Source organism: Lepisma saccharinum, chromosome 8 (assembly GCF_977018435.1).
Source record: "Lepisma saccharinum chromosome 8, izLepSacc3.1, whole genome shotgun sequence".
Taxonomy (NCBI): domain Eukaryota; kingdom Metazoa; phylum Arthropoda; class Insecta; order Zygentoma; family Lepismatidae; genus Lepisma; species Lepisma saccharinum.
The window spans coordinates 60,545,885-60,617,973 of NC_139236.1; the positions used below are offsets into that span (position 1 = coordinate 60,545,885).

At 38.0% G+C, this 72,089-nt stretch overlaps 2 protein-coding genes across 3 annotated transcripts in view; both read right to left on the reverse strand.

Moving 5' to 3' along the window:
* Positions 1 to 6,604: 6,604 nt before the first annotated feature.
* On the reverse strand, positions 6,605 to 39,521 carry LOC145991041 (phospholipase A1-like). Of its 2 annotated transcripts, XM_083126735.1 has the most exons (9): positions 39,441 to 39,521; positions 33,776 to 33,808; positions 32,429 to 32,465; positions 29,758 to 29,899; positions 29,044 to 29,195; positions 21,639 to 21,890; positions 19,624 to 19,812; positions 8,267 to 8,420; positions 6,605 to 6,687 (listed from the first exon to the last, which is right to left on the reverse strand). In XM_083126735.1, exons 1-9 carry the CDS (start codon positions 39,483 to 39,485, stop codon positions 6,624 to 6,626), a joined length of 1,068 nt encoding a protein of 355 aa, XP_082982861.1. In that variant the 5' UTR covers positions 39,486 to 39,521; the 3' UTR covers positions 6,605 to 6,623. The 2 variants fall into 2 exon arrangements, with proteins under 2 accessions (XP_082982861.1, XP_082982862.1); XM_083126736.1 differs by lacking the exon at positions 19,624 to 19,812.
* Positions 39,522 to 62,483: 22,962 nt separating this feature from the next.
* Positions 62,484 to 72,089, reverse strand: part of LOC145991499 (phospholysine phosphohistidine inorganic pyrophosphate phosphatase-like) — an 11,684-nt gene continuing 2,078 nt past the window's right edge. The window contains exons 2-5 of the mRNA XM_083127516.1: positions 69,649 to 69,838; positions 67,235 to 67,386; positions 65,238 to 65,394; positions 62,484 to 62,917 (exon numbers count right to left, since the gene is read on the reverse strand). Coding sequence (XP_082983642.1) covers positions 62,732 to 62,917; positions 65,238 to 65,394; positions 67,235 to 67,386; positions 69,649 to 69,838 — 685 coding nt within the window. The 3' untranslated portion in view covers positions 62,484 to 62,731. The remainder of the gene's footprint in view (positions 62,918 to 65,237; positions 65,395 to 67,234; positions 67,387 to 69,648; positions 69,839 to 72,089) is intronic.

Sequence of the window (72,089 nt, forward strand, 5' to 3'; positions counted from 1 at the left end):
CGTTTTACAAATACCACCCTTGTTTGGCCACAGAGGTATGCTCGGCACAGCCCTCAACTCAAATGCAAACAAAAAGTAAGTCTTTCAAAATCAATTTTCTTAATATCCATGATATTTTTTCCTCTGTCTTATGTAAAATTCCTATTTAGTTCCAAGTAGCGTACACTTCAGTGAATTACCTCACATTGCTCAGCTATTTGCCGTTTGATTAGATCTGTCACTTTCTAAACGTCACTTCAGAATAATGAATAGCAAGTTGTATATAATTATTTCGCGTTTAGTGATTGCTGTTTGTTTCCACTTAAAACTGTCCTCCCTTAGTGAATCTTAAACACGAACTTGAGTTAATTGCACGTTTTCCTCTCAAGTCACATTGCAGACCCATAATTTAATTTGCATATCAACGTTGACACCAACATTTAAAACGCCCACAAGTCTCTTGCTCCCGCATCCATGACAACCACTGATGCTTTGCACATATCGCTTATATTACTCAAAGTTGAATGCTACCTTGGAGTTGGATTTGGATTTTGATGTTCTTTCAGAGTGACGAACACATATTCTTCCACGCTACCGGTACGTATTCTATGATATGCAGGATGCCCCCAATATACACGTTCAAAGTTCAGATCATGTTGTTACAATGTCCGAAACCTCACGGGCGAATTTATCCCCACCACTCGGAGACGTCTAAGATTCGTGTATTCTCATTTCGCTTAAGATATCAGCAGGATATAAAGTGATTTATGACCTGCCCGCCATTATGTCGGAATTCTCTTTGAAAGGGACGTATTTGAAATGATAAAAATTTAAATCACATTATTTGTTCCCTAACAAACATTCCATTCATCAATGAAAGTATGATATACTCAATTTCTATTAATTTATTATAAACATAAATTTATAATATATTTGAGTTATGAACCACGTTTCATTGTATAGAATGTTTTGGTGACATGTTTCAATTTATTGTGCAGTTTTCTTGGCGAAATTGCTTACGAAAGTTATCACGTAGAACGGATCGCTTGTCTATAATATCATTATTAAACATATTTCCGATTTCAATCTGTACAATGCTTTCGCCTTTTAATTTTGTAGAAACCTGATATTAAAATGAGAATAGGCATTTTAACTTACGTTCAGTGCCGGATCTACAAGCCGCAAAACCCCGCAGTGCGGGTGGGTGGGGGGGGGGGGGCGGAGACAAGTAAGCCTTTGGGGGGCCCTCAGCCATTGACATAGTAGAGGGTTCGTATATGGTACAGAAACTAATACAATATACACGCATTGCCTCGCTGGGGCAGCCTGCAGTTTCCACCGTTCGACGGGCATCGATGTGTGCCGTGTTGCCGCGTTCAGCTTTACTCCATTGAATAAAAATCTGTATATAATAATCGGTTTGGCATTGTGAATTGACAATTATAATGGATTTTAAAAACAGATGCAAAGAGCTTAATAAAAGACCAATATTGTACTTGTAGGACTACCTAATACCAACGAAACGCTGTTTCGCCAAGTTGAAAATAACGGTTGTTTGACAAATTTTAAAACTCTGAAAATTAAGAATTGTGTTTAAAACCTTTCTGTTTGCACTATACTAAAATTTCATCACAATTGGACCACCCGTTTTATATTTAATTAGTTTCAAAGAGAGCGATCGTTTGCAAAACTCAAAACAAGCGGCACTTTTTTGTTCTCGCTGCGAGAAAAAATAGAAGACATACTCGAAAAAAATTTGGTTACCATAGATTAACGCAGAATTGTAAAAGCTAAATTTTGATGTAACTCGTTTTTATATAGGTCTACTGGTTAATTTTTAATTGGGGTCCAAACTCGAGTATCTATAATTTTTTATCCGACAGTAGAGTCAAATGAGGCTAGAATTTCACGAGAAATGCAGAGGTGAAGATTTCCCTATCTTTAATCAGGAAAAATTTACGACTGCATGATTGTAACAAATGTATATTTTTCCAGGTGTATGAAAACAGTCATATATATATATATATATCACATCACCCCCTTTCCATTAAAAAAAATAGTTGAATTCAATATGGCGGCCACCAATATGGCGGACGTCCACTTGGAACACACCAATGTGGTTCCCCTTAATCCTGACCTGCTTTTATTATGACTAATTGTACCCAGCCTAACTCCATTGCTTTTTACAGGGGGGTGTTAAGGGACTCTTGAATCACCCTGTAGACCCTTATATGTGACTGTCAACATGAGATCAAGAATTACACACACACACACACACACACACACACACACACATTATATATGTGTATGTGTGTAAAGTTAGGTAGGTAGGTAGAGTGGACCTTCGGCAATATTTTGCGGGGGGGGGGGGCAAGATTTGTAGATCCGACACTGCTTACGTTCTTGTGTTGGTTGAAAGTAGAAGCAGTTTTAAGACCAAAGATCTAAGAGAAAATTCATTTCACCTCTGAGAGAAGGTAACTGAAGACAAGGTAGATATTATATAAAGTTATATCAACATGCAAAGTAAGTCTTTTAACACACACACACTAAAATGTTGTATGAATTACTTTGTATTATTCTACTTCCATAATCAATATCGCATGTTTTCACTTTATTTTGCAGCATCAACTTAAAGCTATCAGCATGATGGTAACAGTAACAGCGCTTATACTCTTGGCTTTAAACAAAGAAGGGTCTCAAGTGTGGTGTTCGGAAAACAATGGTATTAGGACTATTTTCGATAATGAAAATTGTTGCAATGCTCAGATAATTCCAAATAACTCGACATGTCTCAATATATTTGATACAAACAACAATACTTTATCAAAAATTGAGCAAAGAACATTGGTACTCATATATTCGACATTCAACGTTCAAGATGGCTGCCTGGTGGTCAGTGAAAGTATATTCAAGTATCTTACAAGGGTTGTTAATGACGATGAACCTGTAGTTGTATGTACACGGTACAATTTTACGCTGCTTAACAGATTATCAAGATTGAGTTTTTTCAAAATTTCATGCGACATCGTCAAGAAAGAGTTTAAAGGCAATTTAAATCCTTCAATCGCGATACTATATGCTGACAGCAGTGCACATGAGAACTGTCAATATTGCTGCACGTGCACGTGTAAAATAGCGCAAGCAAATACCCCAAGCAATCTTAATGGACGTAAGTTAAGAGTATCTGGATTTTCATTCCCGCCTTTCACAATAATAGAGCAAAGACAAGATGGGGGATCTAAACTAGCAGGTCTAGCAGGAATGTTGCTTGAAACACTCAGTCGTTGCATGAATTTCACTATTTCTTGGATACAAGTATACAAAGGTGCAAGTTTTGGGGAAAAGCATCAAAACGGAACCTGGGATGGAGTATGTGGAGACCTTGAAATGAATAGAATCGATATATCTGCTAACATGTTGACTGCAACGTACCAGCGGTTTGAAATTATGGAGTTTACCAGTTTATACTTTAAAGACAGATTAAATTTCATTGTACCAAGTGCTGCAGAAATTCCACGTTGGATGAGCATTTTCCTGCCCTTCTCGTATCAGATTTGGATGTACATTGTTGCTGTTATTGTTTTCGTTGAGTTGGCTTTTGTTGCAAGTATTAAACTGTGGCATTCTTCTGACAGAAAGAGAACGTCAACTGTTCTTCTGTGTCCAGTATTTATAATATTCGCAATTTCCATCAGTTACGTACCAAGATCTACCATACTGAAAACGGTTTTCATCTTCCACCACTACTTTGCAGTTATCATAGTTGCCCTGTATCAAAGTTCCTTAGTGTCGCATCTGACCAAGACTAATTATTATCCAGAAATTGACAGCGTCAGGGCAGTCTCTGAATTGGACTTTCCAATTTACGCGCCTCATGTTATGAGACCTATATTAGAATACCCCATAACCCCAGACGTCAAAAACATGAGTGGGAGGATGGTTTATAACGTAAGTTATGTGGAGATACTTGAAAGGGTTATTCAGAAGAGAGACGTAGGTGTACTTACGGGAGAAATGATTTTCAAATATCTCTTGAACTCCCACTTCTCAGGAAACGAACAGTCAAGGCTGCATGTTGTTCGCGAAGAAGGAGGACAACTGTTCCTCTCCTTGGCTGTTCCCAAACATTCCGTGTTCCTCTTTCGAATCAACCAAATTCTTCTAACAACTAGGGAAGCAGGATTTGTGGAGAAGTGGGAGAAGGATAGCCTCACAACAAAGAACACCGATCGATCATATTTGTCTGACAATGACAGAAAAGTCCTCTCAGTCAGCCATCTTCAATCGGCATTTTTTCTCTTAGCACTGGGACTGTGCTGTAGTTTATTTGCTTTGCTTGTGGAAGTCATACCAACTTGCACTAATTCGTGTAGGAACAGAAGGAATAGTGAGATACGCGTGCCTTATATGGCATAGCAACCAGTGCTTCAACGGTAATAATACTGCAAATAAAATGTGGAATTAATGCATTGACAGCATAAATGAAACAACAGAAAAAGGCAGAAACAGTGGTGTCTGTTGTTCAATACGGATTCAGAGATAAAGATTTGTCTCAACATGTGATTTTACTATTGTGATGTCAACTAACGGCATACTAGTAATATATTTGTATTTTTGTTATTTAGTGTTATATTTTCTATCCTATTTGGCTAATCACGTGGAACAGGATGAGTGATGATTAAATTAAATTGATGAAATGACACTCACAAGTAATACCCATGCCAGGACTAGAGCCTGGAAACTTTGGTTACGAGGTCGAAAGTGGACCATTTAACGCACTCGGCCACTGTGCTGGCTGGCAGTAATATACAGTCATAGCCACTTCTGGGTTGTAACGATTCCATTAACCAGAAGTGTCTGTACAACCTTTAATATTAGCCTACTACTACAGTAGGTAAGAGAGAGATAATTTATTTTTCACATGAAACTCTGTTATATCTATGTACTTAAATATATGTGTGCTTTCTGGATAAGATCATTTATGTTTAAATCGACACCTTGTATTTTATTTCGTAAAGATGACAAGACCTAAAAGGCGAGCAACCAATGAGATGATGGCACAAAGTTGGTTCAACTGTTTTAGAAAATAAAGATCAGCATGAAAGATAAGCCTTTCTCTGGAAGACCTACACTATTGATATTTTGAAGTCCTCCAGACTTTGAAAAGTTATGAGCAAAGTAAACAGGATCTATTGAGTGGCTCAGTGTAAACCATCCCTGCTCAGGCCCAGAGGATGTTTAAGCCTGTCATCTGCTGCTGGAGAACCTGATGAATAATTGGTTCATCAAACGAATTGCCACGTGGTTTTTCCGAAACCTTAGCATGGAGAACCACAAAGCTATTGTATTGCATGCTTGTTAAAATTATAAGGCGATCCAATGCACTTTGAATTGGTTCCATATGCTTGGAGCATCACCACCAACTTTAATTCTCAAACTTCGGTTCAAAAGAACACGACATTGGTCAACAAATTCAACCCAGTTCAAGAGCTGATTTTATTGTAACCCATTCTTACATTCTTTAGCTACAATATAAAAATAATTAGAATGATATATGCTCAAAAAACAACTAGTAATAATAGTTTGAAGTGCAAGATGCAATTTTTCAAGTACTGTAATATAGTACGTCTAAAATGACATACTAAGTGATGGTAAAATGACATACTGTGTAATTTTGATTGAATTGTTGTTTTAAGTCCATGCACAGAAAAGCTAATCTGGACTGTACCTACAGTTCAAAGTGGGATTCGAACCACTATGTGCCTCCACCGGGTATCGAATCCGGGACCCTTGATTTCAAGGCGACGACGCTAAGTATAAGATAAATGTTTCCTCATTTTCTCTATTAGGGTAAAATGACATACTGTAATTTTAGACTGAACAGTAATGTGTCGTTTTACCCGACAACATGAAAAGAAATTATGAAGTGTTTTTCTCAGACGCCAATAGAACATTCCACGCGACAGTACATTATCATTTAAGCCATTGAACACTATGCACAGAAATTCCTATTGTTAATCCGATAGTGTACAGTTTAAGATGTGCAAATACATTTCCCGTTACTTGCAAGCGAAAACTTCACCACCTACTTTTTCACAAAATCACTTGCCAACAACAGCACATTCGTCGTACACGTTAGCCATTTCACAGGTTCCAGTTTTTTTACATTGTGCATCCGAAGGACTGGATTGCCTTCGCCTGTAAACCTCCACATCCGAGAAACACGCACTATGTCATTTTACCTGGTCATTTTAGGCCAGTTTCCCCTACTCCCTTGACCATGAGTTCTAGACCATCAGTTTTCCAGTAAAATACACACATCTACCTTGGCACGTGCTTCGAGAATATGTTGAGGCAGGAGTCTAGGAGTTCTTCACTTCGCAGTCCAAATATTGATATCTCCATGGAATTCACAATTTGGCAGAAGGATAGAATGGATTGTCTTTTGGCAATTAAGGTTCCTCTCTTAAACGAATGTTCGATTTTCCAACCAAAATTCAACAGTATGGGACACCCTAGCAATATTGGAAGTAACTTGTCAGGCAACAGAGACCAAGAGGAAGGTTGTTAAGAAAGAAATTCAGTCATTCATAATTTAGTTCAAGAATTTATTCTTCCATTTATAATCACAATGGCGTTGCTTATTGATAACCTAGAGCATATGGAGAGTGGTCCCTAGTTTGCAAATAGAAGTCTCCCCTTGCACTGTAAGGAAAATGTAATAGAGGCTTCATGTAGTTGAACACAAAAAATAGCAATAGCATGTAGTATATGAACAAAAATCACTTAAATTTATGTCATGCAATATATTACTTGTTTTCTTCTCCATCCTAGACAAATAAAAATACAGTTTTCTCGCAGAAATATAGAAAATGTGAGATGCACACAATTTTATTTTAGAATTATTTTATTCGGAGCTTCTTTGATCTTTGCTATTTTGATTCAAGAACAGTCTATTCCTCTTTCTATATAGTTTATAGAGCACACACTTTATTCATGCGATGATGTACAGTCACTAGCGTACGCAGGTTGTTTTTCTTGCTGGAATTGTAGATATTACATAACTATCTAGTGGATAAGCGTTATTTAAACAGTATAAAATATTTCGTAATTACCATTTTTAATCTTAGTTTTAAAAGTTGTTCAAAGACAAATCTGGAAATCTGGGTCATATTAAGGTGGGTTTGTAATTACCACTTTTGGTTTTCCGGAGTGCTTTACTTTGATTTTCTCAAAATTTCGGGAAAGCTTTAGCTTCACCCCTGTGTACGCCAGTGTGTATAGTCGCTTTATGAAGTAAATATGTGTGAGCAAATTGGTTTAGCATATTAATGTTCACATTAACAAGGATCCCTTTTCTATATAGTTCAATAAAATAAATTTCTGTTACTGTAATTAGTATTTTGGGAGAATAACTGAAAAAACTAGAATAACACAAAAATAGCAGGTAACATTTTAAATAAAGACAAAACTTCATGTTTTCGTATTCAACCAAAGAAGAAATTTCCATGTGTTTTCCACATTTTAATAATCAGATTTTTTGTGTTAGAGGTCACACAACCTAAAATTCGTGACTAAAATTTTATAACAAATCCTAAAAGTAAATATGTGAAATCTTAAAAGTGAAATCTGAAAAACAGTAAGGGAAAACAGTTGTGCCAGATATTTGCATAGCAAGTGAGAATTTTCCCGCAAGGAATGCCTAATAATAATAATAATATATTATTATTATCTGTTTACAATAAATGTTATTTGTTACATAATATCACTAGTGAACCAATCTGAGGACCACCCTGATGCTGTAGTGGCTGGCGTGCGCAGCAAGAGCTGATGGGGCTACAGCCACCTACAAAATTTTGAGAAAAAGAAAATTTTCAAATGAAAGTAGTAAAGAACTCGCGATAATCAAAGTGGTGAAAGCCCCCTTAAAATAACTTCCGATTACAATTTTTGTTTTTGAACAACATTTAAGACGATGATTAAAAATGGTAATTACGAAAGATTTTATTGTGTATCCCGCTCTCCTCAGGAAAAAAATACTGCACGCACGCTAGAGTGTAAGTGCTTATATTCTCGCATTGTAATGAAGAGGTATGATTCTCAATAGATACACTTGTTGAGTGCCTCGGAACCCACTTTAAACTGCAGGTCCAGTCCCAAATGAACTATCTGGGAATAAAGTGGACATAAAATAAAAAGAATCGATTCTATAGCAACTTCGTCCACAAAAAATTGTGGTGAAACAATTGATAGGAACCAATTAACAAAATACTTTCAGGCCTACCTCGGATTTACAAACTCCCCCATTAGAGTTTTTACATCGAAACACGTGTTATATACGAAGCTTATCCAGTTCTTGCACCTTCTGGAAACAAAGCCAATTTCTGAAGTTATTGACTCCGCAAAGTACTCATAAGCTCTGCTATGGCTGCACACTCCTACAACAAAGAAATGAAATTTTAAACCTGATAGAATTAGTCGGTAACTACTTCCGAGTATTTAACTTAAATTAGTCCTGGTAGTGTGTATGGACAGAGCCATAGCTGTAGAAATCTCTACACCTCGTGTGAGAGTAGAATTCATATCTCTGTGCTTGATATTCGCGACTGTTGTTATTCCTTCCGTTTACTCTTTGTATTTGCAACAGTAACTTCCGGACCTCATAAGGAATACGCAGTAATCGATTTTATCTTAAAGGCACATGCTCCTACGAAAGCTTATTATTCTCCAACTAAGTTTGAAGTGCATATTTTTCCTTACTTTTCTCTTTATTCTGTTGGAAAATTTACAATACTTTATTATGTAGCGTATTAAATACAATTATTATGCTTTACAGAAAAGTGTTAACACTGTGGGTGTGTCCACCTGAACATTTTGTAAAAGTGACACGAATTAAAAATATAGCACCACAACAAGAGATAATTTAAAATTGATATCATTTAGTAACACAGAGTACATACCATAGTATATACCTTCATAATCATTTCATCCAACGCCGTCGCCTTGTAATCAAGGGGTCCCGTGTTCAATACCCGGTGAAGGCACATTGCACAGTGGTTCGGACGACACTTCGAAAACTGTAGGTTCTGTGACGATTAGGCTATCTGTGCATAAAGTGGACTTAATTCAATTCATTTCATCCTAGCACTAAACTCATACTTTAGATTTTGAGCATTTTCGATGTCTCCGCATATACTCTTAGCAATTTCTTGGTACTACCTTGCGTATCACATCATTTGAAAAATGTGATGTACCAACTGTTCTAAAATATTCACTGAACGCTAAGCTCTTGTTGTCATGTGTTATTGTAGTAGTAATTGTATCAGATTACACACTTAATTTAGTACACAATTTTAAACTTACATTAAACTGCACTTTGAAAATAAATTTTAAAAAACACCCAAGATTCATTTTGTGGGAATTCCCAAACACAAAAAAGTGTCAGGCAACCCCCACCTTATGTATCATGGCTACATATTGATTCACATTTTCATACTGTATAACCATACTCTGATATTATGGTGAACAGTGGCTTGTGTCATTTGGCCTCAAAGCTAATGTTCTTCCTCTAGCTCTACACATTAACAGGTGCCTACAGTCAGCACACTTCAACGTGCAGTTTGTACTATAAGAATTTGCAAGTCAACAAATTATAATAATAGTAATATTTATTTGTATTGAAGGCATTTCAGAAGGCCTCAACTTCAACACTCTTACCTAAATCAATGCTTGAAGTGAGGGGTGCAGGGGGGTGATATCTTCCAAGCTGGGAAGAATTATGTAAAGCATCTCAGCATCTGTCTCATTGCAAGGATGTTAAACCACAGAAATATTTCCCAGCTAGTCTCAAGGCTCAATAAAGCATTCCCAGCTAACAAATTTCACTTAAAGTGCTGCCCAAAATGCGACAAGTACAGCTTCAAAGACTCACACCATGTGCAAGAGTTTTCCTTTATCCAGATTAAGATTAACCCTTTGTGGTTATGGATAGTGTTAGAACTTTAGTATGGATAACCCTCTAAATGGGAGAGTAAGTAAGGAAACAGCAGCATTTTCACAATGGAAGCAAAATAAAATTAGCATTCAGTCTAACCCAAGAGAAGTGTGTAACGACCGCCATGTTAGGCAGATTTAAGTTGTATATTGGCATTTATCTTATTCGTATACTTTCAAGATAAGAACTTGGATTAAATTATTTATACTTAATTGTTTTTATAATTCATATATATATTTAGCAAGGAGCGGTGTGTTGCCAATTCGGATCTCCATACCCTGGAGTTACGAGTGGTGGCACGTTGCATTGTTTTGTGACGCCCAACTTGCCTGGCGAATGCACCCAGAACAAAACAATGAAACGTGCCACCACTCGTAACTCCAGGGTATGGAGATCCGAATTGGCAACACACCGCTCCTTGCTCCGGCTGGTCAGTTGGGAGCACCAGTTCTCACCCAGGGATCGGGATTAAGACGATCCACCCTTCCTCCAGGAAGGAAACCACCGAATTGCGACATGTGACAGTAAATAAAATTCCAAATACTTTATAATTAAAATGTCCAAAATCTTTAATCACGAATCGCGCGCGTACATACTGATTCGCACAAGTTAAAAGTTATAATTTGTTGGGTCATGCACGCTCGCAGGCAGTGATAAGCAATTTATTTAACACGAGAGTCCGCGCACCGCCTTCACAGTTAATAGCAAGACCTCAACTGCCTACCTCAAGCGCGAGGCGCAGCATAACAGATTGTTCTAACTTACAATACAAACTCATAACATAAAATAACACAAGAAAAACTGATAATTTATATAACACATCAATGTTAATTAGCGATAGTAAGCTAAAGTTCAGGTTAGCAACAATTAAAAATGCCAACGTGGAAGTTTTTACATCACCAAGAACACGAAGCGAGGTTCCCCCACTCCTAACATAAACAGCCAATAGGAATACGATATTTTATTGAAAACGAGGGAGAAATACTTTGCTATAATATTACAATGTTAAACTATATAGAAATAACTAAACTGATTTTATCAATAAATCATATTTGCTCTTGCACATAAAAATGATTAAATAAAGATTTAGTTTATAACGAAGATAAATTACTTCAATCTTGTACATTGTTGAACAAAAATCGATATTAAGAAGAAATGTATTTAACTTGTGCTTGAAAAACAATGAAAACGTTGCATATATTATTTGGGATAATTATTAGCCTATACATTCTGAATGTTGCAAAAATACGCGAATAATATTATAACGTAAGATAAAACGTAAATATATATATGAATTATAAAAACAATTAAGTATAAATAATTTAATCCAAGTTCTTAACTTGAAAGTATACGAATAAGATAAATGCCAATATACAACTTAAATCTGCCTAACATGGCGGTCGTTACAATTTCCCCCCTTGTCGGCATAAAAAAAAATGGCTGAGTATATCGAAGTATTTTTTTTTTAAATAGATGCTTACTATCGCATAACACAAATAATATTCGATTAAAACAATTATAAAATTATACACTCACATTACGCTGAAAGAACTACTTGATAACAGATTCAAGTTTTCTTCCAAACACAATAATTTATGACATATAACTGAGATAGACTTTTAGGTTACATATAATCGTCGAAAGTTACAATAAATTTCAATTCATATGCATGTACATGAACAATCAACCTGGATAATGTAAGATATACCTTCGTAAATATAAGCTTGCTGCAGAAAAACATTTTACAGGTCTGACAATTCTTTCATCCAAAATTTATGTTCCTTTTTTTTGTCATTGTTATTTGACCTAGTTTTTATAAAGAGCACAATCTTCTTTTGACCTACTTATAACTTTGCTTGTTTGAGCTTATCAATAATCAGTGTTTATTGTTTCGTCAACAATGGCACTTTTATCGCGTTATACATTTTGCGCCATTGTTGTTACATAACTCTTTAATTTGCTTCCTTCAGTGAAAAATAAACAAGACACAAAATAAAAGAACTGATTGTTACAACGCTGAAACTCTATATGAACAATGCTTTTCTTACAAGAAAAAGTCTTATAGTCTCGCGTTGAAAAGAGAGAGCTTTTTCCCTTTTCTTAGTTGTTATCGTAGTACGTTAAAGAACACAATGAACTAGGCTCAGTGGCGCAGGAACGGGGGGGTACAGGGGTACATTGTACCCCCGCAAATTTTTGAAGGGGGGTACTGTACCCCCCTAAATCCGTAAATCGAGTTGTACCCCCTGTACCCCCCTTTGGTAATTTGACAGCAGACGGAAGGTGCTACTGTTAAAATTACCTATTATCAATTCGCTCAATAAAAAATGTATTATTGTTTATAAATTTTAAGCATTATAGTCCTTACCACAGAAATTCAAAACATTTAATTGTAAACTTATTATACTACATTGTGCTTGCTAGTAGTTAGTTCATTGACCTAAGTTCTTGGAAACCTCTTTAACGAGACGAAAATTGTTTAAAATGTGTGTGGAACGATGGAATCAGATTGACTCTCAGACAATTACGCTGCAGACGATTGCTGCTTTGCGTAAGGGGGGGTACACATTTCTAAAGCAGTGGTCGCGTCGATTCGAAGATAAGATACAAATCTTCATCAGAAGAGTATATGACTGACCCCATTTTCTTTTGAATATTTATAATGGAATTTTCCGAAACGGAACACTTTCACCATTCCTAGGTGAAATGAAATCTTTCCTAGACATTTAAACAGGGTGCAATTTGCGATTTTATCAGGGGGGGACTATTTTTTACCTTTGTATTAGGTATATTTATAATTGGACATAAATTGCTTAAAATCTAATTGTGATATGGAATGCAACACAAAACACAACGCCATTTTATGTTAAACTCTAAAGTCAAATTGTAAGAAAATTACATTAGTCAGATGAATGTACGAGATAAATGAGACTCACTGCAGGTTCTATTGGTAGATTTTGGATTGGATTTACAAGGTCTCTGCGAGTAAGATGGGAATATTTGATTGATTGATTTGGTTTATTTTACTTCGCATTTCTGCCACTTTTGTCTAATCGCGAAGATGAAGATGAAATTGATGGACACTCAAAAATAACACCCATGGGCAGGCCAGGATTCGAACCTGGGACCTCAGGCGTCATAGCGCGCTATGCTAACCCCTCCGCCACGGAGTACGGCGAGGTGGGAATGTGTTTTGGATTTTCTTTGTAGATGCGAAAATCTTTAACTGTGACGCGCACATGCTTCTGCTTACATTAAAGTTTACATTTTCACATAAACGAGAAATTGACATGTCATCCTAAAACACACGCATGTATCTGCATTTAATACCACTACATACGAAAATAAACCTTGGCCGGCTCTTCACATTGTCCACCAAAAATTGAAAAGAAAGAATAAACTTTTGAGGGTATGGCTTTCCTTGCTACTTCGGTTTTGTAAATGAACCGAATGATATTACTTTCAGTACTTGAAGAGCGTCATTAGGTACAGCTAATTATATTACAAATAAATGATTTGTCATATTTTTCACAAATATTTCAAAGTTAGACTTCTTACGAGTTGATTGGGAACCATCTGAACTCATTTTTTTCTTTTTTAATACAACACCCTATAGATGTCTGAGAAAATACCAAATACATGGCTTCTAAAAGGCATTGGATATGGTACACACCTGCCATAAATTATTTAAAGATATTTTTATGCGTAGCTATGGGACTTTTAAAATTAGAAAGAACGGAACTGAAGTGGAACTCTATATACTGTAGTTTCTATATCCAGTGGGTGGGAGATGATTATTCCTGGTTGGGGTGGCTCAAGATTCCCCTCACTCCTGATTTTCTGTTCCGTGAAATCCAAATAAGCCCAGAATGAGGTCCAGAGCTTAGCCTTATATGTTTCAGAATTGTTATCTGATTTTAAAATCTGTTGTTTTTTTTTAACTTAAATTCTAACAAAAACAATGAAAAATATTTATGCATATTTTGCATTAAATAACAGGACATTCGTGTGTGCTGTTCTAAAAGAGAATATTTCTCATGGCTTCAAATTACACCTAGGTATCAAGGACCGTTTTTGTGGGGGTCCAGGGGGTCCGGACCCCTTCTCCCCAAAAGATTTACCAAGTAGTAAAAGTAATTTATTAAAATATAATTGTTTAGAATTTGTTATACTCAATTTTCATCAATGCCAATACCATGCTTGAACAGCGTAACAATTAAAAGTTAGGGTGCGGCAGAAATATCTCCCGGATTTCATTTGTGAATAACAAAGCAACGATAGATCTTATGCAAAACTTTATTGCACAGTTGGAAAGAACAAGGTTCACCATTTTATTGCACATTTGCAAAGATCAAAATGTTCCAATTATTTTTTACAAAATTGCCACAAGTCACCATTTTGGGTGACATAGTTGACTTTGTTTTAAAATGATATCGTCCAAATGCCGATGTGCACGGTGTACGCATTTCTATAATCTCGCCCTGAAGTTCTGCATTACCCTCCTAGTCATGTCTGGTCGGTATTGCCGCTCTTTCCTGTCTGATACCATCTTTCAGATCATTGGCTGTCCTCGGCCTTCCTTGGTAAACTTTAGCCTGCAGGTACTCCCACAGAAAGAAGTCGCAGGGTGCGAGCTCGGGGGAACGAGTTGGCCATGGAAGGTGACTTAAAAGTGAGATCAGACGCCCTGGAAACATTTCACGTAGCACGTTCATCGATACGCGTGCTGTGGCACCATCCTGTTGGAACCTCACAGCCAATTTGCCACGTTCATTCGATTGCGGCTGCAGGAAGTTGCGTAACATCCACACATAACGGTCAGACGTTACATTAACTGCGTGCCGTCTTCCTCAAAAAAGTAGGGGCATTCATGGAGTTGTCTCGGTACATATGGGAAACAAAATGGTAATCCTTGTTCTTTCCAACTGTGAAATAAAATTTTGCATAACATCTATCGTTGCTTTGTTATTCACGAATGAAATCCGGAAGTTATTTCTGCTGCACCCTGTATACTCGATGGTTTTATCCGCTGAACTTATTGGAAGGCAAGGAATTTGGCTCATACGGCTTTGAAGGTTTCCAAAGATTTATGCACACTACTAATGATAATATCCATAAAATATTAATCAGGAACTTTACTTTTCGTTAATTGGATCTAACTCCTTTTTTGTTATTCAATAAATATTCAATTCTTTTTCTATCTGACATTAAATTCCTCTCCAGGGCAGTTGTTTTTGTGCAAATCTTGGCGATCTTAACTACACGTACGCTAGATAATGAATACTTTCTGTTATATTTCTATTATTTTACTATCTTTTACCTATTCATGTAATAATAATACAATATTAATTAATGTACATATTTAATTAATTAATATATTAATTTAATTAAATATAATTATCCTAATTATTATTATTGCGACACTTGATTGGACATATATATATATATATATATATATATATATATATATATATATATATATGGGAGGCTGAATTTTGTACCCCCCCAAATGAAAAACGTTCCTGCGCCACTGACTAGGCTGTTCATCATTGTTGAACATGAAAAAGAGAATGTTTGTTGAATAAAATGTCATTGAAATTCCGAGGTTTCTTGAGTCGTTGTTGGACAAGGAGGATAGAATAAAATGTTTCGAAGGAGCAACACCGATATTTTCATAAATAGAATCGTTCAATAACCATATGATTTTTGTATAAAGCGAGCCACGGCTGATCTTAAAAATATGGAATTATACAAAACATGTACAATAACATTCAGTTCGATTTATAAAACAGCTGTTTTCCCACTTAGCTAAAACTTTCTCATGCGCGTTGCGTGTGGTGATTAGCATCGATAAAAGGTTTTGAAACACAGGCACCTGTTTCATTAAATTTACTTCACTCTCCACTCCGCTAAATCTTTCTCACCTTTCGGGAAATTCGACTTCATAAGCCAATAGTAATTAAAATACATTTGGACTCTCATATAATTTACACTTCAGGTTTGTGCATTTGCCGTCTACTTATCTTCACAGATACGATGCTCACATTTATACTATCCTTTTTGCACTCGTATCACATATAATATTTTCGGTGACGGAGCATGCATCACATAGTTGAAGTGTTCCTCTAGTAACCACATCGAAAGGAAACTCCAAAAACATGTCAGCGGGGAGATTCTTCACAACATAGATGTTGATTTTATACCCATCAAAATTTCCTGTGTCCACTAGGAATGAAACAAACAGTCCAGCTAAAGTGGTGTTACTTTTGGTGTCTTACAGTCTTACATATAGTTCTTTTATAAGCGTTTCTTCACTATTTGACAGGTCTATTGTGGTACTGACATCAGGTGGTTTTTCTGAGGCGGCTCGCTCCTTGCACAGTCCTTGCCCAACTCGGAACGAATTAATTAGGCAAGACGAGCGTTTTCCTGGCCACTATGACCAATAGTAGCGCCTTGTATCATTTATGGCCTCTTGCTGCTCAGGTGTTAATTGCAGGTCTTCAGTATTGGTCTCTGCGTTAACCATTGGTCTGCGCTGCGGTGAATCAGATCTTGACCGGTTTCCATAGTTACGGCGGTAATAGTTTCCTCTTCTCGGAGAAGTCCAGCGTCTGGTCCTGTCTGAGCGCTCATCTGTTTGCACTGGACGGTTTTGCTGATCTAGGCGACGAGGTTCCGGATACGGGCGATATTGTCTCTGAACCTGTCGATTAGGCCACACGTTCTGCCTAATCGTGCGCACCTGCGGCGACCTGGTATTCTGCGGACGACGAGAATTAGCATCTTCATCACGTCGTCGCTCACCACCTGCGTTATCATACTGTCTGAAGCCAATGGGTTCTTCGCACGACTCGTAGCTTTTCAGGAAAGCAGTGAGATCACGAATGTTTCTGGGTGCATTCGCAAGGCACAGATGACGTACACGGAAGGGCAATTGTTCGATAATTAGCGTAACAACTTCCGGTTCTCGCAGTGTGTCCGATAGATTTTTAAAACCCGCGTATATGCTCCAGGCATAACTTTCCATGCTCGCATTGGTCTGCCGCGAGTACCGCCGTCTTCGCAAGGCTGCCAGTTGCCTTTGCTTGGCCTCAATAGAAGCAAACTGTGCCTTAAACTGATCACAAAAATCCTCATAGTCAAGAAACTGGTCACAATTAGCCGAGAGCCAGTGCTCTGCAGTGCCAATAAAAATTCTCGATAACAAGTCCAATCGACACTCATCTGGCACTTGTATCAGATCGAAACTTAGGTTCAACTCGCGGAGGTATTTCTCGGCAGAATGGGCTTCGATGTTTCCATCAAACTTCGGCAGCTGGTTGATGTCTGTAATACGGGGAACTCGAAAAACACGATCTTTGTCGGAAGGACCTTCGTATCTCATTCCACGCCGCTGATCGTTTCTTGCTTGTTCGTTTGGATGAGAAATGGGTACCTGGACACGAGAAGATAACTGTCTATCGTTACCCATATTGCAAAGTCTATCAGCTGTTTGGGCACCGGGTACTGACTTACGGGTTAAGTCACGCTCGTTTGTCACTGGAAGTTCTCGTGAAGCTAAACCTGTATCATGGAAAGCCGTGTCTGCACGTAGCGATAAGTTTGTCACTCGTTCTCCAAGTTCTTTTATTGAGTCCATTAAAGTTGAGCGTGTTTCGGTCACCGTACTCTGCACATGTGTTCGAAGTCCCAAAATATCACTTGACAGTCGACCACTGAGTCCCGTCACTTCTTCCTGTACAGCAACAACTTCAGTCTCTAAAACAGTCTGTTTACAATCGAGTTCTTGTTGTGCCGACTCCACCTGAGTTATCCTCTCTTTAGTTAACTGAATCCGTGCAGGAATGGAACTAAGTTGCTGCAACACTTCGGATAACTGGCCCGTAAGCTGTTCATGGCGTCTCTTCTCCTCCTCCTTTTCGGTCTTCAATCTCTCCTCGCGCTTTCGGCCTTTCTCTGAGAACGCTGAGATCAGCTGTTCATGTCGCTCACGTTCCTTTTCCTCTAGGGAGGCCACCAAAACATTGACCCACTCAGGAATCACTGTTGCTGGAGACGAAACAGTAGCCGTCGGATTTGGCTGAAGTCGCACTTCGAAGCATTTCTGGCATCGAAACTCCTGATCACCTCCATCCACAACAGTCTCTGTCATTGGACAGCACTCCGGGTGATAAAGAAGCCGACACTCCAAACATTGGTAACCTGAAGCGTCGCTCCACGGCTGGCTGCAGCACGCTGCCGATGTCTCGGAGAGTTCGGTGCGAACTTTGCTTCTAAGTATCCGACGATCACCACGATCCATCTTCTGGAAATGGCAATGGATTGGGTGGACAAAACACTAAGGGAGCACTGGGCAACACTTCACTGGGAAGGGGGAAGTCTTCTTTCTTCGCGCCCCTTAGTTGCGGCACCACAAAACAATGCAACGTGCCTCCACTCGTAACTCCAGGGTATGGAGATCCGAATTGGCAACACACCGCTCCTTGCTCCGGCTGGTCAGTTGGGAGCACCAGTTCTCACCCAGGGATCGGGATTGAGACAATCCACCCTTCCTCCAGGAAGGAAACCACCGAATTGCGACACGTGACAGTAAATAAAATTCCAAATACTTTATAATTAAAATGTCCAAAATCTTTAATCACGAATCGCGCGCGTACATACTGATTCGCACAAGTTAAAAGTTATAATTTGTTGGGTCATGCACGCTCGCAGGCAGTGATAAGCAATTTATTTAACACGAGAGTCCGCGCACCGCCTTCACAGTTAATAGCAAGACCTCAACTGCCTACCTCAAGCGCGAGGCGCAGCATAAAAGATTGTTCTAACTTACAATACAAACTCATAACATAAAATAACACAAGAAAAACTGATAATTTATATAACACATCAATGTTAATTAGCGATAGTAAGCTAAAGTTCAGGTTGGCAACAATTAAAAATGCCAACGTGGAAGTTTTTACATCACCAAGAACACGAAGCGAGGTTCCCCCACTCCTAACATAAACAGCCAATAGGAATACGATATTTTATTGAAAACGAGGGAGAAATACTTTGCTATAATATTACAATGTTAAACTATATAGAAATAACTAAACTGATTTTATCAATAAATCATATTTGCTCTTGCACATAAAAATGATTAAATAAAGATTTAGTTTATAACGAAGATAAATTACTTCAATCTTGTACATTGTTGAACAAAAATCGATATTAAGAAGAAATGTATTTAACTTGTGCTTGAAAAACAATGAAAACGTTGCATATATTATTTGGGATAATTATTAGCCTATACATTCTGAATGTTGCAAAAATACGCGAATAATATTATAACGTAAGATAAAACGTAAATATATATATGAATTATAAAAACAATTAAGTATAAATAATTTAATCCAAGTTCTTAACTTGAAAGTATACGAATAAGATAAATGCCAATATACAACTTAAATCTGCCTAACATGGCGGTCGTTACAAGTGTTGAAAATCGATGTCCTCTAAGTAGATTCAACTGATAATCTCTGATAAAATTGGTTTAGAAAGAACAAAATATCAGTAATATTAACCACAACTAGACCATCATTAATAAGAGGTAGTATAAACTTTCTTCAATAAGACATATGGCTGATTGCTCTATGAATTATTACCTGACAGATCAGTTTCGCAACCAGGCTGAGGTGTCCCTCCGTTAGGATAGAAATCTATGTCACCAACTGAGTAGTATATCCCATACACTCCAGGATTAGTATGGATGATATCAACAAATCCTGCATCTGATGGATCAAGCTTATAGTCAGCGCCGGCAGTTAAAAATCCTGGTCCAGCTGGATCCATTCCTTGATAATAGCATTAACTCATATTGAACTATTATTTTCTGCAGATATAGTTAGCACAGATCAGTAAATAAACACTAGATGAGCTGATTTTTGGAAATAAATTCCATGTGGAAATAGGTTATCAAAATTATTCTTATGGTAAAATCATATTGAAAATGCTATTTTGAAGACCGACTTATTGCTAATCCACACACACACACACACACAGAGAGAGAGAGAGAGAGAGAGAGAGTACAACACCAACAGAACTTTAAGAATGTGAGAAAGGCATAAATTTTAACTTTTCTTAGTGACGTTCTGCTCTTTTGTTGAGACTGAGGGTACTCGAAAAACATTATGACCTGTATGAATGATGCCAAGCGACAGAAATTCACTGTTGCCACTGACATTTACTATTTTTTCTGTCGGGACAACGTATTGCAATCAATAATGGACACACAACTGCAAGGTGTTACCCGGAGTTCAATCCTTACATGCACGTATAGCATACATTGCACATCCTATTTTTCATTTTTGCGTTTAAGAAGAGCGTCTGATGTTTAGTCCAGAGATATTCACTTCACACTGAAGAGAGCAGTCCTTACATCGATAAGTAGCACAGCAACAATTTTCTCGTTTTCCTACAGCAAATATGACTTGCAGTGGCAACCGCGAATCTGTGAAACATGGCTGTATACATTGATAGAAAATGCCTTTTCCCAAAACTGGAGCTCAATGAGCAAACCGGTATCAGGAAAAGATGTTGTTCTTCATGTTCTCTACATGCTGTGAAAGTGTGTGTGTGTGGGTGGGGGAAGGGGGGGGTTGCTTGTGTGTAGTTTTCAGTGCTCGAAGTGGAAATTCCTAGCTGAGAGGATGATTAGTCGAGTTTGGAGATAGGTGGGGTAAAGATAAAAATTCATAACATGCTTTATGAAATTCTTTTAAATGGGGGATAGCACCCCCACGTTCTCTCATTTAGACTCATCTAAACTTGAAAAAAATTAATATTCTTAGGTTTGGTTTTGTTCATTTTACTTCGCACTTCTGCCACTTTTGGCTAATGGCGAAGATGAGGATGAATGGTGATATGATGAAACTGATGCCCAGACCGGAATTTGAACCCGGGACCCCTAGCGTCATAGTGCTAATCACTCTGCTACGGAGGTCAGCTAATAGTCTTCGGCGTCTATTCCTTTGATAGAAAACACAGTTTCCAACCAATCCAAGCAGGCTTTTTTTCATGTTCAAAATGTTTTACTTGAAATTATTGGGGGGGGGAGGGAATATAGTTCTAAGTCAATACGCTGGATTCAATTTTTTAATCCAAAATAACATTCCTTTAACTATCGAATAGGCCATGGGCACACTCAAAGAGGGGGAGGAGGGTGAAGGTTGTGAGACCCCACTTGAATTTCCTTGAATTGAGTAGCGATTATTACTTTGTATTGTCCTAGTCAAAATTTTATTCATAAGTTTTTTTATAATCTGGAACATAATTCTTCCTTTAAAAAATCCTAATTAGGTATAATCTACAATGTATGCACGCACACACAGACACACATCCACACACTTTATGACAAACACTGACAAACCTTTACAACGTGCAGAGAACAGAGACAAACAACTTTTTCTTCAAGACGTTTTGCATGTTGACGCCTCGTTTCGACGCTGCGACCCCTCGAAAAACGCACGTACGGCGACACCCGTTGTGCGCGTGCTTATGATTATTCTTCGAAAGAATTTTTCATGTAAATTATTTGAATAATTATGAATATAAAAGATAATATATAGTTTTTGTAGATGCAGTTTAGTCTTTTTGAACACACCTCGTTTAATCAACTCACCCGTGACTCTCCATAAGTGTCCAACTTGTAGAAAGTTGCTGACGTAACCACTTATTTGAGCCCCGAGACTGTGCCCAATAACGTGGACATCGGGTAACTTAACGTTTCCTTTCAACACCAGGAAGTCTATGAACTTGGAAACTAATTTGCCCACTTCTGGTAACTGGCTAACCACGATAGGGTAAAATATGGACTTCGCGACGTTCGACCAATCCACGCCAATAACATTGTACGCGCCCTTTTTAAGGTACTCTGAAAAAGAAAAAAAAAATTAAAGTAAATAAATATACGAGCCAAAATATGTTTAAAATGGTTGACATACAGAATTAAATACTGTGGCAACTTAAAGTTTTCCCCATGTTTTATCACCTTGATTGATTGATTTATTCTACTTCTCTTTTCTGCCACTTTTGGCTAATCGCGAAGATGAGGTTAAGATGATATGATGAAATTGATGAAGAGAGACAAATAACTCGTTATCTTGAATTGGCCGATACAGTAATATCATACATCCTTGAAAATAATTTTACAAAGGAAAAATCAATTTTACGTAATTATTGTCTGCTTCAGCGGTATCAATCACACAGTATTCACACTAGAGAATGTATTGAGCGATATCTCCACAACACTTCCTATGTGCCCTCATAACACTGGAGATAACATATAGCATGTACCTTTTTCTAAAAAACAAAAATGGAAAAAAAGGGAAAATTTATTTGATGGTATGTAAGTAAACATAATAATATTGTCCCGAATGGAATTGATTTGGATTTTGCTTTTAATATTAAAAACTATCTATATAGTTTAAACAACATATTAGATATAATTTACAAATAAAACAGATCTAATTCTAGAGTGATTTATTTATAGTCTCAAATACAATTTATAGCTTTCTAAATTTTGTATACATATAAACGAATTCAAATTTGAACTTTTGCTTTGTATTGATTATTCCTGTTTCCTATTTAAATAGTGCTATTCGTATAATTTCTTTATTACTCTCAAGCTTTTATAGTTTGTTACTTGTTTATGTTTTGTTTCTTCTGTCCTTTAGTTTTCTCCTCTGTTCAAAATTTGTAATATGTATATGTATGTAATTTTTTGTATTTGTGTAACTTTTGTATTTGTATAACTTTTTGTATTCATATTTATCTAATGTTTTGTGTAATAATTACTATGTGTTTGTATCATGTATTATATATTTATGTAAATTATATTGTATATAGCAAATTGTAATGCCTATTGTAATTGGAGCATTCGCTCTGTTATAGTCGATTGGTTAATAAAATAAATAAATAAATAAATAATTAATATAAACAGAGGAGTATTCTTCATGAGATGACAAAGGAATTGTTTGCCCTTTTTGGAGAATTTTTGATTCTGCTATTACATTTACATTAGGGCTCAGCCGATACCGATGTATCGGTACCAGGGCCGGACTGAATTGAATTGCTGTTTTAAGTCCGCTTTATGCACAGATAGGCTAATCGGGACTAGTCCTACAGTTTCAAGTGGGATCTGAACCACTGCGCAATGTGCCTCCGCCGGGTATCGAACCCGGGACTGCCAAGAGGGCGGTACAAATTTTCATCAACAGGGCGCTGGTCGTGAGCAGTTGTGACAAAAAGGCGCCAAATTTGTGTTTTCAGAAGGGCACTGAAATGGCCCCGATCAGTATCGGAATGTATCGGGTGGAGTTTATTTAACGATACCAGCCGATACTTATCCCTTTCCGACCGAAGAGAGATTTCTGATGAATAATTTGTCACAGATTGAATTTTATTGATGTTTGGGTGCATCTAAACACAAAATTAGTAATGAAATTTTTTTGCCACATCTAGTTTTCTAGGGAAAGTACCCTCACGATAGTGAGTGTTAGGCCTTATTTACTACCATAATGTACCATATAATTATTACTTTCAAAATGAACAGTCCGGGATTATATTAGAGAAAGACAATTTAATTACTTATGTATAGGTATGTATGTATGTATGTATGTGTGTGTGTGTGTGTGTGTGTGTGTGTGTGTGTGTGTGTGTGTGTGTGTGTGTGACTGTATTAATGATTGTAGTTATAGGGTAAATAATATATTTACATTAATTACAGTTTGTAAGATTTTTTGGTATACCACATACAGTATAGTAAGTGTCAATTATTTACATTATAATCTTTTCAATACAACAGATCACGTATTTACCTGTCAAAAATTTACTTCAAGTCTTCATACTTTGTTTCATTATTACAAAGTAAGACATCTACTTGACATGAAAGGCAACAAAACAATTTTTATCTCGTGAGAGGTAAAGATAACAATCACATTTTACACATCTTACTTTAGTATGACTTTTGCAATTGTCAAGGCGACAACAGCGTGGCGCAGGGATGCTGTCAAAAGTAGGGAAATGATCATAGCCATCGTATCTCTTGTTAGCAACAGGCTTCGGTGATGGAATGTAGCTGTTCTTTTTGTGTATTTTGCTCCATTCACCTACAGCATATTCTTCCATGTCTGATGATTCTTCAAGACTTCTTCTCTTCCCCGGTGTTGCAATTAAGGCTTCAGATAGTTGCAGCCTAAATTTAAGGAGATCATCTGTGTCTTTCCTTCCTAACTTATTTAATCGACAATCTTCCCTGTACATTTGCCAACAATTTACAACGCATAAGTCAAGGAAGTGTAATGTCACTTTCAAGGTCCACTTCTTTGTTTTGAACCATGTTCTGTAGTACTCTATTTGCTGATCACAAACATCAACACCCCCCCATACTTTGATTGTACCTTTTCACAACGGAGTGACATGTAACTTCAATATATTTATTCTCTTTTTGCTCCATCTCTTTACCTGCGAAACTGGCTCAATTCCACAACATGTTGATGCCATGAGCACTTTCTTATTGTCTTGCCATTCCACAATTACTATTTTGTCATACCTCTGACATACTCGTATGATTCACCCCTCTGCATTTTCCCTTCATGTAACCTGACACCTTTAATCCTGTTTGCCATTATTGATTCAGTCCCTTCTATTCCTATTTCCACAAGATTTTCCAGTAATGGAAGTGTTACAAAATATCTGTCAAAATAAACGAAACTACCTTGTGGAAGGGAAGAAACAAGTCGGAACACAACAGATGGACCAAGTCCTAGCTCGGGGCAGTCGACTGGAGTAGATTTTCCTTGATATATTTCAAAATCTAGGACAATTCCTGATGAACTGGTGACAACGAAATTTTTTAAACCTACAGGCCGTAGTTTGTTTTTTACGAACTGTTTCAGTTTGCAGCGACCTGTGAATGAGATCATCTGTTCATCAATGGAATAGCTTGAGAAATCTCGCGGTATTGATTTGCACCTGTTTCTCACAGCATCTATCAAAGGCTGGACCTTCCAAAGCTTCTTCCCATGTTCCTTCACGATTTGCAGCTTCTTCTTCACCTTCACTTGAGAGGCCATCAATGTCGGAGTCCTCTGGCAGCTGCAAGACAACATCATTGGACAGAGCTGGAAAGAATAATATAATATATTTATATATATTATGCATAATATTACATATTGTTATGGAAACTATGTATTCACAAAAAACAACAATAAGTGACTTCAAATGAAAATACGTTTCCACCAAGAAATATATTTTCATTTCTTCTCAAGCAAAGGATCTACAGCAAGTACAACTAACACTTCACAACAAAAGATTATTCTGCATGCGAGCTTAAATTAGACCTGACCCTCACGATTGTGCGACTTACTTTTTACATCACAATACAAACCATACATTAATACAGCAAGCGAAACTATTTATCTTATTTCAAATCTGACACTTTTGAGACAAAGAATTCACTATTTAAATTTGAAAACGGAAACAACAAACAACAAAAACAAGGAACTTACCTCTGGAACTCATTGCATCCACTTGTTGCTGCTTTTTGCTTTCCTCCAAATTCACCAGCCAAAGCTGTAACGTCATACAAACAAAAGAGTAATGAAGCGCACAACTAGCACGGGCGTTGCATTCCGGTTTGAGTCGGAGAAGCGATCTCTCCTAACGGGAAAAATTTCAAATACCTACCCTCACGATCGTGTTTCCCCGGTCGCAAAGGGTTATCCGGTGCTTTCACGAGATCCGAAAAAATGTCCCGCGACACTTTCGGGGAGTCAAATTTTTCTTAAAATTATACAAAATTCGAAGTGTTTTTTTATTATTCTACACACGTTTCGTGTGAAGAATTTAATTTTGTGATAACAAAATATGTAGTTTAATATTTTGAAGTAACTTTTGAATATTTTAAAGCAAAAGTCTCGGTAAATTGATGCATATAATTGGAGTGGAACACTTACATATATCAATCAATATTTTGAATAACTTTTAATTATCACAATTTTCAAGTGTCGTTATAGGTTCAACGTGGTATTGACTCAGTCCTAATTTATATTCAGTAGTTTATTATGGCACTTTCTTTGCTAGTATTATAACATGGTGCTCATGTTGTATGTTTAATTTATAGTTACATTATCGTTGAAGTACGCTATTTGTTTAAATATAATTATTAGGGCTCGGAACTTTGTTACAACATATATTTGACATCGGATCGAATAATGGGGTGAGATTTTCACGTATCTGATGAAAATCATCCGAAATAGACGAACTTGATAAGGCATATCTTGACATATTTTACAAATTTCGCATTTTTACAACATATTTCTTCAATTTTCTCATAAGACACATTTCTGCATAATTTCGTAATTTTCTGGCAAATAATCGGTTATTTTATAATTTATTCTTCGTACCTTTATCGCAACAGATAGTTTATATTATCAATGACATGATAAGGAAATTACAGACGAAGGAATTAAAGCAGACGCCGTAATTTTATACCAACTAGTACAGAACAGTAATAACACCCCTTTTTTATATAACGCCGGGAATTGATAGTGTGCGAACATTATTTAGGAAAAATTTTCTCCGTCATTGCTACGCGGGCAAGAGAATCACCGGCCAGGAAACAAGTTTCAATTGTTCTAATTTCTTTACGTTTTTCGCTTCTCACAACAGTCAAAAGTAAACATAACATTCGGTACATTGGAGCCCCTACTCTATCGGCAATCAAGTATGGGAGTTTCAAGATCACTTGTCGTTTGAGCGAGGCACGTATCACTGTGGACATAACAGTGCGAGTGAATAGAATGCCTCCTGTAAATGAATCTGTTTCGGTGAGACTGAGGGGCTATGACCAGGGGCGTAAATAGCACGAGTTTTGGGGCGCAGTATGAAGGATAAATTAAGAAAGACCGATAGTTTACAAAAGTTTTCCTTTCGGCAAAATATATTTTCAACCAAACATATTATATTTTTGTGCTCCTACAACTGCAAACAAAAAATTTTAATCACTAGAAAAATAGAAAGTGAATTACCAGATTAGAAGAAAACCTTCATTAGCTGAATGGTTCAAGTCATTGACTACGTCTCCGAAGGGTAGACGACAGGCAACAAAATGCGATTTTCTACTGTGCTTTAGATATTCTAGTAAATCAAGTAAATAAAATAGATTTCAGAGTATGAAAGAAATCAAAGAAAGCTTCACTTTTTTTAGCCCCAACGAAACACACCGACAGACACTACTCATTTCTGAGAGAAATATGAAGATGTTTCTTGCACTATAGCTACAGAAATGGTTTGTTTTCGCAATGTAGTGCCAACTAAAATCAAAGGAATAAACATGTCGAACATCAGCGAGTCTTCTTGATAGAAAACAAAATTCTGGATAGTAACATTCCTGACGTATGAACTGTTTGTATACTGTATTTTACCATATCTGTGACGTCTTCATCAACTGAGAAGTCGTTTTCCAAGCTAAAATTGATCAAAAATTACTTGAGAAGCACAATGACAAGAGCGAGATTGGGTGGACTGCCGCTCAAAACTGGACTTCACCAATCTAGCACAAGAATTTGCTTCTATCAAAACATGCAGAGGACTGATAATTGGGCACTTAATAATATCGTATTTTTTGTACTAACAGTGTATGTTCATATGTAATTTTGTTACGTTTTAGTTTCTGTATTGTCTTAACCTTCCGTACCAGTTTTTACATTGATTCAAATTAATATGTATTGTCATATTTGTATATACCTAGTACAAATGTAGGCGCGAATTAATATTTTAGAAAGAGCCTTTTTTTAAAAAAAAAACAACAAAAAAAACGAGTAGGGGCACACAACTGAAAGTTGCGGGGGGGGGGGGGGGCCGCAGAGCGTGTTAGTTACGCTACTGACTATGTTACAGAATTTGGGAGTGATGTGTTCTCCACAGACAAGATTCTGTTTTGGAAGTTCTGTGAAACCGGGGAAGGATATTGGAAGAGATCTTCAGTATTGCAGCATTTAGATACGGCGAAACATCAAAATCTGCCTAAAAAAGTTGTGTTTGTGTATTTATTGCCAACATTTACCAGAACTGTAGCAAGTTGCCAATTATGCTTTACTTATCAAAAAGGTGTAAATGAAACTGCAATGACCCTCACGATATTTTCCTATTTCTCAACTACATTCTTCGGTTAAAGGAATTCTGACTCTATTTAATACCAACCCTCCATCCTAGTTGATCTTCCCTGGAAGATGCTGACTTCCTGTATAATTAATGATTCGAAAGTTCTGCTGTGCATATTTTTGGCTTTACTGGGAATATTTCTGCATTTTTCGGACATATTTTTAATTTTTCATGATATATTTTTCAAATTTTATGACATAGTTATACATATTTTATAGGACATAGCCCTGATCATTATACTACAGGGTGATTCAAAAGCATTACACTACAGGACAACTCCGTTGTTACGTTAGTGCAGATAGCGAAATATGGAAAGGAGGTTAAGTTGTTTGAAATATGTGGCTTTCAATCAAATGTGCTTGAATTTCCAACGTAGAGTGCACTGTTCAGGCTGTACACTGGTACGGGCAGCAACGGCTCTTCAAAGATGCGTGCTGCAGGTGATGATGTTCTTTCTCTCATTTAGAATGAACCCCCTGCCCTTTCCCAACACACACACACTGACTTGGAACCACTAGTAAACGCAGGATTTCATTTCCCGGGGACTGTGGAATTGTAAAAGTGGATATCACATAGGTAGAGGCTGGATACAATATAAAGTAATTTGCAATTACTATTGTTAACCTTCGTTTTAAAAATTATTGAAAGACAAGATTGGTAATCGGAGATCACTTACTACTTTGTTTTCCCCGGAGTTCTTTATGCTTCATTTACAAATTTTGATTTTCTCAATTTCGGGTGTGGCTATACCCCCATCGTTCCCCCTCCCTGCCTACGCCAGTGCTTGGAACAACAAAACACAACATTTTAACACTGAAACTCATGTTGAGATTTAGGTACATCTGTTTCCAATAACTTACCTTTCTTGGGTAGTTGAAAAACGTCATTAACAATTGAGGACTGAAATCCGTGGATGATAAATTTCGTTGGATTAGAAGCATTGAAAGGAGAATTGAGTAGGTTTGTTACATCTCCGGTAAATAATTCGTAAAAAAAAATTTCGTATATTCCCCTGTAAAAAAAGCAAAGAATGTTTATTTTTAATAAAGGCAACCAAAATTTTGAATTACATAATTGAAAATAAATTCTAAAATTGTAAATATTATCTTGCTATCGTAATAGAAAATATTCAAGCATTATAATTTAGAACTATGAAGCAGTGGCGGCGATTAGGGGGGCGAGGGGGGCAGTTGCCCACCCCACCCCCCAGTTTTCGCCACTTTTGCCCACGCACTATGCTAAATCTTATCTACAAAGGGAAATATATTGTTTTTGCGCCCCTAGTTTTGGCACCTTGCCCCCCGGGTTTGAGACCCAATCGCCGCCACTGACGAAGTAAAAAGAAATTAGGTAACTCTCTACCTGTGGGTTATAATATGTGGTTATTTATTAGTTTTTATTTCTAAACTTTATCTTGTGAACTCTTCAATATCACAAAAGAAAAAGAATTATATTATACGTCACGGACACTGCTGGCATGTAATGAATACATTGACTTTCAATGGAATCGTTACAAACCGGCAGTGTCCGTGACTGTACATGTAAATTGCAAGTACTTATATTTCACTGCTCACCTGGTGTGAAGATAAAATTTTACATCGTTCTTTTTAACTGTGAGTGTGGTTTCGCCTTCTATAACTTCTCGAACGCTGCGATTCTTGTAGTTTGTCTTCATGTAATTCCGAAGCCACTCTTTTTCCGCAGGAGACCACTTGTCTAGAATCACAAAATAACATTTGGAACGTTTTGAAATAAACCTTCTAATCAGCGGCTTCCAAACTGTGCTTCGCGACTGCTTTGGAAACAAAAATAGCAAATAAAACAACATTATGAATGTATGTGGTCGTGAATCTTGTACGTAAGTATCGGGTGCAGCTTGCTGTGAAACAGTGAAGACAGCTTGTATTATACTGTATACCGATGTGCATGTCGTGCACAAGCGAAGGGGGAGAGAGAGGAGAAAAGAAATATCTATCCACTTTAGTTCGCGAGTTTGTCGTGGTTGTATGTAGTTACTACAAGTGAATCTGGTTCTCTGCAAGCTTGTGTCAACTACTAAAAGAGGCGCTGGAGTTTTAAAGTTATTTTTCACAGCAAGTGGCGTTTTATGGGATAACTGCGTAGACGGAGCGAAGGCTACGACAGGGAAGAGTTAGGGTTCAGCCAAGGAGTGCAGCAGTAGCCACTCAATCCTCCAGCAGCATGCCTTTACTGTGAAAAAAAACCCGCTGCATTCCCTAAAAGAAGTCTTGGACGAAAGCGCGAAAGTAATTTTATCAAAGCACGACCTCTATGTAAGAATACAAGGTTATTCAAAATGTTAGGTGATAAGAGTTTTCATATGTCATTGCTCATGGAAAATTTTGACTCTTCGAAACAAGGACTTGAGAGAGCCTTCCCTATTGACTACCCATTCACTTTGGGAGACAAGTTATGTTGTGAGCGTTGGCATTGTGGGGTCGCAGGGGGCCCTTCTATACGATATTTATCATTAGGATCAGATTAAATCGAAAGAACAAACTACGTACTGAAAACGAATAAAAATCAACAGGATTCTTATAACTAAGAACAGTGGCATACGAAATGCAAGCTGTGGATTATTAGGAAGGCAAATTGGATGAATGAATGAACGAGTTAAAATTTGGGATGCGTCGGCACATATGTTCATTTTGCAACCTTCAATGTATACCGGAGAAATCGCCTTATCTAAAGTCCTTACTTTCGAGTTTAAAAAAGGGGAGGCACTGACGTAAGCAGGGGGGGGGGCTGAAGAGGCTACAGCCCCCTCCGAAATTTTGAGAAAAATCAACATTTTCAAATAAAAGCAGTGAAGAACTCAGGGAAAAACCAGAGTGGCAAATGCAAAGCCTCCTTTAAATACCGCCGATGCCATTCTGAGAGAGAAAAATTCCAAAAATATGAAATATCGTATTGTGTATGCAACCCCCACCCAGAAAGCACCCTCACCGTTACAATTCCAGCTCCTCCCGAAAAAAATCTTGCGTACGCCAGAAGGGTGAAAAAAGGCATTTGAGAAAGATTAAAAGTGCAAGCTGCACAGGACATGCATTAAAAAGGTAAGACCACACTAATTCCTCGAGACAGTGGAAAATGCCCGCTCTTCTCACCAAGTTTAAACATTAGTAAAAACACTAATCGATGATAAATCGCTGGAAAGGTTAAAAACTCTGCGTGACTAAGAGCGGCACATTCTAGAAGGGTGTGCCAAACATTTAAAATGACATTACAGACACGGCACAGCGGAGGGTCCAGCACCCAGCACACTTGCAGCAAATATTATTTGAAGTGCACCTATGTACTTTTTATTCTGGGGGTGGGGAGGGTATGCAAAGAACTAAGGCCAAATTTGTCCACAGATGTCCTAATGGGGTCTGGAATATTTGGCAAGGACGAGGGGAATGATCATAACGGGTGTTAGTAGTGCTCTATTTTACAGCTTTTCATACTCTGTTATTACTGTATTAATTTTCGTCAACGGGGACTATGATCTCCATTTAACCACCTAAGGCATGCCACTGTGTGCCGGCTCGGTAGCCAAGCGCGTTAAAGTAGTCGACTACCGATCTCGTCACCGTTTCCCGTGTTCGAGTCCCGGCCTTTATATGTGTGCAGACACGTACAACCCTACAAATATCTAATTTAAATACAGGGTGGCCCAAAAGTTCCGCACGATAGTCAAATGACGATAAATGTGCAATGTTTCCGATTTCTTCTTGCATGTGACCAATGTTGATTACTGAAGACCGGGTAGAAGTCATCCTACTCTGTTGACGCGAAGGCTACTCCCACAGGGACGCCTACAGTTGTTTTGGCAATGGTGGCCAACACATTGAACAGATATTGTAATCCAGCCTATGGTGGGGGACTTTTGGACCACCCTGTAGTGTAAAGTGGTAAATAATTTTACTTCCTTGGAAGGAATTAACATATTTTATAAGTAGTTGCACTATACTGATAAATTCATCTTCAGGTCTTCTACCCCCCCCCACTTTTTCGCCTTTAGATGGCGGCTGCTGATAAAGGATGAGCATCCACCCCCGAAATAAAATTCTGGTTACGAACCTACTAGGGTTATTTGTGATTGTCCCTTCATCAATTCCATCTAATCATTGCTCATCCTCATCGTCACGATTAGCCCAAATGGGCAGGAAAGCGACACAAAATAACAAAAAATATACTACATACACTCAGGGCATGCCACTGCATGTAAATGAAAGAACTCACCAGTGCCATATCCATAATCCTCTTCTTCATTCACAGGCTAAAAGAGTGAAAAAAATACAACATTTATTTTTCTAAATGCATTAAGTTGAGTACTTCTACATTAAGAAAAGTAGAAAACAAAAAAAAATAAAGATTTATAGTTCCAGACAAGCTTATAGAAACTCTATGAAGGGAAATTAAACTGTCCTCCACCCCACCCCCCATTAATTTTGGAACCCAATCGCCGCCACTGGTGCATGATATCATAAATATATTGTACGGTTTGTAACTAACTACTTATATCAACTTCGTGATAGACTGTTTTGGTACATACCAATATAGTATACAAAATGTCCCTTAGCAGTCACTCATTTCTAGAACACAGCAGATAAATTGAACAAAATTAGAAATGAACCATATACAGAGGATTCGTTCAATCCAAGGGCTATCTACTCCTTTTGGTGCCACCGGAAATGACAAATACAATGTTTTATTGTGCAATTTTACATGTAAATCGAGAATTCATGTCATAGTCATCTGCGTGCCCAGAGTGTGGCTCACCTTTGCTTTGCATCGAAATATGCAGGAAAAGATGGAAAATAGTTTTTTTTATTAATTAAAAATGCATAAGACCTCCTTATTAAATTAATAGCAATGTCTGTGGAGTTGCTTTCTATGAATAATGGCATCAGCAAGGCGTTCGTCAGACTGTTCCTGACCGATGCATTAAAATTCCGAGAGCCAGAAAGGACTTTTAGTGTTCACAATAAAATAAGAAATATTATTTTGTTCTTGCACTTTTTTTTCTCTATCTAAAAGTTCCACTGTATAAAAAAATTACATTAAAATCCTGTTTGAATTTTGGATGGAGAATGTAGTAATGCACAGTACGACAATTTTGGCATTCGTTACTGAGCACAAGAGAGATACATACTATGTATTACATAGTGGTTCGGATCCCACTTTAATGTAGGTACAGTACCAATTAGCCATTCTGTAAAGTGGACTTAAAAACCAAACTCAATCAATATCACGTATCTAATGATCTTCTTTTCTTTTTGTACAAAATCTGGCTCAACTCCACACCAACCGCTTTGGCATGCCACTGCTCTACTGGTAATTCAGTAGTATATCCAAAACTTAATGATGCTTTGACATGTTTTCGTGATAAACACCACTTTGGATTTTTTCATGAAAATTTGATTAAAAATAATATAATTTACATTGAAAAATAAACACACTCTCCCATTTAATAATAATTCTTCTGAAACGCTTTTAAATTTAATGTCAGCATGGTAAATGCTCTAATTTATAAAGCTATAGAAGCTTACTGAAGGAATTTGTATCGAAACAATGATGGCATATTACCTTATTGGACAATGCCAGTGTAGATGAAATCATCTGCAAAATAATAAGATAATATAAAAATATATTGGACAAACAAACTACCGGTATTTTTAAATTTCTTATTAATAACATAAAATATGGAGGACAATTAACATCCCTGAACATCAAAATTCTTGTAAAACACTCAGCAAAGACATATAGACATCAAAAAATGTTATCTAACTCAGGATTACCGGACACCTAATTTCTTACTCATGATTTGGTTATTTTTAAGTCAGTTTGTTCACCCATTCTATCACCATTAATATTACCACATTATCTGATCACGATGCGATCCGATTCTTTAGTTAGAGACCCACTGAAACCCACGGATATTATGGATTCCAGAAATAGGCTGATTCGCCAGTGGTGTGGTACTTCTTCCTGCCCACCTCATCTGTGTTTGAGGACGTTGAGCGATCGACCGACTACTCCTCGGTAGCGATCTCACTACACCAGGTTTCGAATCCTGGCTTTGTCATGACTTTTTGAGTGTTCTTTCATTAGGGTGACCAGATTTTCAGACATCCATTCTAGACCCCCTTCGCAGAAAGAAAAAGTGGCACTCTTTTTTCCTTTGTCGTAGGAGTTGTAGATGCCCCCGGATACTTTTATTCCTTATTATTTATGATTATACATTGTTAAACTAATGTCTCTTGGATGCAAAACCAAACTCATGAGTACTCTCGTAAACGTGGCGTCGAGCCACAGTATATCCCGCTTATGGATGCAATCGCAAATTTTGACACTTGTTGGTAGTTCAAATGTTATTCATTATTGGTACCACTATTTCATTTGGTTACAAAGAGTCACCGTTGCTACAGCTTTCTGCGCCCAGAGCGAGAATAGATTTTGACGCCCTCTACACAGAATTAGACACTCCTACTTTTGCGTGAGACAAATGTTAATCTAGACTTCTTTCTAATACTTGCAAACAACAACTGCAAACCGCCTAAGGCATCCATACATTATAAAAATAATAATATTAATAAATACCGAGAATAGTTGTATAGAATATACCTCCATGATCATTTCATCAAAGTGCCGAACAAATATCCGCCAATTTTGACTATTTTTCAATTTTGAATACGCCCTTGCATATTTAGCCATCACTCGTTACCTTGCATGTCAATGATTACAAATTTCTGCATGCAATATCTGCTTTCAAGCCGTAACTATAAACATGATAAGATAATTAATTATATACTAATGTCGAAAATTAAAGCAACAAACTGAAATTCTTTCCCTTGTGTCCATTTGACCACATAATACGATCAGGTGATAGTAATATTTATGATGTCATAGACAACTGGTTTAAGATAGAACATAAACTAACCTTAATGTACCAGGATTTATCAACAAAAAAAATCACAATAGCAACAGGTTAAACTTGGCAAATTTATAAAAAAAAAAAAAATCGCACGAGGAAAGGATCTCTCAAGGTAACTTAATATACTATAAGGTAGTGCCATCCGAAAATTGCCGATCATGCACGAACGCGTGACGTCATGTGGGAGGATCGGTTATGCTCGGTGCCCCTTCGGTTATGTTCGTTCGGGGCTTGGCAGAAGCAAACGGCCGCTATCATTTCTATGCGAGTTTCAGAGAGGGAAAGTGTTTCATTACTTTGAGGGGTAAATATTAATTATCATACTTCGGGATGGTATTGAGGTATTCCTTTAATGATTAGTAACATAATTAAAACATGCTACTTTTAAAAGAGGGGAAAATTGCACATGCAAAAGTATTGTAAAAATTCATTTTTCTGAAACATCATCGATATATTACAAAGAAGGTTGTCCGTGTTCTAATTAGAATTTCAGATTTCATCATTTCATAAATCGTATTATGATTTTAATAAGAAACGTTGCATGCTAAAGAAGAATTGCATAGTGAAAGAGTTACAAAGAAAGAATTGATTGACAGATTTGGTTTATTTTTGCTTTTCTGTCTTTTTTAAATATGAAAGGAAAACCCATAAGAGATAGTCCCCCCCTTTCTATCTCTTTCTTTGTTTCCACAAACCGGCCTCCTTGGCGTAGTGGTTAGCACATCGCACTTCAACGCCAGAGGTTTGGGTTCGAATCCTGGCTTGGGCATGGATGTTTATGAGTGTTCATTCATCATTTCATCACTCATCCCTATCTTCGCAAATTAGCCAAAAGTGGCACAAGAAGCGAAGTAAAATTAAGCAAATCAATCAATCAATATTTGTTTTCACATATACTATCACATTTACTAAATTCTCAATTTTCCCATTAAGGACAAATCAATATCTTGCCCGATTGGATTCGAATCCGGGACCCCTGGCGTCGAAGCGCGATGTGCTAAGCACTACGCCAAGGAGATCGACAGAGGCCTCCGAGGTACTACGGGCTCACAGAAAGTCACAGGAGTACTATCGGATTATAAATTATGGATATTAGAGTTTGGATAATAAATAAATAAATTATATAATATATAATCTATAAATAAAAAACACCCGTTCTTTATTTATAGAATCTCAAAGAGAGCGATAGTTTGCCAAACTAAAAAATAATCCTATCTTGTTCTCACGATAATAAAAATAGAAGGCATAATAAAAAATAAATTGGTATCTATAGATTGACACAGAATTTAATAAGCTGAATTTTGATGTAACTCGTTTTTATGTGGTTCTACAGATTAACTTTTAATTGGAGTCCAAACTTGAATAACCGTAATTTCTAATGCGATAGTAGCCCGGTATAATATATTTACAACATTTAACACAACGCAGTACAAATGCCTAATATTTAGTTTTCTGACTAAATAGTTCCTTCTTATTCATTCAGAACGTTGCAATCATTTCCAGGAACATTTCAAATTTTACATAACATCAGAAAGTATTAAAATTATACTGATATACTTAAAATCCAATCTTTACCATTCACCGTAATGTAACTTTATTTTTGAAGTTATCAAGTGAAAGAAGCAATATACAATCTAGATAAATTTTTACTCTGCATTTGATACTTACTCTAAATTCGAAAGAATTCCCAACCTTCTTCATATATTTATTTACTGTACAATAATTTACGTACGGATCAAAGTTCCACATGCAAAAATTTTTGAAAAGTTTTATGTGGAGGAAGAATGATGAAATAGTTTGTAAGATAGTAGTTTCAGACTTTGAAAACGCAATTCCAGTTTGTAATTTGCAGATATTTTTAATTTCTCTGGTTCAAATTTGGCTGCAAGTTATCGTTGTCATAGTTCTAAAAAGTATTATTTCGTATTAAGAACGTTACATACAAACGCGTGCTGAAGATGAGTCAAAGTGTACAAGTACTAATTTAACTAAGTTAACCTACTCGAAATACTTGATGAGTACTAGGAACATCAAACTTAAATGTCTTAACCTACTAATTCAAGCCTATAGAAATAGATTTTTGATCACACAGTAAATGAAACGCTTTGAGAATATCGATGAAAATATCTTAGTTTAATTAAACAATAAAGGAGAAAAGTTACATGAACTCACAATGATTGACCGTGCAAGTGTACGAATTATTATTCGTTAAAGGACTTTGTCCGCAGATTTTCCATTTCCATTCCCATGTGTGTCTGAGTTGTATAACCCGAAAATATACTCCAAGGCTGATATGCGACACACATTTGTACATTAACGAAGTAACTTGCATTACACTAATCTTAGATCTTGCTCTTTTTGACAGAAATGTACTACAAAGAAATAATGTAACATCCATTGGTTTATATTGAGTACAAGGGTACAAAATTATTCACAATATATTTGTGAAATACCAAAATTGAACAAAGTTGAAACATTTTAATGATGGGTGTAATATTCACTCATGCAATATTTACCATCGTGCATACAACTCTATGTAACTCGAATTGAAGATGTACTAAGTGAATTTAATTTCCAATAGCTTGCAAGTTAGTACGCGATCTTCGAAATGCATATTTCCGACAACGTTCTTCACGATAATGTGAACATACAAATCACAATCAACATCGGTCTGTGTTAAATGAATTTGTTAATAATTATAAATCCGACTTACATAAAATGTACATAACAAATCAGTTAGGCTCACTACGTACTTCGCACTAGTTGAACACATTTTCAAGATATTGATGACTTTTCTTGTGCTACTGTCGGTTAGGTTACGTTGTAGATTTTGGAATTCTTTATTCAGTTAAAGCAGGTTGATAGAGGTTGTTTGTAATCTTTAATTTATTTGCTTCGTTATGAAGACGTGTGTTTCTCCTTTGTAAACCATCGAATATGTTTTCCAACAACGAAACATTGCTTGCAGTTTGTGCATATACCTTCGTCTATATATTTTTCTCTTTTCTGGCAGCATAGTCTTTAGCTTCTTTAGTGCACGTCTCCTTATTGCATATCTTTCGTAGCGTACATCTCTGCAAACCTTATCAGCACGTCCTACAAGCGAAGCATATTGTGAAGATAAGTGTTTAGGAGAACTACACCATTTCCTCGATTATTTGGTACTAAAGTAATTGGATGTAATTTTAGCGATGGCACTGCAGTTGGCTTCAGGACGTTCTTTGGTGGAAAATACAGAAATTCTGCTTTTAGATCTCGCACATAGTCTTCTTCACAATAATTGGCTCTGCACACTTGCATTTTTTACATTTCGTCTACAAGCATGAATCTACTGTTTACTTACGCAATTATCGACTGGAAATTATGATATTTTATGTCCGTTCCTTTAGTTTTCTGGTTATAGTTTTCATAGCTTGCTACAGCACAATTAGACATGATTGCAGTCTAGAAGTACAAAAATACAATAAAAATAAATGGAACGCTACAAAATCAACAAACTGCTTGTTCCGATTTTTGCGACGTGTTAGTAGCTAAATGTACCCCGCACCAAACTTACTGCACATAGCAATGAGCACCGTCAAACCCGATCCTCCCAGATGACGTAATGCATACGTACTTCACATAGCAACGAGCACCCCCTGAGGATCTCTGTTTGTTGCTTTAATTTTGGACACTAGTGTAGTAAAGCACTATGTTAGGGAGCGAAGAGATATATTAATGTGCATTTCTTTGCAATCTGACCATATTAATTTAAAAGGGAGCCAATACTTTCACAGGGCGCCAAGGATGACTAACCCACCCCTGCTCCTCCCTTCTAGAGAGGAACGACTCATTTTGGCAGGACATTTCGCAGAACACTTGAAAACAAGCCAACCTACCTTTCATCGTTGTCATGCAATTTCAATTTCATCCTCATGGTCGGATTTAGCCAAAAGTGTCAGTAGTTATACTTTAGGTAATTGACATTCAAAATACTACAACAATCATATCATAATGCATTCGGATACATTCATACATACGTAGATATAGTTCTTGGAAACGATTTACAACAAACAAATGATAAACGCTATATTCTGGGTCTTACGCTTAATATTCTTCTCCCTTACATATACGTCTATGTGATCCTCTAAAATCCATGAATTACTTAATCTTGGAGTCAACTAAGTTTAAAGCTAAAGCATTACACAAATTTCAATAAAAATATAAAATTAGGAAAACAATTTCCACAAGAGAGAGACAATAATGGAAGATTATAATATTCATACTGATGCAAAAGACCCCCCTCCAAAATAAAACAACTATGATAGTGATGCTTACCGAAAGGAAGCAAAGCAAAAAATATATTCTCTGTGAACTTGCCATCTTTGCACAATGCCTCTGCTAGCATGAAGACTCAAGATCAAAATGCAGAGTTAGATAAAGAAAGACCCCGCCCCCACCCCCACCAGTACCATACATGACGATCATACATATCGTCATTTGTTATCTTTGTGGCAATATAACAATAAGTGCAACGTCAAACCTTAGCTGTTTATTGTTGACACATTCTCGTCATTTTATTACTGAACTGCGCTTCCTCTCATGAGATAATATTACCATTGTTGTAAGACATACCTAAACACGGTTGTTTATAAGGAAATTCCTATGCAGCTGTAGCTGGTTTTTTTTTCTTCCTGGAAGCTGAACTAGATAAAAACAGAGACGGGTGATTTTTGAGTGAGTGGTTAATGTGACGAACTTGTGCAATCCCGCGGACCGCCACCCTGACAGGTTTATTTCTTTGATTTGAGTTTCGTTTTACGTCCACTTTATGCACAGAAAGGCTAATCGGGACTAGACTTACAGTTTAAAGTGGGATCCGAACCACCAAGTGCCTCCACCGGGTATCGAATCCAGGACTCCTTGATTACAAAGCGAAGGCGTTACCATTGCGCTATCGGGGAGGCGAGTCCCCGTGATTTCTTTTTAGTCACTTCAGGATAATGTTGGGATAGTACTTTCGGTGGGTAACACTAACGCTACCTCGCAATTCCTCGTCATTTACCGTCCACCGTTACGGTTAAACCAAATTTTAGAAAATGATATTTCATTTCATTATGCTAATCATGACGAATGACGATAATGATAGATGAGAGAGAGAGAGAGAGAGAGCGAGAGCGAGAGCGAGAGCGAGAGCGAGAGCGAGAGAGAGAGAGAGAATTTTCCGCCGATTGATTTCCTTTATTTTACTTCGCTTTTTGTGCCACTTTTGGCTAATTTCCGAAGATAGTGATGAGTGATGATATGATGAAATTGATGAATAGACACTCACAAACATCCGTGCCCAGGCCGGGATTCGAACCCCTGGCGTCGTACCGCGATGTAAAGAGAAAGAGAGAACACTCGCAAAGAATCATTCATATCCAGGCCAAGCCTCGAACCGGAAACTTTGATGGTGAAATCGTGAACCAACCAGTCAACAACGTCATCAGCGAAATTTCTATTGTTCACTATAGCAATTATTCGACTCCCTGACGTGAGCAGACGGAACAGTTATGAGAAATAATTTCCGATCGTGTAGTATTTGGTATGATCTGATTTTTCCATAAATCATTGTTTCTCAACCTATGGGGCACGACCCACTGCTGGGTCAGGTGGGGGAGCGTTTGGTCAGGCTAGAAAATTTATTTAAAGTGCCTTAAAAACCTATTACATTTAAATTACTGAGATATATTGTTTCAATATTTGAAAAAGAAATGTTGCACCTGGTTCAAACTCTACATTTCTGTTGGCGCTCTAGCATTGAAAATTAGTCACATTAGTTCGATGAGTAAGAAAAATAATTCTGCTTTCAATTTCTTCGTGTGTGTTTAGTTAGATGTTATACTAGATTAAATGAGTCTCTTAAATTACATATTTATTTTTCTAGAATGAAGTATGTTTAATTTGTTTAAGCAAGCGTAAAAGAGGGCTTCTTAAAGTACTCGATGCTAGCAAACAATATGATTTTAAACCGAGTGCACACCCCTACAAATAATTCTGCCGGCGCACATGGTTATGGGTCTCGTGAAGTGTAATTTCATGGGTTCCGGACTGAAAAAGGTTGAGAACCACATCAGGGTGCGAAATCCCGGGGGGACAGGGGGAATTCCCCACCCCCATCAACGATCTTGTCCTGAAATATCCCCCACCAATCTTTCCGGGGGGGGGTGTTTCAACAACAAACATGAACACTTAGTTTGGGAGTCAAATATACTTTACCGGAATAATAGCCAAAACATACGCAAAGAACGGACAACAAAGAGCCTCATCTCTAAGGACACTGAACCCAGCAATTCCCAGAACACAGAAATTAGTCCGACTTGTTATTTTTTTCCATTTCTCATGTCTTTCGTTAGCTACCGCAAAATATATAAATATATTAATAAAACACATAATAGCATTTAGATGTGAATTTTATCACAGATAAGAGTATATATTCTTATCTGCTCTATTATCTTCTTAATGTATCTTAATTTTTGCCCCTGCCCCTTAGTCAGGTATTAGTAGTGTATTAAAATCTTCAATTTGCAACTAAAATTTGAACGAAGGACAGTTGCTATAATATATTGCATATTGTATGATATACGTAATTTGATTATTTAATTATATATATATATATGTGTAAGTATATATATATATATATATATATATATATAATGTGTGTCTGTCTGCTCCTTCCCCCCCACCAATCTGCAGTGATTTCGCACCCGGGAACCACTGTTCTACCACTGTTCTAAACCTATTACATGCTGGGACGAGACCATCCACCGTGTTCCAGCCGAGCTGCTAATGCGACCTGGAGGTCCTGTGCTGAAACCGTCGGCTGACAGCAGGGTTGCCATCAAGAAGTGGAAAAAGTAAAAAGTACGATGTTTCAGGAGTAAAATTAATTTACAAATTTCGGGAACGTTGTTGCAGTAAATGAAATTATGAAAAAGTGGTTCTCTAGAAACATCCTTTCTCAGTTCTCACGCAAAATTTGAAAATTTTCTGTTGACTGGTTCTTGAGATAATTGTGGCCAAAGTTGTCCCGTAATCTTACAGTCTAAGGGAACTTTCAGACTGGAAAGATAGGCAACAGACGGCGTGTGTTGCTTGAAAGCCAACCCTCAGCAATCAATGCAACCTTTCCAAATGACGAGCCACAACAAGTTATACGTGTCGATCGGACTAGGCCTTTTTCAAAATTGCGTGCATCGTACCGCCTCGGTTTGTTGTTCGCGCATGCGCTGCGAATGCTTTCTTTTAAACAGGACGGGCCTGCCTGTCTGCCTGTCTCTGAAGTTAAACACTACAGATTTCGATAGCACAGAAATAAAAATTATATGAATTATGAAGAAATCACGGTTGTTCATCTAATAAAATTTAGTGTGTTAGGAGTTCATAAATATTTTCACATCTCAATCTGGATAAATTAAAATATTTCTGCAGTAATGAAAGTATTTCTTTCCGGCACAGGCATGAAATCAAAGTGACTGGCACTGTGTTCCAAAGGTAAGCTTATTTCGTATGAGGGGAAGTGCTGAAATTGGCATTTAAATTAATACACCAAATAATACTGAAAGTCAAAATACATATTAACACGTGAGTTACATGTTAGTTTGATTGATGGGTATTTCAGCACAGAGGCCATTTTGCACACACAAAACGGGGATAAACTCCTTAACTAAAACAAAATTGAGGACAGACCCCTAACAAAGGGGGAGGGGATAAGTCAGGTAAAAACTGCGGAACTAATTTTTTTAACTATGCATTCATCCATTACTTAAAAAACTAACACTATACTGTCTCGGAGGACTAAAATATCCTTACTCATTAAAAGCTGAGGCTGTAAAGGGGCACTAAGGACAAATACAGCACAATACCATTCCACAGAAGATTACCCTGGACGTAAGTCGAGGCGCCAGAGCTTAGTTTGCCTGCAAGAAGCATTGACCGGGGTATACTACGAGGAAGTGAGGTTAACATTTGAGTACCTTACCAGAATGTCACCCCGGACACCCCGAGATACATGGAAGTCAATGAAATAATTTTCTCCAAACCAAAAGGAACAAGCACTGCGTTAGAATGGAACGCTATGTTCATTACAACTAATTCAATTACCTGAGGGCAAGGTAAACTGAATTTTCATAAAAGTTTTAATGCCTATGGATTTTATAAAAACCATGAGCATACCTTGATCAGCAATTTTCTCCACTTCTTCAAGAGCCCCATGTCCATTCCGTTCTTTTACTTCATCATGTCACCTTCTTGATCTGCATTAACAAGATGAAATTGTTCCTTGGTGTAATATTTTTCTCTCTATACGCCATTTTTTTCCTGACCAAGCTCCTGGAGATATTGTCGACCAAATGGTCGCAGTTCAATCGTTCCGTTGTCCGTGATAGAGTAGTCTCCCATTTATTATTCGTGAAGCTGATCCTCTACACTGGTTTCCCTGCCTCTTATTATTACCCATCGGGGTTTTTAGAGCAATGTCAACACAGACGAACTAGGGTTCTCCTGTGAATACAAATCAGAATGAAACACATCCAACATTAGGCAACATGCAACAAACATGAAAAATTAAACGAACCTTACCTTTGAACGTGTGAACTCACCCTCTCATACATTCAACAAGCATTCCATCAAGTTCTGATAAAAATCTATCCTTTTCCTGGCTGCTTGCTCTTCAACATACGAAGTAACGCGTCACAAACAAACAATAATTCCCAGTTTCCAGTCTTCCAATACATTACAGGAACTCCCTACGAATACATCAAAGGGCATACATATATAGGAAAATTGGGAAAATGAAAGTTCTGCACCTACCTTACTCCGGCAACTTGGGTCATCCTTCACCTAGCTTCAATCCTCTGCTTTCATCCCATTGGTGGAAAGATGCCCTGCCCTGTGCTGTGAGACGGTCCTCACCAAGAGACGCGGCGCTGGCTACCTGATGCTAGGTGAAGCAAACAGGTCCGACACCAGCCACTCCCGAGTTTACTCACTTACTATATCGGTCCTTTCTGCGCAAATTACGGTTATCGGATTATGCACATTAAGATTATGGGTGACGTTGACATGGTAGCTGTAAGAAGAACGCACGCAATGCAAACATGGTAAGATATGGTACTTACCGTGGGATTGGACTGTGGGCCATCTGATTGGTTTCATCATAGTTGTGGATTGACCCGAGATCCTAAAATGAAAGAATACAGTTCTTAGAGACATTTTCGATTTAACGTGACAGTGGGTTGGTTGCTTTTGTTTATTTTCTGTCTACACCTTAAGAGCGTTTGCACACGCACCGATAAAATCGGCGGCGTCTCCTACATCGATATGAACAGCACCATAAACACACGGGGGTTAATGGCACAGATGCACACGTGGCACTACAGAACAAATTTCCTGACAGGACCATCGAAGAGTCGGTATGCAGCCGGAGCTCCCCTCGACAAATCGGCTGTCGAATCACTTCCCCCTTTTGCGCCTCAGGTAATGAAAAAGAGGACAGATGCAAGCCATAAATTTCAGCTGTGTCAAGGGGGAAGTTGTTTTGAAGCAACACAGGAGGCATCTGTGTTTCAGGCTTTGTCCATCACTTCGTGCGCTCTCCCAAAGATATTAATGAGAACTGCGCAAATGTCGGTGTCCTCACCTACGACGACTTCGACAAAAGATCGGCACGTGTGCAAGCGCTCTTATACCAACATTCTTGCAGCAACATTCACTGAGTTACAGTAGTCACCGTGTACCGCAATCCAGTCGATACCAATGAAACCTACAATTTCGTTACGTTACGACTAATACTTTTCCAAACGGTGTAAAAAGGATTCCCCACATCTTCAGGGCTCATGCAATTATTTTCGTGTTACCGTTAAAAACTTGCAGTACTAAAGCTTCAATTTTAAGGAAAAAAATTGTTAATTCCAGTGGTATATTACACATGACACCCACACTATATATATATTTTGTGAAGAGAATATTATAAAGAAAAGGCCTCGATTTTTTTTAAAAAATACATATTGTTCCACATTTTGAACTTGCTGTTGTCATACCAAACTTACTTAAACACCATAAGTACACAAATAAAGCATATTGTAAAATCCACTATTTCCAGATTTTCTAGCAATTTTCAGAGCTTCAAGGGTGGAATTTTACGAAATACTCCTCAGAAATTAAAATTTCCATCAAAACTGAGTGACGAGTAACAAATATACAAGAGAATGAAAAAAATAATTGATTAATTTTTAAAATAATGGGCGCGTCAAAACATTGGCTATTTATGTCACTTAATACGGGGAAAAGACACTTATTATCGGTGTACGCTTTTAGAAGGAACATGAGTTCAGCCAATAGGCAGCCAGCGCTCTTGCGATGCTGCCAAACCAACTGCTAGCGGAAGGGGAACACAGAGAATTCGTTGTGTCCAATATTCAACATTTTATACATAATGCATGCACGTGATATTTGAGAACAATGAAATATGTAGTGAAGAATTCTACACAGGATTATATCATATCACTGCAGTATGTAAGAGAAACTCGTACCTGAAAGAAGTTTCAAGGTATTTATTGTAGAGGAACTGCAAGGTCATCATCATCACTCTCGTTTCTGTTTTCTGTCCTGTTTCCCAGGAGACTTAAATAATGGTTCACCTATTTCTGTGGTAGATACTTTAACCTGTTTTATAATACGCAACACAGTAGCACCATACACCACACGTTTTAGCCGTAAGTTCTCGACTATGAGAAAACATTGATTCAGCACGCACTTCTTCCGACGCAAATTCCGTGAAGTAAGAATACACTTTGAACTAAAATGTCTGTCTTGTGAACGTAATATTTTACCCTTGGTGCCTGTACTGCTGGTACTAGGTTTGGAGAGCGACATTTACGCGTATTAATTTGATTTGTTTTACTTTGCTTTTCTGTCACTTTTGGCTAATTGCGAAGATGGGAATGAGTGATATAATGAAATTGATGAATGGACATTCATAAACATCCATGTCCAGGCCGGAACTCGAACCCGGGACCCCTGGCGTCGTAGCGCGATATGCTAACCAATGCACCATGGTGTCCGGCGCGACATTATTTAATAACACTCACGGAACACACACTATTGCACAATTATCGAACATAAGGGCTGTATTGCACAGCGCGCTACGACGCCAGGGTTCTCGGGTTCGAATCCCGGCCCGGGCATAGGTGTTTCTGTCCCTTCATCAATTTCATCATATTATCACCCATCCTCATCTTCGCGATTAGCCAAAAGTGGCAGAAAAGCGAAGTAAAATAAATCAAATCAATCAATCAATAAGGGCTGTATTGAATCCTCTCACAACTATTCTTCGTAGCGTGCGAGTTACACCGCGCCCTTGTTAGGAAAACGCTGAACTCAAACTGACTTAAATGACTCGCAATGTTCGTGAACGCCCACGACAATCAAAGGTCATTGTGTATATTCAGCCGAATTTGACACCTATAGCTTTACCAAGACACAACAACTCAGCGGGGTCAACATGGGGGCAACGAAAAAAACAGACGGAAGCAAAATGAAAGGGTTATTTTGTGCGTGTGTGTTGAGACATACTGTTTCCCGTGCTTCTTCAAGAAACGATTACTCCGGCTGTAGGCGACAGAAATTCATGGGACTTGGACAGTCAGGTTCAAAATGTTGTTCTCCATCTTATGATTAACCTTAAAGTGGCGAGTTTCATGAAAACTTCTTGCGCGCAAGAAAAAATACAGAACACGGCTTTTAACTTGAGCGCCGCAGTTTCCTAACTGTACAACGTTGCACTCCTGCCATTGGCTGGTCGCCAAGGACACGCTCTCAGTAGCTCCGCCCGATATCGCTTCTAAAAACGTGCGTCGTACGACGTACGCTTTTAGAAGGAACATGAGTTCAGCCAATACCCAGCCAGTGCTGTCGCGCTGCTGCCAAACCTACTGCTAGCGGAAAGGAAACGCCGAGATTTCGCCGTGTCCAATATTCAGCTTTTTATACATATATATTGCATGCACGTGATATTTGAGTACAATGAAATATACAGTATAGAATTCTACACAGGATTATATCATATCACTGCAGCATGTAAGAGAAACTCGTACCTGAATTAAGTTTGAAGGTATTTATTATAGAGGAACTGCAAGACCATCATCATCACACTCGTTTCTGTTTTCTGGCATGTTTCCCAGAAGATTTCAATAGGAGTTTACCGATTTCTGTGGTAGATACGTTACCCTGTTTTATAATACGTAACACAGTATGCACACAGACACCACACGCTTTAGCCGTAAGTTCTCGACACGGAGAAAACATTGTTTCAGCACGCACTTCTTTCGACGCCAATTCCTTGAAGCAAGAATACAGTTTAAAATTAAGATTTCTGTCTTGTGAACGTAATATTTTACCCTTGGTGCCTGTACTATACTTGTAATAGGTTCCGAGAGCGAAATTATTAATTTGATTTGCTTTACTTTATTTTATTTAACTTTTCTGTCACTTTTGGCTAATTGCGAAGATGGGAATGAGTGATGATATGATGAAATTGATGGATGGACATTCACAAAATCCATGCCCAGGCCGGGATTTGAACCCGGGATCCCTGGCGTCGTAGCGCGATATGCTAACCACTCCACCATGGGGGCCGGCGCGAAATTATTAAGTAACACTCGCGGAACACACACTATTGCACAACTATCGAACATAAGGGCTGGAATTCACAGCGCGCTACGACGCGAGGGGTCCCGGGTTCGAATTCCGGCCCGGGCATAGGTGTTTAAGTGTCCCTTCATCAATTTCATCATATCATCATCCATCCTCATCTTTGCGATTAGCCAAAGGTAGCAGAAAAGCGAAGTAAAATAAACCAACATTTATTCAATCAATAAGGGCCATATTGAATCACGCTCACAACTGTTCTTCGTGGCGTACGAGTACAATTATCTTACACCGCTCTTCTTACGAAAACGCTGAACTGAAAGTGACTCACACTCGCAATGTTCGTAAACGCCCACGGCAATGAAGGGCCATTGTTCATATTCAGCCGAATTTGACACCCATAGCTTTACCAAAACACAACTCAGCAGGGTTAACAAGGTGGCAAATAAAAAAAAAACAGACGGAACACTGAAGGAAAACGAAGGGTCATTGTTTGTGTGTATAGAGACGCGCTGTTTCCCTTGTTTCTTCGAGAAACGATATCTCCGGCTGTAGGCGACGGAAATGCATGGGACTTGGACAGTCAGGTTCCGCCCGATATCGCTTCTAAAACCGTGCGTCGTATAGTGTTCGTAAGCTTTTAGAATCGTTTCGAATCAACTTCAGCTGTTGCTGTGTTCAGGGGTTGCTTTGAATATCTCTCCATGGCTGTTTGGAAACAAAGGAAAGAGGAAAAGATGGTAAAGGAGTGAAACAGAAGGCGAGAGAGAAACGAAAAAATAAGTGAATGGAAAGTGGCAGAGACAAAAAAATAAACACAAACGTAGAAAGGGCGGAGAGAGAGAAAGAGAAAGAAAAGAGAGAACAAGAGAAACTGAAAGAAAGAGGGGAAACACATCATGAAGGCGTATGGATATTGTAACGAACCCGTCTCGTCACAAATTATACGAGTCGCACCTCTATTTTCATGAACATTCTAAGAATATAAGAATTTGAGATTTATCTAAATCTCAAAGATGAGTTCCACCTCTATTTTGGGAAACTTATTTTAGAAATATACTTTTATTAGTTTATCACTTCTCCACCCGTCTTCGCTAGCGTCGCAGACCCTATATAAAGGCCAAAGCTTAGCTGGCGAGTCCAGTGATGCCAAAAGCAGGGAAATTTCCCTCGGCACAGGGAAATTTGAGGGTGAAAAGGGAAAAGGGAAATTTAATGAAAAATAGCTAAAAAACAGGGAAATTTAAACTCACATTTTCGTTATTTTAAAAGTTCGAAAATATTTACTTTCAGCGTGTACTTTTTCCAAATGAATAGTTAGCAACAGTGACACTTTTCAGTAAGCTTTCTTTCTCCCTGTTATAGATGACCTTGACCGGTCAGTCTTATATTTGTCGCGTTTCCTAGAAAGGCCTCAAGGCACGAGCCGCGCTGCACCTGGAAAGAATTTGGGGCGCGATTTTCAACTTTTTTTCTTATTCCATCCATCATTTCAGAACGTGTCTAAGTGGCTGTGTGTGTGACTTTGTGTGTCCTGTGTCGTTGCAAGGAGAATGGAAGAGGTAACTGATAGGAAGCTACCTGCAACTCCCAAAAAGGTTAGAAAACGTCATGGGGATTTATCTGGGGATGAAAATATATCTCGGAAACATGTGAAAAAAATTCGTATTGAGTGGCAGGAAGACCAGCAGTTCAAAGGCTGGCTACAACCAGTTTAAGGTAACGAGTGTAAGTGTAGGTGCATAGCTTTATGATTTTCATAAATATTTAATAATAATAATGATAATAATAATAATAATAATAATAAAGTTTGTTCCTCAGGCAAAACAGGCGTCAAAAGAAAAATATTAACAGCAGGCCCCTAGCTAAGCTTTGACAATGGGTGGGTTTCAAAGTCCGACAATCATTGCTCCGCAGACGAAATTGTTTTTGGTTTGGGGATTTTTTCAATACATTAGTGTTTTATTTTAAAATTCAAATGTTTTTTTAGGATAATTATATTATGAAACTATGATCAGTTTCTACTATTTTATTCAATGGGGGTTTGAACCCACTAAACACTCTTATATACGGTCCTGATTAACAGTTATAGTAATACAAAGATACAGCTTCAGATGTGTTTTGAAAATCGAGGGAAATTTAGGTCGGAAAAGGGAAATTTTACACTGGTAAAAGGGAAATCCTGCATTCGGAGATTGGCAACACTGGGCGAGTCAGTTAGACTCCGCCTGCGGGCGAGAGAAAGTGTGCTCCGCTACGGCGAGAGACCAAACACCAAGAAGGAAGTTCCGCTCCATCTTCGGATGAGAGAAGGTGCGCTTCGCAAACGCGAGAGTCCAAGCACCGCAGATGACAAGGTGTGCTCCGCTTCGGCGAGAGACCAAACACCACAGATGAAGGACTCCGCTTTCGGGCGAGAGGATGTGCGCTCCGCTCCGGCGAGAGACCAAGCACCTCAAAGGAATCTCACTCCGCCGCATCCCTCGAACCAAGAGTAGTAAGGGCTCCATCTTCGGATGAGAGAAGCTGAGCTCCGTCTCCGGACGAGAGATGAGGCTGGACTCTGTCCACGAGTCAGAGAATCCGCTCCATCTTCGGATGAGAGATGTTAAGCTCCGTCTCAGGACGAGAGAAGTGAACTTGGCACGCCAAGGACACACACTACCCTCGGGTGAGAGAAGTGACTATATCAGTTTCCCTTTACTCCTTTCTTCCCCCCCCCCCCCCACCATCGTCCAACAGCGTTGTAAAAAATTATGAATTACTGTTTTAGGAGATACCTTAGTAACTAGTTTCAAAAATGTAAACGTTGGAATTCCTATGTATCTAGGTAAATTAGGAATAGACTAAGTTTATCCTTTGTATAACCTTTCTTTGTTTGTTTCTGAACTTCGTTGTTAAATAAAATTTTATATGTTAAAGTCTATCCTGCGTATCGCTCTGGTCAAGCTTTTGGGCGGCCACATATACCCGAACCCTGAGTGTAATAGAGCCTCATACCACCACTGGAGAAAAGGTTAGCATTATGGGTAATCTTGTAACGACGGTATCTCGTGTGAGAGAGAGATACGTAAGTCCTAAGCCTGTGTCTATGCCTATGCCGATGGACAAAGTGAGGCGAGAAGGATGTTACAAGTTACGGCCCCGCAAATGGATCACTGCCGAAGGTGATGTGATCAGCACCATGCCCAGGCCACCTTTACCCCCCCCCCCCCCTTCCCCGAGTTTCCTACAGGTACCCACTTTATACGACGCTGGGTGGGCGCCGGAGTCGCTTGAACAGGTGGGAAAAAATCCCGATTCTCCTCCGCTGCGGATCGAACCCGGGTCTCTGTATGGTAGTCCTAACGACTGAGCTACATTGGCTTACGAAAATCGATAAAGCATTGTCTAATCACTTATTTCCATTACCTCCAGAAGCGCAGATATTATATGATCCTTTTCAGATGCCTGTGAACAGGGTCGGCCCCAGGTGGGTGCATTGCCTGGAGGCATACAATATCTGAGGGGCCTATAACCAAATTTTTTCAGACGTCTTACAAAATCGGATTTTTGTTCCTTAGTCTGAAGTGCAAGCAAGTGTCTTATAGCATCACAATATAAACATCATTACAATTAATTTACATATTTTGTATTATAAATCCAAGAATTATGAGAGGCTAATAAAAATTTAAAAACTATTGTTTTTCGTTTCTCCCGCTGGAGCGACGTTCATTATATTAAAGTTCAAAACTGGGCGTGTTCAATATCCAACTATTATTTTATGTATCAAAGTCGCAATTTTTAATCACATTCAATAGCAATTCTCTATTATAATTCTCTTTTTGTTTACTTTTCATTGAATTTTAACGCTGTACTACTTTCGATCAACTGACACGAACAATTATGAGTTAATACCTTTGTTATGCATAGTTACATACACGATTTCATTCTCATTATGTTTTGGGCCACTGCCGTTTGTCGTTAGAGCGGAAATTATGCCTACAGATGTCAGAGATTTAGGAAATGCTGTTGGCTTCAATTGGAGACTTGTCTTTTTTGTAACAAAATTGTTTTTGTACTTTATAGCTGTTGGTGGCCCACACACTCCTTTCTGAATTTTCGCAGGTTTTTGTGCACTGGCAACATTGTTTGTTATAATTTTCATTCCGAAAACAAGAGGGAAAACAATGGAACAGGTACAGATAGAGTTGTTAACTACAAGATCAAGGATTAAAGTTTACAATGTAAACGGCGGCTTAATTTGAAGTAGGATAACACTAGAACCAAGTGTTTGTTAGGTTATATGGTAAGATACGTGCTTTAAAGTTCTTAGCTTGTAACAGATTTTAAGATAGCTGAAGATAAATATTTCATGAGCTAATCCTGAAAGTGAGATACTGTGAAAGTCAGTCTCACACAGTACTTACCTCAGTCCTTAATATTTAGGACTTAAAATGAACAGTCAAACATTTAGTTCTTCTTCGGGTTTGATGCCAGTTGAGGCACATAATGTTTCGAAGGTTCGAATCTCATTTTAAACAGTAGGCCCAGTCCCGATTAGCCTTTTTGTGCAAAAAGTGGGCCTAAAAACCAAAACTCAATCTAGTTCTTTCTCCTGTTTAAGGTTGAGAGTGATCTCCTCTATTGTTGAGTGGTATAGTTGAATAGGCTTGAGGATGTTTTTAAGGACCATTTTGACTAATCCGAGGACAGATAAACTCAAACACGAGCCTGAAGTATAGAAGCTATAGATTTATCCTGAACTGATTTCAGGACTCGGCTAAGTACCATACGAAACTGACTTAAGACTCCTACCTTGTGCTTTCTCATTTTCATTAAAAATATTTTTAAAGAATAGATGGTATAAATGAGCAAGATTGAAAGCCTCTTTTGCAATACATTCGTATGCATTAAAATAAAAAATCAACCTCCCATTTTTGAGTAAAGATAAATAGAAGTGGTAGATACATTTTTATCATGTAAAATAATTTTATGCTATTTTATTATAGTATTGTTAGGGATTAATTATTTTTATCATTCCCAAATTTCTATGAAGCAGCATGCTTAATGACACAATCTTCTGGGCATACCTGGATTACAGTGGCGAAGCGCCCTATGAGGCCCGGAGGCCGGGCCTACCCTAATATATTTGTCTATAACGGATTATTTTATTACTTATAAATTTCATTAAACGACGCTTAATAAAAGAAAACTGAAATTCTTGGTCTTCCGATAATTACCGCAAGTTTGCAACCCTGCCTCGAACCGTATCTGAGCATTCAGCGAGGCCCGCCCGAGAGTGCCTCAGCTGGATTCCATAACAACCTATGTGATTCGTGCGGGAAAGCATAATTTCAGGGGTGCATTCGCCTGTAATGTAACCTGAGAGGCCGGCCTCTTTTCTCTCTCTCACCCCCTCTCCCTGACTTCCGAAGAGTGCCGATAGTGTACGAGCGCGTGACGAAGCAGGCAGTGGACGTACAGAGCTTGTTGAAGCAGTGTTTCCATGGAAGATTCAGAGCTGTGCCGGGAGCGGAGCACACCCGGCTGCTAACATGTAGCGAAAATGTGTTGCTAACACCTCTAAGCCTGGCCTCCTAACCTATCAAAGTAGGCATTATTAGAATTCTAACTGCAAATAATGCATGCAAGTTGGTTGGTTACCAGTGTTAAATTTGGTGCTTTCAGCTTTTTTGAGGAACCGCTTTTCGCGAAGTGTTAGCTGCTGGATGTGCCCCACACCAATCTCGATTCAGAGAGGGAAAGTATTTTATTTCTTTGAGGAAAGGGATATTGAGACGAAATTTCCTTTCATGATTAGTGACATAACTGATAAAGCGCTACTTTTAAAATGGGGCAAAGTACGTACAATGCAAACGTATAGAGAAAATCCATGTTACTGAAATTTTCTGGTCGGTGTGTTACACAGTCCGTGTTCTCAAATAGCATTTCATCATTTTCTAAATCATATTATATTTTTTTAAAAAAAGTCGCCTGTTGAAGAAGAATTATATGCATAAAAAAGTTAAAAAGAAATAATTGATTGATAGATTTAGTTTATTTTACTTGGCTTTCTGCCATTTTTGGCTAATTAGGAAGATGAGAATGAGCGATAATATGATGACATTGACGAAGGGACACTCACGAAGAACACTTATGCCCAGGTGGGAATTCGAACCTGAGGCCCTTGTCGTAGCACGCTGTTATAACCAATCTGCCGCGGAGGTCAGCATTAAAAAGAAATAAACGCTAAGTGACGATCAAGTGAACCAACCATTTCTGTAATGCGAGAAACATTTACAATACTGTTATTGAAGTAGCAAATAATTTTTACGAGCAGCTTTAATCTAACAAATGTAAGATGGCTAGGGCCTGACAGAACGGCTTTTTCATTGGGTGACGCGTGGTCAGAACATCGAGTCTCATTGTCACTGTTTTCTGACCTTCGAGACAGAAGCGCCTTTATTCTCAGATATCTAATCGAGACTAGATTAAAGTAGAATCTGAACCAATGCCTCCAGGAGGAATCGAACCTTCTACTTCTTGATTATAAGGCGAGATTGTTAATCACTACATTATCCTTTACAATCACTATCCCGACTTAAGTAGACGAGATTCAGGCAATATGTTATCTTTTATTTTCTAGGGGCTATATTTTAACATACTACTGTTAAAAAAAATCACATCTTCCCCTCCCCCCAAACCCTGCTCCGTCTTGTGCCTACCCTTCCAGAGACAGCACGCTTCGCCACTGCTGGATTAGGCAGACATGTCTGGTGTTGTATTTTGATAATTGTATGTTGCTTTTCTACCTCTTAGATTAATTGCCGCAGAGAGGATGAATAATGAAATGTGAGACAAATACATGCGATTGGATTCGAACCTGGGACCTGTGAGTGTGACATCTTTGTGTGTTACACTGATCACTCCACCATGAAGGCTAGAATATCTGGTGTTCTTTGGCATGTTTTTGACCTCACACATCGAAGGCTGGGAATTGGGCTACGACTGTGTGCCAAAAGTGAAATACTCTTCTCTCTAGGTGGTGCATCTTTTAGTTTTGGTGGCTACAAACATCAGGTGAATGAGAATAGGTCTTGCTTGAAAAGCTGTAGTAACACTGTATTCATGCTCTTTGCAAGGGAGAATTATTTTTTTCAGAATTAAGGATGTATGAAATGTAAATTTTTCAGACGTTGATGGATACTGCAATATCCAAGAAATTTCCAATACTTAAAGGGCATAAACTTTGAAAGAGCAGCACTTTTAATACATGACCATTTGAAATTTCCTGGTTCTTTGGGAACCTGAAAATAGGAGTCATTTCTCAATTGATTGAGTTGGTGTTTTAAGTCCACTTTATGCACAGTAAGGCTAAATGGGACTGGACCTACAGTTTAAGGTGGGATCCGAACCACTATGTGCCATCACAAGGTATCAAACCCGGGACTCCTTGATTACAAGGCAATGATGCTACCACTGCACTATCAGGGAGGCCCAAGTCATTTCTCAGGAATTTCTTTCCTGCTCCTGGTAAAAATATTTTAGGATCCCACACACCTCTATAGACAATATTTGTTAATTATTTCATCTTGTCCATTTGAAATTGTGTTATTTATCATTTCAGAGATGATATCAGGGAAAAGGGGACATTCAGGAGCAATGAAAAACTAGATAAATAAGTGTACTTTTAACAGCTATTATGTATTCATATTCATCCGGAAGAGAAAGGGCAGTCTCCTCCTTAAAAGTGTCAAATTATACATCACACAGTACTTTGAACTGTTATAAGGGATTGACATTTGCAAGTAAGATTCGTACAGGAATGCAGTAATTCCAAATCAATGACTTTTGAGAGGGCAGCACTCTTTTGAGATTAAAAAAAGATCTTCCTCAACACCTTCCACTAAATCCTCCAGATGACCATGTGTACATAGAACTCTCTCACTAAATGTGGACCAAAATGGACAAGACGTAAATGGTTACAACCAACATTCAGAGTAGAGAACTCCCAAAGTTCGACAGCTCTTATAGATCGAAATAGGTGTGTACTGAACCTTGAGAACATTCAATGGTATTTCATTGTTATTTAACACATTTTTTTTTTTTTTAGTAGAGTTATCACTTCCACATGTCCTCATCAAACAGTGTTAGTAAGTTTAAAAAAAATGCAACTATAGACTTTATGGTCTATCTGTTCATTTGTCATTTTTTTTTTTGCTACACAGCTCTTCTAATAAATGTGATGTAAATTGTTTATTAATGTAGTAGAGCTGAATATTTTCTGGTAAATGACATTTACATTATTTTCACAAATTAATTTGTATCCACTGTATTTTGTTTAAAGAAGAAAAACACCATGGTGGAATAAAAAACTAGAGGCAGTGAAAAACAAAAATGATGCATTTAGAAAATGGTTTAAAGTTAAATTGCAAAATGCACGAAAAGAGTACATGGAAAAGAAGAAAGAGGCAAGAACAGTAGTAAAGGAGGAAAGAAGAAAGTGAATGGAAAATGGGCCAAAGTGCTAGAAGATGATGTACAGGGGATGGACAAAATATGGAAACAACTGCAGAAATGCACATTACCTTTATTAATATTGAGTAGGACCACCTTTGGCATGCAGAACGGCCTGCAGTCGACGTGGAATGGACAAATACAGGTCGCGTATGGTTGTCAAAGGGATGTTGTACCATTCTTCCTCCAAAGCAGCTTCAAGTTGTTGTAGAGACGATGGTGGTGGGTAGTGGGCTCGCACCTTGGTCTCCAAAACCGATCACAGGGGCTCAATAATATTGAGGTCTGGCGATTGCTGGAGGTCATGGCAGATGTGACACTTCATCTTCGTGCTCATCAAACCAGTCCTGGACGATGTGAGCTGTATGAACATGGGCTCTGTCATCTTGAAACATGGCATGCTCCATTGTCCAGTTTTTATGGGCGTTGCACCACTGTCTCCGTCTAGCAGCATGGTCAACAGTCACGAGTGGTTTGGGAATTGCAGATCTGCCATGAATACCCTGCTTGTGGAGTTCTCTTCTGACTGTTTTGATGCTAACAGGGTTTGTAAGCACTGTATTCAGCTCAGCAGTGACTTTTGGAGCCGTGGTGATCTTCTGCTTGGTCATAATCCTACCCAATGTGCGTCTGTCTCTATCACGCAACACACACTTGCGTCCATGCTGGTGCTTCGCTGATGCGTTTTTTCCGGAAGTCTCGTAGGCAGTCATGATCTTCGAGACTGTGCCTCTTGATACACCAAACATTTCCGCTACTTTCATCACGGAAGCTCCCACCATACGCACACCCACAATTTGCCCTCTTTGAAACTCTGTCAGCTCAGACATGATTCACAGTAACCTACACAGACTGGTCGCTGAACTGCAACTGGTCCATCTGTCAGGTTGGCCAGGGTGTATACCTCGCAGGAAGTGCCAGTGACCACAGCGCCACCTACCATTCAGACGCAAATCGTATTTGAAATGGCTACCTGTTTTATACCAGGTGTCTCCATATTTCTGTCCATCCCCTGTAGATGGAAACAAGTAAGTATTGTATGAATTAGTGTAAGAGAGGAGAAGAGAAAGAAGAAAGCTGTAAGGTAAGAGATGAAAGGGGAAACATTGTAGAAGAGGATGAAGAAATAAGGAGAATGTGAAGAAATCAATTTGAGAAATTGCTGAACATGAAAAAAGGAAATTAACATGAAGAAGTGAAGGAAAAATAAAAAAGGAAGGAAAAAGTGAATCTCACATGGAAAGAAGTGGGGGAAGCACTGAAGAGAATGAAGAGAGGTAGAGGACCTGGAGTAGATGAAGTACCAGTGGAAATGATACTAGGAGCTGGAGTGATTGGTGTGCAGTGGCTATACAGTGTGGCAAGAGAGAGAAGTGCCAAGGACAAAGGAACTAATAGTTCCCATATTCAACAAGGGTGACAGAAAAGAATGTAAAAACTACACAGGAATAACACTTATGTGCCACTCAGCAAAGGTGTATGAGAAAATATTAGAGAAAAGAATAAGGGAAGTGACAGAGCTGAACATGAGAGAGGTACAGTATGGATTTAGAAGAGGTAGATCAACAGTAGATCTGATATTCACCATAAGGCAAATGCAGGAAAGGTACTACAAGTATGGTAATGATTTGATTATGGCATTCCTAGATATAGAAAAGGCATATGATAGCATGAACAGAACAAAGATTTGGAAAGCTATAAGAGAGAAAGGGGTCGAGGAAGAGATAGTGTGTAGAGTGCAGAGCACATACAAAGCCATCCAGAGCTGTGTGAAGACACCAGTGGGAAGAACAGAGTGGTTCAGTATAAGGCCCTGTTGTTCGCTGATGACTTAGTAATACATGTAGCAACAGGGAAGAAGTACAGACAGAGCTTGATAGTTGCAATGAGGAAATCAGAAGAGCGGGAATGAAATTGAGTGCAGAAAAGAGAGAGGTGGTAATAGCAACAAGAAACAGAGCCAGAAATTAACCAAGAATAAAGATGGACCGGAAGAGTTGAGGGTAGTGGAGAGCTTCAAATATCTAGGAAGCATAATTGAGAGAAGTGGAAGAATAGATGAGGAGGTAAACAGAAGAGGACAAATGGGTGTTGGACTATATCAAAGCATTCGAAGATTAATATGGAACATAGATGTACCTATGAAATGCAAGAAGGCAATATATAACACATACTATGTGCCACTAATTAATACAGAGCAGAGACTTGGACAATGACTGAAAGACAAAAGAAAGATGCAGGCAGTGGAGATGAAATTTTTAAGGAGTATATTGGGGAAGTTTAGAAGGAATATAATAAGGAATGAGGAGATCCGACAGGCATTGGGTGTGGTGAAGCTTCAGGACAGGATAGATCAGACACAGATGAGATGGTTCAGACACATGAAGAGGATGGGTGCAGAAAGACTACCAGTAAGGGCTTACAATGCACAAGGAGTGGGAATAAGGCCAAGGGGGGAGACCAAGATGTTGGTGGAAAGAGCAGATAGTGCAGTGTGTTAGGAGGAGAAGACTAGATTGGAATACCGTGGAAAGAGAGGAGTAGTGGAAGACCAGGAAAAATGGAGAGCCTTGTCTTCTATGCCGACCCAGCCAGAGGCAGGAAACGGCAAAGGATGAAGATGATGATTATGTATTGTGCTTAAATATTTTTTTATAGCTTTTGCATGTGTATCATTCACCCTCATTGTAGCAATAACACCAAGAGGTTGAAATGCTTTGTAAAATAACCAAAATATGAATAGAAATATTTTGAGCACATTCGTTGAGCTTCAAAAGCATAACGACCAATGGCACCTGTTGCCAGCCATAGGTGCTTACAGGTTAAATGGCAGTGCTAATTATTTTCTCACTGATGAACATCTAACATTAAAATAATTAACCACATATTGCACATTTAAGAATATACAGAAGTAAGAAAATTCAGAGAAAACCCCTATGATTAGCCCTTATACACTGAGGCCCGTTTTATGTAATAAAGCCTCAGCACAAAGTGTGCTTCATGCAACAAGTTTAAAAATAATATTACAAAAGGTTTTAAATAAAAATGTATATCTCAGTAAGTACGAATGCTAGAGTTACAAATTTTAGGTAATTTTTTTTCCAGTACAAACCTATGGTCAAAAAAGACTAATTTTCATTAAGAAGAAAATGAAAAAAATCTTATTTTCTGCGAAATTTGAACTTCAACACGACACAAGGGTTCAATACGGTACCTGCATATTACAATGCACTTACAGGAAAGTAACATTAACGTAAGCGCAACAACACAAGAGGCTACACAGAGCACTACACAAGGAGCTACACAAAGACACACACTAAAAGCATGGGAGCGAGGGGAAAGTTTTACCAATACATACATCTTAGTTGAAGAACACAAGACTCTAGATACCTCATGGCTTGCTGGGTGCAAAGTGAACAATAATGAGGCTCGAAATGAAAAGTATTAATGTCCTTTTTAAGTGAGAAACTAAAATCATATACACATTACCAAAACAGTGAGTACATGGAGTCTATAGAAATACAGTAAACAGTTCGACCCCCAAAGCATTGACTTCGTCACAAACTTATTACATAGTAACCTCACCTACAACACATTTTTACAATACAATGGAAAGGATCTGAGTAACTTTATTTTAGGCTTTCCCAAACCTTTCCGCACTTCATGGAATTTAACAGGATTCCCTTCACTTGGTATCACTTACTCATTGCCTGAATTGGTATTTACATTATCATCTTCCCTGCACGATGGTTCTGCTAAATCAGTTTCATTATCCTCCAATTACTACTAAAGTCATGTGGCATTTCAACACGTGTAGACTGATAGTCTCAAGCACTGTAAGAATTCTCCAAAGTGGGTAAGTCTTTCTGCAACTTTCAATTTTCGGTTTCTAGCTACCTAACCTTAGCTAGAAGTTCAAGATGTTCACTTTCCTTCCATCCCTCACCATTAGGTTGGTCTGGGGTCGGCTTCAGCTTGTCAATAGAATGCTGTCGCTTATCTTTAATATTCATTTTCAGTCCTTTCTAGAGAGAGAGCTGGATTGAGTTGAAGTTCTGCAGGAGTTGGGAGTGACTTAGCTCTTCTTTTACGTTACGGGGTTACTATGGATTTAATTGCATGCTGCTTTTCTTCTTGGCTGGTGGAAGCAATCGCATCTGAAGGAATGACTACCGATGTTTTAGGAAGACCAGTCATTTTAGTTTTAATCCTTTCTGGTTCCAGTAGGTCAGCATCCAGAGCCGGCCTGGAAGGCGAACATGGAGTATCACTACAACCCTTCTCCAAATTTTTAGCAACCTTTACTCTTAATAATGCCTTTCCGATCACGGAAGAAATCCACTCCCTTCTCTCTAGGTCAGTGTTGGGAGTCTGAATCAACTTAGCCATCTGTCCTTAGGGTTTCTCCTTATCACTGGTAGTAGCTTTCTCGGGAGAATAGGGTCCATCAAACCATTTAATTTAGGGTTAGCAACCTCAGCTTTGGCTTTTAAGCATTTGACATCTGGATTTCTCCATCCTTCAAGAACAAGTAGCAGCACATCTCGACATGAACAAGTCCTGTAACACAGTGAATTTAGGAAGTGGACAAAGTTCAAAGGTCAACTCTACAAGCACTCTCTACTAAACTACCAAAAAAAGAGGGGAGTGAAATGGAAGACAGAGAAAAACAGGGTGCACAGAGTCCATGGGTACCACCTTGGAGTGAGCTCGGAACTGACTAGCGCCAATCATACCTCCCAATGAATCAGGATGAACGGTGTGCAGGAACCTAGTAGGGTACTTGTCCGAGGTTTGCACCTTGGAGGCAGTTCGTATGGGACTCGTCCATTCCAGTTCCTTGGTTGGGGACTTTCCCGAGAATTGAACCTGGAAACCAAGGTCCTGTTGAAGAAGGGACCTGGTCGGGGGCTATCCTGAGGATTTCTCCTGGAAACTGTGCCAGTTAGGGACTACGTCAGTAGGGGAAGATCTGACCGGGGCTTATTCCGAGACCGTAGTCACGTACCTCTGAACATTGCCTGAGTCACAGTATGCTCCAAAAGTTGAGAAAACCAAATGTGACACATACATGTATGTCACATCTCAGTGTCAGTGACCTCACCTAAATGTGACACATGTGTCATGACCCAGTGTTTAATAGTTAAAAGAGTACTGCATCACACAAAATCTTTGCTCTCAACAAATGGCTGTCAAGTGAATTTTTTGGAGACAGGGAAGAAGGGAAATCACATTCTCTTTCATGATCAAAAATCAAGGCAGTGAAATATAGGAAGAGGTGCAACCTGTGTGTCCTGTCACCAAACACCTGATGAAAAGGCTGTAAATTGTCTTTCCTTGCTCTTTGTCGTTAACACAGCCAGTCTCTTAGGTGAGATAACTGAAGCCAGTATTTTGATCACGATACAGAAGAAATCTGAGTCAAGGAACTTTTCTTCCATTCAAGAAAATGTACAGTAACTCCTTGTTCTGTTACTTCATGGTTACTGTGAGAAGAAAACTTCCTCCCCTATCAGAGAAAGAAAAAATCTATTCACATAAGCTAGGGATGTACAATACTTTGTATTGTATGGTTGGTCATTTTACATCCCTTTTCAGTCACTTATGGTCATCGCAATGATACGGGGTAGAAAAGTTGACAGGTCTAGATCAAAGATACAGTTACAGTTGACACAGAAAAAACAGTTCTCTCACCAGACTTGTCAAAACTATCAGTGGTAGGGTGTGATGTGCATTGGGGTGGGCATTGTGAGGAGAATGGAGGAATGGGAATGAGGGATGGAGATTAGGTTCAGGTCAATCCTCCCAAGGTTGCAGGGAATCCAGATTCATCAGATCAATCAATGAAAGAATCCACTCCCCTGAACATCACATCCTACCACTCACAGTTTTTGACAAGTCTGAGGAGAGAGCCAAGTTTCTCCACACTATATATATTTTCGATCTGGACCTGGCAAATTTACAGATCAAACACTCGCTTCTGTTTTTACCATATATTTTTTCTACCACTGAAGAAGCTGCCTGTGGACACGTAAATTTTAAAATGTGTTTCCTAGTTCTTTCTTATTTGCTATTTTGCCCTTCAGCTCCCTCCCCCCCCCCCCGAGAGAGAGAGAGAGAGAGAGAGAGAGAGAGAGAGAGAGAGAGAGAGAGAGAGAGAGAGAGAGAGAGAGACAGACACACACACACACGTTACTTTGTGGTAAGCTTTAATGCAATAACACACTTAAAAATGTATACATTTTCTATATTCACATCTGTACAATACAAAAATTCAGGTATAATTAATTGGACTCTCCAATTACCAACAATAAAACATCCCAGGTAAGGCATATCCCCATGAGCATTGAAGGTAATTAAATATAATATCTGCTTTCTCTTTGGTCATTCAAGGCACAATATACATGTTTTGTGTTTCACACATTCTCCTCCAATCCTTATCATTTCCGTGAAGACAGTATAAGATTCACAGCTGCCTCCAAATTGTCAACAATGGCATCTGGCTTCACTGTTGGATGGTTTTCATCAGAAGGTCGAAATTTTCCAGTCCGCACTAGAATTCCCTTCATTCCACACCCTTGAGCACCTCCAACATCAAACATTATATCATCACCAACCATCACAGCCTATAATGAAAGAATATAGTACTCGATAAAGAAGCATTATCAGAAAAATAGGATAATGAATGCCAAGATGTTATTCTGAGTTTGGGCTTGCTTTCATGTCCACTTCATGCACAGATAACCCAACCGGGACTGGACCTACAATTTAAAGTGAGATCTGAACCACAGTGTGCATTCACCGGGTATTAAACACAGGATGCCTTCATTACAGGACAATGACTTACCATTAGGGAGGCGTGCCATTTCATTGATTCTAACTACAAAAAATGACTAATTACTCTTATAGGCAGATAAGATTTTCTCCACAGTTGAATAAAACATATACAGGGTCCAGTCCCACAGGACAATTCAGTTATTAGTGCACACAGTGAAAAATGGAAAGAGGTGAAAGTTGTTGTTTGCCTTTCACTACCACCATCAATTCCTAATTTGCCTAGTGCAGTACATTATTGCAATGGTGTATGGAGTTCCTGATGAAGCACGTGGCAACATTCCATTTTCAGGTACAATTGAGGCTTGTATCGGTGTATAGGCTTAACAGTACATACTATGTTCAAAAGTGAAGCACTCTAAGGGTGAAACCCACATATTTCAAACAACTTTCCTCTTTTCTTCAATTTTGCTATGTACACTAATAATGTAATTGTCCTATGAAAGAGAACATTTGAATCATCCTGTATATAATGGTGAATGGTGACATTCTATTAAAAATAACATTACCTGAATATTCACAATCTCATTTTTATGGAAAATATTGCAAATTACATAAAAAAAAATGTGTAGGTAAAGTTTTGTATTTCTGTGTTGCTGTTATTAAATTAAATTCAAAGGACCACTGTTCCTGTTAACACAGGTTTTGTTGTTTACGACAAAAATTGTGGTGAAAATAGAAAAATTTACCTTCATAATATTTTAACTGCTTTTATCATTCCCAACAATGAATACAGAGATAGTCCTGGACACTAGTTTAGTAGCATAAGTGTCTTAACCATTTAGTTATTTGGACGAATACATGATCAGGGTGTTTACAATTTAGTAAAAATCCAATACCCTAACTTTTCCAGGTCCAGACCAAGAACCAAATATTTTCGGACCAACTTACATGGGCAATTAATGTACATGAACATGTGTGCAAGAATAAGACTGAATAAAAGACACTTGAAGCAATTAACATTCAGATAAATTTGACATTGTGATCCTGCAAATGAGTGCCTTCATCAGAAAAAAAAAAAAGACGTTTCAGGATGATTATTCTGTCTTATTAACATGAATGTGATAGAATAGGCACTTCCCAAGAATTTGAATGTGTAAGAAAGTCACTATAGTTCAGCTCAGAGATTCTAAGAGTGGCCTGCAGAGCACTGGGGCTCCACAATGCTTTCCATGAAAATCCTTCATACTTGCAAAGTTCATGGCAAATAAGCAATTTCACCAATTGGCTGATAAGTATGGGGTCTGGTCTAAACTTTAAAAGAAGGTTTTCCGTGTTGCAGAATCTCACTCAATACAAATCAGGGTGGATAAAAATCACAAATTTTATTAAAAAAATCATTTTTGGTGATTTACAAAATTTAAATCTGATTCTTTTATTTAAATCGATTTTTTTAAAACATGCTTAAAATTGCATGTATGGTTTTTGGCACCATTTATATAGATATTTGTTTTTTTTATAGAAAGGCATTTTATACTAAATGGTCCTGTTCATTTTTTTAAGAGTTTGATTAAAGCAAATAAAAAATTATATGTAAATATATAATTTTTCTGTTTCTGATACTGTATGCGAGAACCTACTAAGAAAATGTTTCATGAGTGTGTTAGTGAAACTATAACAATTTCAATACATTTACTTCTAGTGAAAGTAAAACATTCCGGATGTACTGTATAATTGTAACTTTTATAGTTTTTGTAGCTGAATTTCGGAATTCTTTTTCATAGTTTGCATATCAGCTGCCATGTTTTATTTAGAGTTGAATGACAATGACACTACTATTTACAGTTTAACATGATTAGTATTTTGTGTATTATTCTACACAAAATGTTTGTATTTTAGCCTATAAAAAATATTGAATACAGTTTGCATATTACATTTCCTTTCATATGAGCATCACCCCATCAGTACATATATTTGTTTCCTTTCCTTTCTTTTCTTAGAGCCTAATAAACACCATTAAATGATTATGAGATTAATGTACTTTCACCAAAAGTGATTTTGATAACGACAAAATCCTTATGTGCATTAGTCTGTATATTATTTCTTTAAAGTGATGTAAATCAGTGATTTTTAAATCTTCATCATAAAAGAAACTGGAAAAATGGCTCATACCTCTTCAGGCTTAACTCCCATGTCATTCAGAGCAGTAAGAAAGAATGAAGGTTCTGGCTTCCCCATGACTTCTGCTTTTGTTTCCACTGCATACTCCAAAGCTGCAGAGAATGCTCCAACGTCTAGCATTAAGCCCTCCTCCTCTTTGAAATATTTCCTACAAAACAAGCAATTGGGAAATTTACATCGGCAATAAGTAATGTACAATAATACATTAAACATTAAATACAACAAGACTACAAATTGTAATGCTTACATAATCCTGGTAGCTAGTTCTGTATCCTTAGAGTTCGAGTTTTAAGTCCACATGGTGCACAATAAGGATAACCAGGACCGGACCTATAGTTTAAAGTGGGATCTGAACCAGTATGTGCCTCCACCAGGTTTGAGTATCATTAGAATACAGGCATCCATATGTTATCTGTTATAATAAAATATCAAAATATTATATTAGTGTGAAACACTTTAAGATAAGTCCTTCAGAATGATGACTACTTTTGCAATCATTCCTTTTACTTAGTTCTGTAGTCAGTATAATGTATTAGCAAGACACATAACCACTTCTGCATGCCTGTGTTGAGCAAATTTAGATGTGCTAGTGTTGCCAGCTAACGTGATATGCTCCTAAATGGCAGTTTATCACTTAACCCATCACATGCTGCACATGACCCATATTGTTCGAAAATGACAAATTAACATGATATCAGTCATCTAAATATTACTTTAATAGTTTCTCACATATTTCTCAATGGCATTCTGGAAAATAAATCAATGCTAACTTCCCAATCATTGTATGGAGTAAACTAGTAAGTTAAGTATTAACAAATCTCTCCACACACGAGGCTTTATAATGCAGACAACAAGGTATAAATATATGTTTTCACGTTATAAGTAGGGACGTGAAGTTTTCGCTTTAACGATAACACTGAAAAGTTCAAGAAAGCACAATAAAGTGTTTAAAATGTATTTGAGTAGGTTAAGGAGGCAAATTTTTGGCGTTTCCAAATCGCGAATTATGCCATTTTTCAGAATAATACTGAATTTTGCACTTTAGTGCAAAAAACACCGCGGACTATATAAACAGGGGATAACACTTCTGTTCAAAGAGATACCTGAGATGCCAAGAGTTCTGTTATATCTAGATTAGTTGGTGAAAGTTCGATTCGAAAGAGATTGTCACACTTCATTTATTGCAGGTTTTTATGGCGGTTTAGTGTATCTTGCAGATTTAATGACCGATGAGATGAAATAGTATTCCAAATGCAAGAAATTTGGTCATTTCTCACAAAGGTTAGCCTTAAATTTATTTTTTGTCATTAAAACTAAACTTTGTCTCAATTTTCCAGAACTAAAGCAATGCGAAAATTTTAGGCACAGAAGAGTAAAAATGCATGTAAAAATAGCAAGTTTCAAATTAATAACACCAAATTTTCACCTAAACTGCCAAAAATAACAACGAATTCCAATACAAAATAACATCGAAATTTAGGGGGAAATAAAATGAAAACTTCACGTCCTAGTAATAAGCCAAGGTTTCTCAAACTTTTTTTTTTCACGGTGACCTTACTGTTTCAAAGTTTTCCACAGTGTCCTTAGAGTTTTCCCACGGTGCCCAAGTCAGAATGTAGGCCAGGCCTATTTATACTTGCAATGCTCAGTTAAAGTGTGGTATGTTGCTTATCTTAAGTAAAAAAAAAACAAACCACAACACATATTCCAAATTCAGAAACATTTAATGTGTAAAAAGTACTAAATAAAAACCTATTTGGAACAATCATATCATTGATTGAATTGGAAGATTCCATTCCGTGCCTGTGAGACAGCCATGGCACAGTGGCACACCCTTTGGGAACCACTGTTATAAGCAATAAAAGTTTTGGTTTGACTTTTGAAACACACTAATTACCACAGACTTTCTAGCATGTTACACTATTTGCCACACAGGTGGCACAACACAGAAAGAACTTTGCATTTGTTATTAACTCCTATTCACTTACCCTCTTCCAAGGGAAAACAACAATGGCTTCTCCATATTTATTAATATCCGAAATGCTTTATTCATATTATCATAGCTAAAGCTATCAGCAGCATCTCCAACCACCACACAGTTTGGATTTGTCTGATTCAGGCCATTAAATTCTGATGAGATCTAAAGTAACAACATAAAACAAGAAAGAATATTGTAATCACTTGTTGGATGTACGCGTCAACAAAGTTGAAAAATGAAATTGAAAAATTGAACAAACATGAAAATAATTCTCTAAATGTTGGTGACAAGAGTTCTATCTTAACATGCAATGTTAATTGTACATTATACATCATGTAGCACAAGTGTACGTTACCTTTTTAGTGTATAATATATTTTTTATACTATAAATTCTGCCTTGGTCGGTATTTTAATGTTTCATTAACATGGAAGCAAGGCTTAACAGTGTTAACACAAGCGTAGGTAAAAGCACTAGGCAATGTCCAATTAACAATGTGCGTAAATACAGAAGTGCACAGAAAAATATGCCATATTCGACATTTTTATTCTCTTCCTTTGAACACATCGTAAGACCTTAAAAGGCACATTCCTTGAGTTGTAATGGCACTCTTGACTCTGGACCCCCTCGAAAAAGTGAAATATTTTGCATCGTTTATGTTGTCTATGAATATTTGCAGTTGTTTTTTTCTTGCGGAAATATATTATTGGGAAAAAGTATGTCTGTTACCTCAGTGTCAAGCAGAATAGCCCAAAGGCTTCACTCAAGTGAATATAGCACCGAACATGACATTCCACACCTGCAGCAGATGGGACGTAGCCTACAGTTTCATAAATGAATTATAAAATAAAGTAAATTAAACATGAAGGACTCAAAACATATGAAATCAAAATAAAAGTGAAATTATCCCGTAACGAACCTTAAAGTTCGTGGGATCTTAAGAGCACCTAGAATGTTAACCAGTTAATTGATGTGGTGATGTAAACTACTCATCATTCATCCTCTTGATGAGACCACTCGTCATTGACATGACGAGTTATTGCTTGGCATGCGAAAGGTACAAATTACACAAAGGAATTAAACTACTGAAAAGACAATGGACACTCGTTGTGTTTTGTGAACCGTTGAACCTGTATCATGGCTGGGTGTAGGATAATTACCTGTCTAACTGAAGTCTCTTAGCTGAATGAAAATGGCGAAGTCCTCCGTAAGCTTGTCTCCTATTTGTCGACCAGAGCCTTGTAGTACTCCTCACCTACTGACTTGCTGACCACCTTCACTCTCTCCACTCAATCTCCAAAGTCAGTCACCTCCCAGCTTGTCTCACCTCTATATTCCCTGGCCATCGAGCTCTTCCTCGATGCCGAATCGCCGAATCGTGTGATTATCATAATTGCTACCATGCAAACCGCTGACTCTGAAACCAGAAGTGTTACCTGTTCCTGAATGCTCAGGAGGTTTGCATGGCACAACACAATGCATTGTAAACATGCCTAAGAGGCTTGAGACAGCTGAGAAAAACAAGTGAATGCCCTGGTCAACATGAAGCGTTCAGAGAGACTTAAGAAAATAAACGTACAATCCTATAGATTGATACGTTCGCCCGCGCGGGAAAAATTTTCCCTTTTGAAAATTTAAAAGTCAAATCGCAAAGCTTGACATGACTCAGGTTCGCCAATTCCATATATTAGGAATTTAGATTTATTGATGTTTATAATTTTATGTGGTTAGGTTACGTCTTTTAGGTTTGATGCTGATAGCAATTTTCGAAGTTTCTGTTCAGTTAGGAGTACTAAGTTTGATGGTGTTATCTTTTGCACATGTTATTTCACTATTTTAGTGTGCGTACAACCGGTTTTTACTTAAGTAGGCCATTCTTTGGGATCAAACATGTCTTTGTCGTTTGTGTTTTCTGCACGGTTTTATATTTTACATTACATTACATAAAACAGCAAAATCCATCAATTAAAAAAAGTCAACATAATTCTCGAGGGGGTACAGTCAGTCAACAGTGAAGTGTATATTTTGTACTCAGAGGTTGTTAGGTTGGACATGCAAGTTCACTGACATTAAAATAAACATCTATATACTTTTACGTCCTTATTTAACCATATTTTTTGTTACCATACAATAATAGGACGGGGATTGCATGAAAGCAGTAAAACTTCACTCTTTGATCTCGGTATTCACTACCATATTGGAAATCAACCACCCTCCTCTCGAACATCCATTTTCACCAAAAACTCAATGAATCTTAAATAATGTAACATGCAGGAATCATTACTTGAAAACACTAAGGGAAAAAATTCTAATTCTCTAAGTTCTGAATCTTTAAACCTGCAGGTGATGTTTCCCCAAAAGTTGTTACATCTTTAAAATCAAGAAAATGACAAGACAAACTGAAAACACAACAAATTGCAACTTACATTGGGATGAATGAGCAAGTGCGGTCTTAGATTTCTTTCCTGCAGGTATTTCGCCAGAGCTGGAGCAGGTGGAAACAGGTGCTTCTCCTCAACATCGTATCCCATCTTGACTAATTTCACAGCCAAAGCAGACCGTGTAAGTTGAGTTTCATTGGTTACAAATCTAATGGGCAAACAAGCCTCTCGTAACCTGTGAAGAGCATCAAAATACCTGTATACACCAACACATGCAAAATGAAATGCTACACTTCATGTTTCTTCTAAAAGTAAAATCAATGACTTGATGCAGTACCTTTAAATCTGTAGTTTACAACTTCTAATTTTGTGACTCAGAAGCTTGATATCTTAGCTATTTGTTCCCTTCAATTTACGGTTGCAAGATTCTGTAAATAAAAATCTGGGGCATGAGAGAGACAAAACAGGATAAGATAAGAAAAATATCAGATATTCATCTGTGTTACATATTCAAATAACATATTGAAGGAAACAACATAACACCATCCACTATCAATAATAAAAGTCACAAAGGGGAGAAGAGCATACATATATTTTCAACACTTCATGAATAATAGCTAATTTTAAAGTCTCATACATTCCACATTTAGGTTTTAAACCTGAGGAGGGGATATTAAGCGGACACAATAATTCGCAATAAATTAAAATTGCCCTGTATTTTGTAAATGTATTTTCGCTAAGCACTCTGGCGGAGTAAGCAGTACAATGTGCTACAAATACAAAGTCCCAGGTTCATATCCTCGATAAATCATGTACTGTTACATTTGTGTTGCTTTTTTCGATATTTGGCAAAGGCAATCGAAGAAAAAAAAAAGGCATCTTAGCTTCGATTCTTGATTAAAATTTCACCTTTTGTATCTCGATTAACCAATGTCACTGTTCACTTGTCTGCAATGGTGATCAATAATTGATTTCTGTGTGTGTTTGTAGCCCCTCGGTGGGGAGGAGGTGGTGTAAATTTTCTGATTTTGAGGCTGGCTGAGAACACCCAAGGATTTACTTCACACAACGCCACTGATTAAGTTTCTGTCCCTCTCCTCACTTCAAGCACTGGTACCAACAATGTTCCAACACAATGGATCAGTTCTGTCAACTTTGAATTGTACGAATGAAAAGACAGGAGATTGAACAGAAACATTTAAAAGGGAAAACAAAAAAATGGAACAAATAGGCAACGATGCAACATTTATTTTCATAGTCATTTCAGGTTCATAACAAAGATAAATACAGCAAGGCATTCATTGCTCTAAGGTCTTGTTATTGTAAGATTCTTACATTTTAAGTTGAAGAAATATCAACCTACATAACACATTATAATTAACAAGTACATGGAAATGAAATCAATACTAATTAACAATGAAAAATAAAACAACAAGTTTTAATAAAATTCAATAAGATACCTACTTACTGCAAAGAAAAATGTAGCCAGTTCTAAGAAATTATATCAATGAACTGATGGGTTAAGTACAAGGAACATTTCATACAGTGAAAAGTTTTATCAAATTTTCAATTATGGCCCTCCAATAGCATACCAAAACTAATATACCACACCAAGTCTCTCGCACCTGCATAAATCGTGGTGAAAAATATTCACTCCCCCCCCCCCCCCAATGCCTGAATTATCTACTGCTCAGTGAATATTTATCCATCGAGGTGGAATGGAAACTGGGGTAACAGTCTGTTGTAGAAAAAACACATTTCTTCAATTTTACAGGAGAAGGTACTTACGGAACTGAGTCTCTGTAGACTTTTGAAATGTCGTGGAAGTGTTTTCTCCCTTCGTTCAATTTTTTTCGGCCACTAAAACATGTATTTTTCGACATTAATGTCTCTGTGATGCACAAAAGCTCTTGCCTCCATTACCTTCGACTACGTGATCCAAATGTTCCGTGCGTTCGATGACGTAAATCCGGTCAGTGTCTCCAACGATGCCATTGTTTTCCCAGAACATGACAATTTTTGCCTAACCTAACCTTGCTGTGCATGGTTCATGGAGTTTGTGTATTATGAATGGTTTGTGGGGATATCCGTCCATGGTTCGTCAGGCTAATAATGGTTTGTGAAGCTATCTGTAAATCAGCGGCGTGCATTCAGGATACGCAAGGTACGCACTGCGTACCCACAACATAGTAAGAAAAAATAAACATTTTTTCGTCTTCCCCGAACATGAAAATTCAACAATTATCGCTCCAAAAGCAGTTCCACTGCAAGAAATTCCGATTTCCGCACGAACACGCTGCTGCCTTCCTGAAGGCAGTCCCGAATGATCCCGATTGTGACTTCGGCACCCACCCGATCCGCGTTCCTGCCGATTTCCGCAGAAAGACGCTGTTTCTTCTGCTTGGTACCCTAGAAATACGGAAGGTAACCCCATTGGCTCATATCAACCCCGGCCACGTGTTTGGGTCTGCCCGCGCTTACCCTCT

What these genes read in the sequence shown, in the direction of transcription:
- LOC145991041 (XM_083126735.1), bottom strand. Translation starts at nt 39,485, where the DNA reads ATGGCAAGTTCACAGAGAATATATTTTTTGCTTTGCTTCCTTTCG. An exon ending in AAATTTTATCTTCACACCAG is followed by an intron (nt 29,196 to 29,757) that starts GTGAGCAGTGAA and finishes CTTTTTTTACAG; the next exon opens with GGGAATATACGAAATTTTTT. An exon ending in ACACTTATGGAGAGTCACGG is followed by an intron (nt 19,813 to 21,638) that starts GTGAGTTGATTA and finishes GCTATTATCAAG; the next exon opens with GAATGGATCCAGCTGGACCA.